At 47.6% G+C, this 70971-nt stretch overlaps 1 protein-coding gene across 2 annotated transcripts; it reads left to right on the top strand.

Annotated features, from left to right (window-relative positions):
• Positions 1–34220: 34220 nt before the first annotated feature.
• PPP1R16B (protein phosphatase 1 regulatory subunit 16B) lies at positions 34221–70511 on the top strand (the record flags this gene model as incomplete). 2 transcript variants are annotated; one of them, XM_080354508.1, is made up of 10 exons in its annotated part: positions 34221–34482; positions 61241–61311; positions 63506–63651; positions 65833–65936; positions 66253–66377; positions 66856–66981; positions 67330–67405; positions 68336–68465; positions 69246–69414; positions 69990–70511. In XM_080354508.1, 10 exons carry the CDS (start codon positions 34236–34238, stop codon positions 70509–70511), a joined length of 1716 nt encoding a protein of 571 aa, XP_080210634.1. The 2 variants fall into 2 exon arrangements, with proteins under 2 accessions (XP_080210634.1, XP_080210633.1); XM_080354507.1 differs by lacking the exon at positions 66856–66981 and having other exon boundaries at positions 34236–34482.
• Between the last annotated feature and the right edge of the window lie 460 nt (positions 70512–70971).

Raw genomic sequence — 70971 nt, 5'->3', positions numbered from 1 at the left:
GCTGGGTTAAAATATACCCCACTCCTCCTCTCACCCCAGATTCCTGCCACATACCTGGCATTCCTTCATCCTTAATGAGATGAAGGAGTGGGGGATTTCACTCTCCTGGAATTTTAGAGGAATACTAAGTGGATTTCTCATGAAAAGCGCCATTTAGGGTACAAATCTCCCTGAAAGATAGTCCCCACATGGCAAACCTTGCGTTTGTTGTTGGTGGTGAATAGAGTTTTTAGTTCCCTATTCAATAGCTACTTTCTGCTTGGCCCTTATTTTAAGTATTGCTATTGATGGAGACCGTGTGGTGGTGTGGATGAAGCAGAGGAGACCTGCGTCCTTGCAAAGGTAGGTGGGGACACCAGTGCAACTCATGGGCTGTTGGCACTTGAAGTTTTACCAGTCGCTGCAATGTGGACAAACTCTCCATATAGACAATGCAACATGAATGTTGTTAAGTCAAAATAGTTTTCTTCCAGGCTCAGTCATTAATTTACCCTAATAAAGCTGCATTGGATGCAAGGTTCCTCCAGCCTGGTCCTGGTAGTGACCTCCAGAAGATGTCGAGGGAGGAGTATAAGAATAGGAGCAGTAGCGGTTTGTGTGAAAAATAGAAGATTGTAAATGGTTAAGACTGCATAACCAGGGAGGCAAGTGAACACGGTGCTCCTGGAGTCTGTGTCTGCATGAGATCCCTCTTATGTGTGTTAAAAGGACAGGTCAAGGTGTCCAAATGACAGAGCTCCACAAGGATGTGGGGTTTGGAACAGCAATACCATGCTGGGCTGTGAACATCTGCTTCAGAGACACTGTGCCGGGTCATGGCTGTTCCTTAACCTGCGGTGAAGCCACGTTCCAGTGGTGAAGGGCTGGGGCAGGACACCGGGACAGGACACCGGGATAGGACCCTGGGACAGGACAGCCCAGCTCTGCCTCCTGCTCCCAGAGACGGGCTTTGCTGCAGATAAAGGCAGTGACAGCCCTGGGTCCTGTTGTGGGGGGCCCCGCGTTGCTTTCATCCAGCTCCCTGGTGGCAGAGGGCCATGGGCCGGTCTTGCTGCTGAGGAAACAATGGAGAGGAAAGCTTTGATTTCCCGGTGATGGACACCCTCCTGCTCAAGGGTGGTGCAGATGGAAGGAACTGGGGGCTGTGGGCTTGATTTTTCTTCTGCTTTTATCCTTTGTGAGCCGCTGGTGACTTCTTGTTGTGGGAACTGCTGTGACCTCTTTTTAGGTTTTGTTTATGCACTTTGGCCGACATTGTTTGCAGGAGGCCTTTGATATTCAGCTCCAGGAGTGTCCTCTGGCCTGGGAACAGGACGAGTTGAGCCCGGCTATCTGCAGGCGCAATCCAGCCTGGGATGAAGGGCTGGTGTCCTGCCATGGTGGCACCATGCAGCCATGGTCCTTCCCAATGCCTGGGGATGACAAATGAGTCACATGCTATTATGGACTGTCTCCAGGTTGATGACTTGTGTCCAGCATCAGCCGTCCCCAGCCCCAGCAGCAGATGTGGCTGATGGCTCTTGCTCAGGCAGGAGCAGCTGGTGGTCCTGCACCGCCAGCGGGTGGAGAAGATGCAAAGAAGAATTTGGCGTTTATGGGAATTTGTCATGTTTTTCTAGGAGGACGCAAAGCTTTTGTGCTGGGTCCAGACTGCAGATTTCTGCCTGGAAGATCTGGGAGATGCCCAATGCATGATCTGTGGGAGCTTTGCTCAGGCCTCCTGTCCACAGCAGCCGCCTCTCCCCTGAGCCCTCTCGTTGGGTTGAATTGAGGCTGGAATGGATGATTCCCCAGCTCCTGAGGGCTTGGCTTCCCAACATGCTGTAAAACTTCCATGTCCACACCTTTTGTGATGGTTCATGTTCACAAGAGGTTTTGTTTCTGCCCCTCACTGCCCAGATCCATTTGCCTGGATACTGAACAAAACCAACTTCAATAAGGATGCAAAAATGGAGGGGATAATTTATATTTATACTACCCCTGAGCCCATTTTCTTGAATGTGTTTTAAAAATCCCAATGAGTGGTATTTTTCACACCACAACACTTTCCCCAGGCAGCAAAGATGACAATTTCTAGGAGCCATAAACCCCTTGAGCGTGTTTACCCATCTCAAAATGCACTTTATAATATTATATCACCTTCAACCTACTCCGCTATTTTACATGCTGGGATCTGAAATATATATAAGCACTGGTTGTGCTAGATGCCTTACAGAGAGATTGGAAATGAGTCTTTAATTGCAAATTCAGTGAGCTGCGGATGGCGGTTTTTTCCAGCAGTCGTCATTTCAATCACAGCAGCCAGCAGTCAGGAACCATTGATTTTATCAGGTATCAAAGTACACTCTTACAACCTGGGAAGCAGGGCTCATTGAGAGGAGTTTTATCTCAAACTCCAGGCTTTATGGGGCAGGTTTAAGTAGATGGCCAGTGTTTCAAGGAGAACTTTAACTTTCAGGTGCTCTCCGATACCCGCTGCATGGCACAGACTGAGCTGCATGGAGCCATGTGGGATGTGCAGCTGGTGTCGTGGTTGAGACGGACAAACGACATGGACCAAATTCTTTCAAGATGAAAGTAATAGGTGCCATTTATTGCTACAAGTGCATTTTTATAGAATTCTACCAGTTCATGTGTCTTTTCACTATTGGTTACAAGTTACAGCAATAACATCTCATTGGTTAATTTTTCTATCATCCATGTTATTCTTCTATCCCCTTCTCTCTCACGGGTACATCTCTCCTCTCTCCGGATACTCCTTTACTCCCATCCTTCTCAAGGGTAAATCTTAATATCTTCAAGGCTGATCTCTACTCCCATATTTTCTGTCAAGGATTCCACAGACCCGCTGCAGTTTCCCACAAGCTGGTTCACATGTGAACATCCCCGTTCTGCAACAAGTGGATATTCAGAAAACAAACAAAAAAGTCCCAAAAATCCAAAACGCAGAATCCCATTTGATATTTCCCACAGAAGAAACCCCCCCACCATGGCTCATTCTTAGCAGCAATACCAGCAATTTCCTATTTTCCTTCCTTCTAGAGGGGCGTTTGAGCAGCTCCAGCTCCTGAATTGGAGGAAGTCTTTCCCTGAAACGCAGACAGAAATGCTCCAGGGTTTTGTGGCTCAGGAAATCAGCTCCCAAAGCTGAGGGTGACTTCTTTGGAGCCGCAGACACCGTCAAGCTGGTAGAAACCCAGCGAGTCAACTCCTGACACAAGTGACAGTTCCTGTTGCTCCAGCTTTGCAGACCCCATGTCCTCAGAATATTTTTGCCTCACAGGCTTTGTCAGGAGATGCTCAACCAGGCTCCCTCATCCTTCTTAAAGAAGAAACCATGGTTTAAATCTAGGCAAAAGTTTTTAAAAACCTCCATTTTTTGTTTTATGGGCATCCTAAAGACTTTGTTGAAATTAAAGCCAAAAGTATGTACATTTTGTAAGCGTTTTGCTCCTTCGTGTTTCTACTTGAAAATAAAATGTTGTAGCTCCCTAAATGTGGCATCAGTTTCTTCTGAGATGTATAATTTAAACATTTTGAACTTAAGTACAAGCCTTTAGTGTCATGATTTCTTAATACCACTGCCATAAATGTTTAGACACATAAGTCATTTGATTATAGTTTTGTGTTAAATGAGGAACCATAATTAATACAATCATGTTTAATTTCTTCCTTACTGAACATAAAGACAGAACGATTTCTCCAGAGAAAAGAGAGTTTCCTCAAATGACTAAATGGAAAGATATTCTTAAATAATTTAGCTTTTGGAAAAAGAAGTTTAAGTCATTAGATAGGATCAAAGCAGGATATAAAATGCAAACTGCTTTGCTGCAGCCATGGAGAGGGAATCCCAGGGAACCGTGTTTTGTGTCTGCAGCACCTCCCCAGCTTCCCCGGCTGCAGACAAGGTCCAGGGGAGCAGCAGGGTTTTCCCAAGTTGTCCCTTTTCTTCCCCCCAGCACCATTTCATGGAAAATACAGAATAAATGCTCCGTTTTCCACTGCTCTCTCACTAAGCTACATTCACCAGCCATTTGTGGAGGCAGAATATTCGTAGAGAAGTAGAAATGACCCTCCGGTCACGCCCAGCCCCTCAGCGTGTTCTTTTCAGGATGGCTCAGAGCGGGTGCTCATGCACCGTCTCAGCACGGGCTGGTGGAACGTGGGGGCCCGAGCACACGGAGCCGTTTTCACCCCCCTGCACATCAGTGTCGAACACACTGGGGAGGTGTGTAAATGGGGGATGCACTGGCAAGGGGCATTGGTGCACTGAGGGACCGATGGGGGGGGATTCAGCTGGAGAACAGGAGCTGAGGGGAGACCCTCTGATCTCTGAACTGCCTGAAAGGAGCTTGGAGCATGGAGGGGCTTGGTCTCTTCTCCCAAGGAGCAAGCAACGGGATGAGAGGAAACAGCCTCAAGCTGCACCAGGTTCAGATTGGATATTAGGAAATATTTCTTCATAGAAAGGGTTACTGGCCATTGGAACAGGTTGCCCATGGCAGTGGTGGAGTCACCATCCCTGGAGTGCTCTAAAAGGCATAGAGATGAGGTTCTTAGAGACATGGTTTAATGCCTAAGTTATGGTTGGACTCAATGATCTTGAGGGTCTCTTCCAACCAAAACGATTCTGTGATCCTATGATCTTTACAATAAGCACTTGCACAAACCAGGGAGATCCCCCCTACCCCGGGTGAAGCAACCCACACAGCTGGGACCCTCACCCATCCCTGCAACACCCCGGGAAATGCCCGGGGGTTCACAGTCCCAGTGGTGATACCCCATCCCTTTATCTTCCGTACAGCACATCTTCTGCCATCGAGTCCTCAAGCCTGGGAGCATTTATCCTCTCCTGGGGGAAATCAGTGCTGCTGACTTCAGCAGGAGCAGAGTTACTCAGCTGGAACGTGCCTCATCCCTACCCCGACCCGACGTGCCGCAGCCTTGCCCGCACATTGCTGGTTCGCTTCCAAGCTCTGAGCCACCAGCCACAATTTTCGATGAAACCTAAATACGTTTGTGCTTTATCCTTCAACGTAACTGCACGCTGACACCCACTTGTCCACCTCTCTTCACGAAAAGGCTGCTATGACACTTGTGTTTCACCCTCGGGAGGACGTCATCAAGAGGGTGTTGAAACAACTTGTGCTTTAGAATATGACCTTCAAATTATTTGCTTAAGCTCCTCAGTGTAGGGGGAGGAGAGTGTACTTCAAGCTATCTGTTTCTCCAGGGCTGAAAGAAGAATAAGTGTTTATTTCTGCCTGCAGTTGCTCTCTGAGCTGATTCCCCAGCAGTACTTTGGTATTAAGATCTCTGCTGACATTATTAGCAATAATGGTCGGTTAGGGGTACTGGATGGGGAGGAAGAGGGACAAAGAGAGATAGCAATTTTAGCACTAGCAGAACAAAAGAAAATTAATGTTTGCTGAGCAGAAAGGATTTAAGACCCTAGCAGGGAAGGGAGGAGAAGGCAAAACTGTAAGCCTTTAAAGAAAGAACTGTAGAAAATATTTAACGATGCTTTTTAGGGCTTGCCAAACAAGCAAAACACATTATAGCATTTTCATCTGCTGGCTCACATGGATTTGTCTGTTGATTCACGATTATATAATGTGTTTTGCAGCCCAGGTTTTAAGCAGGGCCTGAAGGTAAGTGGATCCGGGGGCCATTGTATTGTCAGGGAGAGGAATGTGGTTTTGTGCTCTTGGTAGAGGTGGAAAATTTGCAGCAGGTCAGGTCTGGGCTGCTGAGGGATTAGGTCAGTATCAGCTGCCTTAAGGCAAATTGAATTTTTCCCAGAAGAGGGGAAAAAAACCCCAACCAAACAAACACCAACAAAACTGCAGCTTAACTAATCACCTGCCACTAAATAAAGCAGTATGAACTGTTCTCCACCTCCTCTTTGCTTTATCACATTACTATGGTAATTACATGGCACATTTGATTGGAGCATTTCTAATTCTTGCAGAATAAAAGTGATTCTGCCCAGCTGGGGGCTGTGCTGGGTGTTTGGTTGGTCTGATGGGTTTGAGTTTTTTTGGTGGAAGGGTTGATCATGGGGTGAGCTCAGGGGGATGGGTTTTAGTGTGGGGGGTGTCCAGCTGAGGGTCACAGCTTTTTCTTACAGGGGTTTTATTCTCAACTATGTAGCTTCAGAAATTCTGAGTCTGTTGGAAAGGTGGAGGTAGGAGACTGTGTCTCATCTGATTCTGGTTCTTTCTGATATCTGTTGCTTTTCCTTCTGTCCTGGGGAAACCCCAGTGACATCTCCCCAGGTGTCTGCAAGGAGTGCTTTAACTCCTGTTAAACCCCTGCTGCAAATCCCTGTTTGGCTTGAACTTGGTGGAATAGGTGGCTGCTGAGAATGGGGGTTGAACGGTGCTTTTGCTGGGCAGAGCTGCTGGCAGACACCCCGCGATGGTGGCAGATCCACTCTGCTTTGCTTGAAGGAGGTTCACCCCAAATAGAAGATACATAACAGGAAATAAATATGTAGAGAGGTCTAAGCCAATTTTCTTGTAACTCTCAAATTAAGGAAAGCCTTAATGATGACTCTCAGACTGTGTTTACTACTGTAGCTCCTCATAGAAGAGCTCCTGGGAGAAGAAGAGTAAGGATCTCACCAGAGATCACCAGCATCAGAACAACTGGCTGTTTCTCTAGGTCTCAGCTGGCTGAACATGATATGTAGCATGGAGTCTCCTGTGTGATGCTTTGTTTCTTCTGCTCCTAAGCCTGTTGGTTCTCGCTCTCAGAAACCCTTCCATCCTATTGCCACAGCTGAGCATGGCCAGGCTGAGTGCTGCAGATGGTTAAGGGTAAATAAATTGAAGCTGCCCAAGGAAAGGGACTGTCACCTTGTGTGAATGCCTGTGAAGGGGGGACACTGTAGAGGACACTAATGAACTATTAGAATTATTTTTCTGCTGGTGATGCCCTGTGTTCTGTCTGCTGGGTTGATCTACATTGATGTGCCTGACCGTGGTTGTTTTTGATGATACTTGCACACCTGATTTAGTTGCCTTAGAAGGCATTGGTTGGACATTAAGGAGGGAGGTGGATGATTCCCTCAGTGGAGAAGAACTGGAAGGCTGTCAGCTGAGCTCTTGAGGGGTCACTGCTGCTGAGAATTCACTGTGTTGTGTGCAATGCTAGGGCACTTAGAACCTTGGATAGGAGTCTTTCGAGTTATTCTTATATTCGCAGCAAATAGGTTTGCAGTGGCACCTGGTTGAGGTGGTCAGAGGACAAACAAGGTTGTGAGCCAGGGCAAGCCTGGGGCAAACAAGGTATGTGTGGCTTCATCTGGGACTTGCGCTGCCTCCCTGCTGTGTTCCTGCAGCCCCTCCGGGCAGGTCTCCTGCATGTCCAGGGTTATTTCAAGAGCTCTTGATTATCTCTTAATTGGGTGTCCCCTAGGCCATGATCCCGCATGTCATAGATGTGTGAGAGCCAAAGGAAACAATACGGATATTTCTCTTCCAATACCACTATATGACTATGTTGAGCAGACACAGCAAAACCATCAGCTTTCCAGTAATAAGGAGTTTATAGCAACCCATTAAGTCTGTTTCTTGTCTTGAAAATGAGAACAAGAGCTGCCTGCTCAAATGAGTAAAAAGAAGCAGGAGAGGGTTTTTCTATATCCCTCCCTGCACCTTTTAACTGGCAATCGTGTGCCTGGACCCCGCAGCCCTTGTGCTCCCAGGGCAGCATCTCCCCAGCTTTGGGATGGGCTCTGGGTATTCCAGGGCTGGACATCTGTAAGTGCTCAGTCTGGTAACAAGACAAGGCTTCTGTTGATATGTGTGGGAAAAGACTTGAACCAACTTTTAGAGCTTTTGGAAGCCTCCTTTCTTCCTATTGTATCTCAGACTTAGATTTTTTGTTTGTTTGTTTTGACTCTTTTTCACTGTTTCCTGGTCAGAGAGAGAGGACCATCTCCTTAATACAAGGTAATAATATTTGAATACTGGAACGCTGTAGTCCAGGTATCATAATTATTTCTTGGAGTATGACTGAAGGCACAGCTGAGAAAATAACTTACTGAGAATACTTGCTACAGCTGTGAGACTTACTGGATATAAATCAGTATTTCTGGTTACTTCACTGATGCCTCCTCCTCCATATACCTCAAAAACGCCTAGAAAATGTAAGACCTTACCAAAGAAGCTTAGCAGTAGCATTTTGTGTTATGTTATTTAGCGTCATGAAATGCTGACTAGGGGCTTTGAGGAAGAGCTGGTTAGTTTGATTCATCGCACTTGAAGGCTTCAGCGGCTGTTGGTTGAGAGTCTTCATCCCAAGCTGGCAAACCTGGGTGTTGAGGTCTGTTGGCACTGGGCAGACCAAGTGTCCTCACTTTAACTGCTGCAAGAACCCTTGGGGAATAATTTAATATAGATGCCAAAGCATCTTATCAAACCCAGGAACATCTTGTCCATGCTCCAGCCTGCTGTAAACCAGCCAGGGAGGCAGAGGTTCCAAATTCTTCCTAAACTCAAAGCAGAGAATCTGTAGAGTTGTGTTTTTCTTGTGAGTATGAAAATATTGTAACTCCTTAAGAAGTTAAGACTACTTAAATTAAGCATCACAAATTCCCCCTTCTTTCCTTCTACTCTAGAATAATCCTCCTCAAAAACCCTTAGAAAATGAGTGGCCTTAGGGGAGAATAGTTTTGTTAGGCTTGCAGAGCACTGTGGGCAACCAGGTACTGCTGGGAGGTGACCCTTCCCTTGGGGGTATTTGGTGCTGTGAGTCCCCCGTTCAAGCACTGAGTCATTACACCATTCACTGCTGGGATTCTGCACTGAGGGGGCTTATTTAAAAAATTGAGGCTTTATTCCTTTGCCTGTGGGTGGAATTAAAAAAGAAGAAATTAAATGCTAAGCAGTTCTCAAAATTCAGAAGCATCTCATCTACTTTGTAATAACTTTATCCAACATCATTTTACGTTTCTATAATGCCATCTCCCTTTCTACACTTGTATTTTCCTGGGAACTCAAACACTGGTGTAGCCTTCTGTTTAAGTCCTTGCTAATGAGTCAACACCTCTAGTACTTTCAGACTGAAATAGGTGTTTATGTTGCAGATGTTGATGTGATGTAAGTGGCAAGGGCTTGGTTTGGGTGTGCTGATTTCACCCCTAGTGATGTGAGTCTTCATCTATACAGTCATCTATACCTTTATAGCAGCTGAACAGCTGCATGGTAGAACTCCATTATTGTTAAACAAGCAGCAGTGGTGCCCTGTGGGGAAGAGGGGACATGGGAAGAGAGTATAAACTCAAAATGAAGCCCTTCTGTGTTCCGGCTGATCAGAGCACGCATCTCCTAACTAGAACTAGGAAGTAATAATGGGTTTATTTCTTATTTCTTGTGAACAAAATTCATGAAACAGCCATCATCTGGCTCTTTGTTCCTTTGTTTTCTCAGTATATTTTTCTGTAAAGACAACTTTGTGTCAAAGCATATCGGAAAGACAAACTCTGTAGGATTAGACTAGGTGGTACAACTGGGAACCAGACACTTAATAAGCACTCTAGCTCTCAAAGCAGAAAACTTCCAATTAATATTGATTAGAATCAGTTTTTCTCATTGCAACTGCTGTAGCACAATGTATATTGTTATCGGCACTTTTCTTACTACAGTTGTTGTCTTGAGTTTTGCTTACCCATTAGGATCTCAAAGGGAAGACGGATGGCCTTTCACTCATTTTATAACATTAACAAAGCTAGTTATCTAGAATACATGTAAAAGCAATTAGAAAAATAGTGATCTACAATAGATGCAGAGCCATTCCTGGACTACGTGCTCTACTAAGGAGGTGACTTTCTTCTGGTTTTGCTAAAAGGTCAGAGTAGGAAAAGTCTGGGATGCTGCAAAATAAAACCTGAGTTTGGGGCAGGAGTGACTTGTTTGTTCCCAGAACTGTTTACACATGGGGTTTGTTCTGCTCCATTAGGTCATTTTGATACATCATTAAAACAGGTCTCAACGCCTTGGGGTATGTGTGTGGGGGGGGAAAAAAATCCTCGGTGTTACTTTTAGTCCTGTGTGAGTTGTGTAATACTGAATATACAATTGAGGCCAGATACCTTAACCTTGAGTCTGTATTTCTGATATTAAGTAACTTTATCTGATAAAGACCTAAGCTTCTGGTGCCTCCTGATGTGTTTGCTGTTGCTTAGTTCTCACTGTTCTTAATTGCTGATTATTTATATGTTCGTTTATGGGTTTCAAGAGCAAAAACCCCATCCTTGTTTGGAAACACTGGACGTGTGTGATGGGCTGAACCCTGATGCTGTCAAGAACATACCCCTGGCTAAACAACATAACCCTGGTTATCTGAGTGCTGCTGCAACAGCCTCTTGCGTCTGTAGCATCATCATTAGGGAACCTGACCCATAAAGCTGCCCTTCTTATGGAGGAGAAAGTCCTAAACACGGAGTATCTGTGTTTAAGTCCCTGTGATCTGCCCTCTGATTCTCACAGCTGTATACACCAGCTGTAACTGTCCTTGCATGCAGCTGCTCAGGCCCTGAGTCCAGCCCTGTGAAAACCAACAGGGGGAACTTTCATTAACTGTAGAAACTAGATCTGGCCCTGAAAGATGGACAAAGGCTTCTGACACTCCTGCTCTGGGTGAGGCTTTTGTGCCTTCAGCTATCAGATGTGTAGTCTGCTGGGCAGCATCGTTAAAGATGCATGAACTGTCAGGATCTCTGTTTCCCAACAGTGCAGGCACATGTGCTGCCCAGGTGCTGAGCCGTAGCTCCAGCCTTAGAACTTTCCTTATATTCTTTTCCTTTGCAGGTGGTCAAGATGTGATGGACTTGGAGCATCCCTGCAGTCAGACCAGCCAGGTATGGCTTCCTGGTACACTGACTTAGAGTCAAGAGGGGTGATGCTGGCCCTTCATGGGCTGCTCTTTGGGGTGCTGGTCCAGGAAAACAGTGTGGCTGCTCCCAGAAAAGGAGCAGGACCTGACTGACAGCACCAGAGCCGTGAGAATGGATGGAGAGAAACTCCCCATGAATGAACTCATCTGGAAACTGGAGATGAAGCTGCTCAGACAGCAGCACTGTGGGACTGAGCGGGTGTCAATATGTAGTGTGGCTGGTTCATCTCAAGGGTTATGTCATGCAAGTGCCAGACCAAACCAAGGACTTCAGGTCACGATTCAGAAAACCTGCTCGCAGTTTTTCTGTTCCATGGGGCTCTGAGACCAAGTTTCTGAGACTGGATTCAAAATTACATCAAACACTTGTGTACCTAAACAGAAATGCCAGGCACAGCCTTATACACGGCAGCTTGTCAAATACCTGAATGCCACAGGGGATTTGATGGCTAAATGTTCTGTGCATTTAGGGTAAACCAGATCCGTGTACAATATTTGCTTAAACTGGGGAAAAAGCTCACAGACTATGACAAAGCACTGATGAGTTTTAGGTGCAGTGCACAGGAGATATTTTCATTGCCGAAGAGTGTGTGTCCAATAGAAGGTGGAAGGCCCTTTAATGGATGCAGTATGTGATAGCTGAGTAGAAAATGTCATGTTTCTACTCTGGTAGTGCTCTGACCTTCCCTCTAACCACCACAATTATCTGCTTTTAAAATCAGCGTTGCTCTGTGTATTTACCACTAGACTTAATAATGCTGTTACGTTCTTGTGACCTAGGAATATATTGTTGGGTCTGGACTATTTCCATGCAAGGTACAAAAAGTAATTCTTTAATGGATTGAAGAAGCCAGAGGTTAGGGAAATGTGTAGTACTGGAGGTGTTTCTTAGGATGGTGTAAACCCCACTTTCTGATGCACCAGCCTTGCTAGTACGGCCCTGCTCTGGGTTTTTGGGCAAGCCTTTGCTTTCTGTAGGTGTAGCCCCCAGCCTGCAGAATGGGAGCATGGCAATTATTTTCCAAGTTTCTAACGGCTTTGTGAAACACAAGTTAAGGACCCAGCCTGTTCCACAAAGAATTCTGAGCTGGATGATTTCTTCAAGGCCACAAACTGGGAAATTCAGGACATTCTCAGGAGTGATGGCTTATTTCAGTCAAGGGAAGGGAGTGGGCATGGCTACCAATAAAATAGCATTGTTTTATCTAAAAGCTAAACCACCTTCAGTGAAGTCCCACACCTAGATGCTTTAGGAGCATCTAGCTTTGCCTAATGTGATATTTCATTTCTAAAAGCCTTTGGCACTTTCCCTAGGGCTGTTTTCAGGTAGCCAGAGGGTCTTCCTTCTGATTCAAAGTCCTTTTGGAGGCTTTTTTTGAGGTTCTGCTCATAATGAGTTGCTATCACTTTCAAACTACTTAAGACAACATCTGTTGCTAATATGCCAGTACAAGGAGCTTTTGCAGTACCAGAAGTGTGCTGTTCGTTTATGTCGTGACTGTAAGTCGTATCTAGCCTTTAAAACGTCTTCCCCTCGGCTTCTCATAGGTACAAAGATATTCAGTTAAACTGGCTCATTTCTGACCTTCAAAATTTCCAACCAGATGCAAAGTTTGCACCTTGAGAGAATCTTTCTAATTATTCTTCCCAGTGAAGAAGGCAGCAGGCATTAACTGCAGTCTGAGGACTGGAGGTGCAGGGCTGCGATCAGGTAAAAGGTTTTCAGCTCCCAAATTGCAGGCAGAAAGGAGTTCTGTGCTGTCCAGGTGATCTTTCCCTGGAGTCTGCACTGAGCCCACATGTTCCTCTGCTCTGCTGCAGCAGTAGGGAGGCCACACAGCAGGGGACTTTAAGCATTAGGAGAGATGTAAGGATTAATGGTGAGATTAGAGCCACTGCTGCTGGAGGTCTGCTGCTGCTCAGGTGGGCTCTGCTCCGCTGCAATGGAAATCTGGCTTGTTCCTGCAGTGTCTGTGCAGGGCTGGGAGGAGAAAAGCACTGCCCAAACAAAGCTCTCCTTCCCTCTAGCAAGACCCCATAGGATTTCATGCCAAGTACTCAAATGACCCCCTGGGCATACCATGAGACAAGGGCACTGCAGGTACCTCTAGTGAAAGCTCTTGGTACAAGCAGCGATGAGGTGGGGTGAGAGATGCCCATTCCTTCAGCCAAAAGCAGAGGATGAGGGGGAACATACTGTCAATAACGGGAACAGTTTCACACTCGGCACTGGGCAGGCAGCCAGCTCCAAACCACAGGGGTTTTAACTCCTAACCTTGCAAGCCGTGGATCTTTGCCCATTAACTGCAATATTTCTTCCCTGTCGAGGCATGAAATCTTCCCCAGGTCAAACCTGGTCCTGGCTCTTTATGCGTTTGGAGAGGTTTACTCTCCAAAGCTGCTCCTGGCTTTTGTGTTTGCAAATGGCCCTTCTGGGAAAGCCCTGGGTGCTCAGGCTGAGCGTGGCTCTGGGTCGGTGCTGCGGCTGGAGCTGAAACCTTTGCTGTGGAGAGCTGGCCTTTGCACCTCCAGGAAAAGAGGAGCAACGAGTGGCAGCCTTTGATAAGGATGAGTTGCACAAATACTGGAGGCTGATCAATTAATGTTTTTCCTTTTGGTGTATTCACAAGGCACAAACCGCCACTGGTGCCATTCCAAGCCTCAATTTTTCTGTAGCAGTGAGGATGCACTTGGATAACTTGTTGGACTGCTGGGACACATGTACTGGCACACACGTTCTGTATACCTGCAGAACAAGGACCTGATTTTTACTCTCCCCTCCTTTCTGCATTTTAAACCCCCGGCACAGCCCGAGACTGGAAGCTCTTTCTCTGTGTCCAAGTTACGGGTTCTGTTCAGTGTCCTTCAATCATTGCAGCTTCCCACCTGTTTGGTTAATCCAGAAGACTCAGTTGCCAGCATTCAGGTTGGCTGCTGGGTAACTTGTTGGTTATAAAAGCTCAAGAGAAAAAATACTGTTCTTATAGCTGGGTTAAATCTTTCCAATGAAGAATGAACTTGGTAAAGAAAGGAATTTGAGGGACCAAAACTAGCTGTGAAATTGGATTGAACACTGGATGAGAGTGGAGATGATGTGAGCTGGGTCTTTGAAAATGCTGCATGTTTTAGTAGTGCTTCTTAAGGAACTTCACTTTTGAAGTAGCTTTTTTTAAGGAAAAAAAAAAAAGAGTCTTTATAATATGTTTCATTTGTACAAAAAAGAAAACTTGATGCAGTGAATCTTGTCTGCATTAGAAAACAAACAAATTGTGTTTTTATTCTAGCTCCAAATCTTTGTATTGGCAACAGAATCAAGAGCTTTGATTTGCCAGCAAAAATGAGAACGATGCGGATGCCCTTGGGGGCTCTGTAATGCGCTCACCCCCCTCTGCCCTGAAGATCTCCACCTTCTGCACTGTGGGCTCTGGGCACCACAAGACCCTGCTGACGTGGTATCTGGCCTTATCTTCCCAATCATGGTGCTCATACCTAAATTTTAATGGAAAATGAGGTGGAGTTTTGTGGGGTTTTTTTATCCTCCAAGTATCAAGATGCGTTTCAGCTTTTTGTGCTGACTCACTGGTCTGGCAGGGAGCCAGTTTATTTATGTGACTCCCCCATCATTACCATACGTGCCTCAGAAAGCAGCTGTGCTTACAACATATTTTAAATAAACAGACAACTGAATTATGGACTTCAGAGACTGGTGCAGAGTTGCTCAGCTCTCTGGTGCCCTGGGCCAGGGCTCTGATGCCAGACTCAAGCCTTGGAAATCCTCCTCCTGCCTGCAAAGCCCAGGGCTGCCAAGGTGTCTGGCTGGTGAGGATCTAAGTCTAGTCCCAGATCCGTAACTAACATTTAACTTGGCTGAGTATTTTCTTATTCCTCCCATCCTACACCTACGCATCTGTGGATCGAGCAAGGAGGACATGGATTGTTTCTCATCAGCTTTGTTTTCCAGATTTTTGCATGTACAAATGCAACAATAAGACAAGTTTGTATGGTTAAAGCACATCTCCATGTGTCACTTGATGACTCTTAAGACATGGTTCTGCCATGTTGCAGCAGTAATATGTGAATTCTGCACAGAGTTCCCCAGCATTCGTCGGAGTAAACTCCAACCTCAACCAGGCTTTCACGCTCTGGATGCTCTTTCACACTCATGCACAATTGCAAAGGTCCACCTATAAACACTTGCCTACACATTGTCCTGTTCAAAGGAGCAAGTCACATGTCAAAACAAAAGGGCATTTGCGATCTAGAATGTTTTCATGAAACCCCACAGTGCAATTGCCAGAGCTGTGTCCCTATTGATCTGTTAGGTCTGGGTGGAGGCCCTTTCCCAAGGAGAAATGAGGACCATGGTGATTAATCCTCCAAACCTTCCGAAACCTATTTTGCCCCGGAAAAGGCAACTGATCCCAGACACAATATCTGACAGCAGCATGAGGAACCCTCTCTGCTCCGCTCCCAGCCCATGCAGGGTGAGTGTGGGCTCCCGAGTGCCGCTCCCTGGCCCAGGAGGCTTCTTGGCTTCTCTCCCAGCTCCGGTGACTGGTTTTGACTGTGGGCAAAGGCTCCCATCTGCCTCTCTTCGTCTGTCTATGAAACGGGCATGAGGCATACTTCAGGAATGGCGTTTGTTTTCAGCATCACCCACCGTGCTTTAAAACCATGTTACACTGAGCTGGAGGTGGCTTTTAGTTTCTTTTATTTTCTCCTAAAAAAATGCTCTGGGAGCCCGTCCATAGCATCAGCTCATTCCGTGGCAAACAGGAACCTGCTGCCGGGCCCGGCTATTTACTCAGAAAAAAGGGCAAAACGGTTTCTAACCCGGATATCCTCCCCAGACCGCCCAACTTCAGCGCAGGCAGCAGCATCCCGCATCTTGCGCCCAGCCAGGAGCCAGGGCAAACCTTATCTACAGCCACACTCAGCAGCCTCAGGAAGGCCGAGGCGCAGCTGCAACCTTCCACCGCAACTTGGAGACTGTTTTTAAAAAATATGTATTTATTTTAATTATACACACACACACAAACAGCCCCACCCCCCCAGGTGCGGACAAGCCCTGGTTTTGCAAGGGCCCTCCCCGCACCGCGGGAGGGAGGGGATCCGAACGAGCCGCTCTTGCAACATCCCCGGGATGCTCCTCCGCTCCGCGCCTTCCACCTGCCGGGGCGGGCTCGGCGGGGCGGGGGGGGTTGCGGCGCGTCGGTTCCGCGGCTCCTCCGCGGCTCCACCCCGGGGCGGAGCTGCGGCCGCAGCCGGAGGCGGGCGGGGAGCGGGGCTGCGCGGCGGCGCTGCCGGCTCTGCTCTGCCCGCCGGGCCCGCTGCGCCGCGCGGAGCTGCCGCGGGTGAGTGCGGAACCGGGGCCGGGGCGGGCGGCAGCGGGGAGCGGGGCCCGGAGGGGCAGCGGGTGCTGTGGGCGCGGCGGTGGGGTCCCCGTTCTCCTTCTACGGGAGCGGGTGGGTGTGTATATCCGTGTCCGGGGCCGCGGAGCGGGGTCCCCGGCGCGCCCAGGACAGCGGCTGCAATCACGGCGCGGAGTTTCGGTAACTCCAGCCCCGTGCAATCCCAGCCCGGGCTGGCGAGGAGCGGTTCGATACCGTAGCCCGCTGCCTTCCAGGGAAGCATCGGGAACCCGGCTAATCCTTCGGTAAATCTGCTAACCTGATACTGGACGCATCTGATGGTGGGGAGGCAATTACCTCTTGAACGCAGTTTTTACCCCATTGAACGACTGGCGTTGGGGTTTAATTACACGTTTGTGCTGTGGGTCGTCATGTGAAACCCAAGACGCTGAAGTATGAGTTTCTCATGTTTGTTTGTTAGTGGATTTTCCTTACTGTATTTAGAAATCCTCTCCTTTTTGCATTATTTGGGTGTGGAAGAGATATACAGGAGGTAGCATAAATATAAGCAACTGTAATTCCTGAAATGGTATCAGGATGGCAAGTGCTGTGTGAGATGAAGGTCTTTCTCGGAGAGAGTCTCCTTCAGATACTGGCAGACCAGGTGAACTTCAGCCTGAACTTCAGCCCTTCTCCAGCTCCAGTCTGAGGTGTCACTGGTGGTAGAGATGCTTTCAGGTGACTCCATTGAGAAGCCAACACATTCACGTTCATATCTTTGCTCACTTATGGTGAAAAGATCTTTGCTGTGATAGCTGTTCAAGGAAGAGGAGGATGCTTCCAGCTACAATGGAGTAGCAGTAAGTGTGGCTTCTCACAAATAGTCAAGGAGAGCATAGGGCTCGTAAACCTGTTTTTAAAAAAAAAGAACCTTCTCAATTGGAGTTTATGTTCCCAAATAAATGCTTGGGGAACCTCGGGAGAGGCGGCTGCTGGGGCTGCCCCAGCTTTCCCTGTACCAGTGTCCCGAGCCCTGCCGTTACCGGTAGGTGCTTTGTCACAGATGTGGAAGGGCCAAGTGCTGTTATTGCAGAAAGCAGAAGGGGTTTTTCTGGCTGAAACTGAGTTTAATCTGGTGGGGGATCATGTTCGTTGTGAGACACTGAATATGAAGAATACTTTTTTGTTTATGTTTTTCACTTCCTTGTTTAATCTCTACACTACGCGTTAGACCGAAAGCTGTGGATGATATTGAAAATGTGCTTCTTACGTTATTTTTATGGGTTTTGCTTCATGTCCTAAGATGCCTCATGAGGTTAAAAAGTGCTTCTTTTCTTTCTGACCGGAAAACATAAGTGACTATTTCATAAGGAAAAATAAGGTTAAAAGTGTTGAACTTCAGATATCTGTGGTGGATGTGATGAAATGCTGAGATACTGCATCTTCTTTTTGCCATCAAGACCACGTGTCCAGGCTGCCCATGTCTAACAATGTCTTTGTTGTTGAGTGTGTCGTTGCTGGAAAAATGACTCTGTGTGAGTGTGCTGGTACCAATTGTACCGGCTCCTTGGTACGTCTGTGTCGCTTCTGCAGCCACTTTGTTGGAACCTTATTTTCTCTTGGTTTAATAATTTATAAAATGCCTGTTGCCTCTAGGCACGTTTCATCCAGTTAGAATAAAAATACCAACCAGTGTTTACTGATTACAGAGCCCGAGGTTGACAAATAATGACGCTTTTGTGAATGAGGGCATTTCTCATTTTTATCTTATATAAACTCGTGAAAGTGCAGGGTTTGTGTTAAAAGTCTTCTGGGTATGTTATTTGTTTCTTATCCTCATCCTTAAGGAGGTCTTCTGGCTGCTGGTGACAAAGTGGGTTTTAACTGTGACCTTCCTTAACCTGATTTTGAGTCTGCTGCTTCTTTTTGCTTTTTCCTATATCTGACTCAAGTTTGGCAGCTCTCAGGTGTTTAATCGTTGTGAATTAAGACAGCAAAATCAGGTCCTACATCTTCACAAGCTGAGCTGCTTTGGCGTGAAAGAGGTCAGTCTCTTTTTGGGCAATAAATTACCCTCTCAAATCCTCTGTGAGATACTTAAGAACCACTATCATTAGCTGCATTTTGAATCACTCATTGAGCTGGAGGGGGAAAATTGGCCTGCAGTTCATCTTGTCTGCTTTGAAACTGCTAAATGGTGATTCAGTGACCTTAGTGGGCAAATTATATCACCAGCTAATTGGTCTAAGAAGAAAAACTTGCTCGATATCAAACAAACTGGCTGCTGCTGTTCTTCACTCTGAAACCCTCAGCTGCACCAGGTGATACCTCCAGTTTCAAATACTTATGGGTTTTTGTTGTGGCCCTGGAAAGAGGGGGTATTGTAACCTTTCTCTTAGCAATACCTGTGCCTGCCATCTTCTCCACCTTCAGCAGGTTTTGAAGCAATTATCCCTTAAAAAAAAGCATGAAAATCTTAACATTTCAAGCTTGTCTTCCTCTCTGGACAGCTCTCTCCTCTTCCTCCTCGGAGGGTGAAACTGCTCACCAGGGTGCAATGTTCTGGAGACTTGGCTCTGCCAGGGATCCTGAATTAGGAAGGATGTGAACGCATGATGCTGGAGCCCCACTCATCACCTTGCCTTTCCCATCCCCACTTTGGCAAAGCCATTTTCAGGAGTGACTTGTCTCTCCCCAGACGTGCCCAGCAGCTCCGTGGATGAGCGCTGGGGACACGGGTCAGGATTAGCCCCTGTGTGGGCAACAAAATGTGCTGGTTGGGGCCAGGAGAGCAGGATGGGACTGAATGCTCCAGCAGCACTAACGGTCAGCCCGACCCCACTGCTTCCTGAAGATAATTCAGGCCTGGCAGCTGTAATTGCAGGTGAGTGCTGGTGCAGAAGCATCCAGGCACAGCACGTTCAGCCCTCCTTGCTTAAAGAGCTGCAGGAGTGAGCCGGGATGTGTGAAAGGGGTCAGCTGTTGGCTCTTTGCAAGGCTGTTAGTCGAGTTACACCACCTCCTAGGATGGCCTTGCCAGCTGGCTCATCCTTTAGGGAAGTTTAAAGAGGCTTATCGCAATCTTACGAGAAATCTGTCGTCTTCTATTAATCTACTTGTCTCTCCTCATCTCCTTTCCACGTGCTCGCTTGCTCATTCATCTCGACAGCACCGTTCTGCCTGTGCTGCCGGTTGACGCCAGCTGTGCTTCTTGCCAAAGTCTTGTTTAAGCCACGTTGCCTTGTAAACTGTCACTTTCCAACATGGTTTTCCTTTATATATATATATATATATACGCTATATTTTTAACTCTTTTTTTTTTTGAAGGGGGTGCTCCTGAAACGGCAGCTGGGCCCAGATGCTTTGCTGGCAGCAGAATCACGGTACCCAGGAGCAATCAGACTCCAGGTCTGAGTAAGCCAAAGCGGCTCCTGTGCCAGGTCCTGCTCAGCGTAAGGGACCGGTAATTGTGAATGTGAATCACTGGCTGTCTGCAGCTTCCCCTCTGAAATCAGGATAGTTCCCTCTTCAGGGAGTTAGTGCAGCTCTTGGCTTGAGCAAAGAGTGCAGATGAAGGGCAGCAGAAAAAACCTGCCGGACTTTGGGAGGGGAAGGAGGGGAGAGGGGTGAATACTGCACCACAAGCCTCAAGGCAAAGCAGGAAAGCATTAATCAGTGAGAAACAATGATGCTGGACCAAGTCTAACACTGGGGGCAGCCCTTGGCACCTTTGCAAATGTCATTTTCAGAGTTACGTGGTTCTTCCTAATGGACCTTTTCCTTGCAAGCTTCACAGCAGCATGTTGGTACTGGGGTTAACAGCCGTGCAGGTACCAAGGAGAAAGAAATGAATAGCTCGAGGAAAGCTAAGCTTTAATATCCATACAAAGCAAACAAATGGTATATCATCTGACGTGGATTAAGGTGAGCTGTGACATCTCTGACTCTAGAGGCCTGGGTGAGAAACACAAAGCCTTTGATAAAGGTGGCTTGGCCTCCTCTGCTTCCAGGGGCAGCATCCCCGTGCTGCTGCAGGTACCGCTACTGCCAGCACAGCCTATCTGCCTCTCCCCTCAGCTTTCCCAGGGATGCTCTTTCTCCTGCACAACACATTGATTTCTGCCCTTGGATGTTACTAGCTAGCAGGGAAATAGACCAGTGTGCTTTGGTTTATTTCTTTTTCAGAATAGTCAGCTGATTTCATCCCATGAGAAGGGGTTGAAAAGCAGGAGACAGGTGGGTTGGCATTCCTGAGTCGTAGCCTTCCGTCATTCCGGCAGGAGAAGGATAAACCCAGAAGTGCAGTTGCATTTCTGTTTGCATTTGAAAGAGCTTGATAGGCTGTGATTAATGAGACCAAGTGGAAGCTTGATAAATGGTAAATTCAAATGAATCTCAAACAAAAATGGCTTTATAAGAAGGCTTTTGGTTGCATGCAAAGTGCAGATCATGGGTTCCATCTCATGCTGTTTGGTTTCTGGTTAGCAGGGTGTGTTGCACAGACCCTGCCGAGGTGGGTCCCTGCAGCAGGAATAGCTGCTGTACCAAGCCAGGGCTGTGCAGACCCTCCTGCGGGCACTTGTTTCTCTCTGGTTTAGGTTAATATCATATTTCCAAATTTGGGCTGTCATATCTGCATCCTGGAGCCCACCGTGTCCTTATCCAGGCTCTAATTAGGGATGCTCTAAAAGCAGCAGGCCAGCTATTGTGGCTTTGCAGATCAGAACCATTGGCCTAATCTATTTTTGAAGGGAATTAAACTAGGAAAAGGTACTGTCACCCTAGAATAAGCAGCCACCTGGGGAGTTAACCCAGAATAGTTGTTCTGCTTTGAATTTGCACCTTATCTCACTTCAAAATAACTTTCCATATCCGCAAGCTCTGTAAGCACAGAATACAGGCTATAACTTAAGCCAGATCACCCAACAGAGCTAGGAAAACATCTTTTTCCCAAGGTCTTCTCTGCATCACCTCCCGGCGATCTACACACGCTCCTCCACTTAGGCATCCTTTTCTGTAATAAATCTGTCCTGTTTCCAGCTCCATCCCTGCGCTCCCTTCCCAGCCGCACCTCTGCAGTTTGATGTACCACCTCGACAGCATCCCGCACCCACCTCTGCTCTCCTCCCCATCCTCTGCTTTCTGCTGCTCCCACCCAGTGAATCGAGCATCCCGAGTGCTCATCCTCCCAGATGTCCGTGTTGAGATTGCGCAAAGGTCTTTTCTTAGGCTGGATGGGACCTTATCACCGTTCTCTATGAGTCAGGGTGAGCGCTGGGTAAGAGGCAGCATCAGGTGCCTTTTTCTGAGCTGGGGCTGATAACCTGAGCCAGGCCTGGGTGGCAGGCGTGAATGATTTGCAGCGGCAGACTTAGGCGCTGCTCTCGTGCTGCTCTCGTCTTGCGTCGGCTGGACGGAGGAGTGGGTACATTTGCATGATGTTTCGAGTTGCGCTGAGACACTTTGCTGTTACACTGCTCCTTCGGATTCGTCAAGCTCGACTTAAACGCATATAATTTTAACATCTCATGATTCTTTGGAGGCTGACTCATGTTTTTTTGGCCTGAATGAATCATAGCTCTTGAACTCCATTGCTAAATTCATTATGCAACAATTACAGTGTTGGAAATGCCACCCTAAGTGCACACAAACAAGCTGGCAGCAGTTTTCCCCTCCTGTTCTCTCACCCTGTGTTACCAAGAGACCTCCCTGGTGAGTTTGGTTGGTAGCTCTTGCCTCCCCACTGTAGGTGAGGGGCTTTGCCCTTGAGCTGGAAGGACTGGGAGTTGCAGGTTGGGCATTTCTGGAAGAGAGGGGACAGTCTAGGACGGAAGGCTGGAGATGCACAGCTCATCGGTGCCAGCTGCCTTCATGTCATCCCAGCTGCTCCGTGTGACATTATGGCACAGTCACAGCATCTCTGAGGATGCACATGGGGAAAACCCCAGGTATGAGGCTTTGCTCTACAGTGGCTCCATGTGGCAATGTTGGATGTTGGCAGCATTTCACAGCCACAAATTCTCTTCGATTACTTGCTCAGCAGCTCAAAGCTCAAATCCCCATCCGAGGAGAAAGACCGAGGAATACACGAGCCCTGTGCTGGCTGTGAGGTGTCTAGTAACACCCACTATTATTTTCTCTTGGTTCTAGTGCTAAGCTGAGATTTGGGGATTTGTGTGTGGCTTGGCTTTTCATTACTGAGGTCTTCAGCAAGAATTCATCTGGCATGTGAAATTAAGAGGGATTTTGTACTGGGTGGGCTTTGCTTGCTGATTTGCTTAACCCACCAAACCAGCTGGTGGGATCTGTTAGCAGGGTGCAGAAGGACCATCTCCACCATGTCTGGATCCAATCAGATTTCTGGCTTTAAGATGGCCCTGCTACCCAAATTTGACTTTCACTACCAGAACACTGATTCTTTTGTTTGTTTGTTTGGTTTTTGTCATCCAAATAAAACTGCTTCTCAGAACAAACACTCAGCTGAGGTACGTACGGAATAGCAGGATGGGCGCCTGTGCCTGGGAAGCCCTTGCAAGTCTCCCTGAAGAGCAGCTGTTCTAACAGCTGAGTTCTGGCCCTTAAATCTCAATATCTTTGGGAAAAGTCTCTCTGCTGGGCAGGTCTGGCTGTTTGCACATCCAGACATGGCTGCACGTTGGGACAGCAGAAGAAGGTGGCTGAACTTTGTGCTCATGGATGGACGAGATTCTCCTTGGTCTCTGGCAGCAGAGCCCAAGTGCTTGTAGTCCCAGAAATGGCAGAAGCAAAGTAAGAACTAGACTGATGAAGAGGAGAGAGCAGCACCAGCAATTCTGGTACCGAGTTCATAGAGAAGTGTCCAAAATCTATTTTCAAAATAAGGACTGGTAAATATTTGATGAAACTGAATGTCAGAGCAACTGTATTGTCGGAAGAGCAAGTCAAGCCAATGTACCATCTCTGTGGCCAAGAGTAGATGCAGAAAACACAGAAAGTAGGGCATATATGGTGACGTGCGGGTTGATAACTGCGCCTAAAAATAAGGTACTTTAGAAACACAGAATCTGCCTCGCAAGCAAGGCAGTGGCAGGCTGCTCCGAGCGTCTGATTTAAGGCTGAAACTGGTGATGTTGGCACTGCAGAAGGCTGTGCTAACAGTTTGTTAGCATTTTGCTAGCAAAACGTTTTGCTTCAATCTGATGGCTTGCGTCTAAGATAAGGCTGGTGACTCTGGAGCTGTGCTTGGGCAGAGGTGGAAGCGAGAGGTGGTGGGGGGGCTGTTGAGATGCTTTTCCTCAGCCAAGCCCTGCCAGCAGCAGCCTCTTCCCCTGCAGGGTTTCTGCTCATCTGCATTTTAAGGAGCCTTTGTCCTCTTGAAGTGTAATGGTTCAACTTTCTAGAGGATGCACTTATAATATTCCTGCAGCTTCAAAGGGAAACAGTCCTGTGGTGCTGATCTGTATGGCCATTGTTGTGAATGGGCTGATACTGGTACCCTACAGAATCCATACATGGGATGCTTCTCTCATATGGTGATGGCTGACCGTGACCTGCAAAGGCTTAAATGGACAGGAGGGTGATTTTTTGGAAGTGGAGGGATGACACGTGCATGGTTTAGCAGTGGAATAAGTCAGTTATCGTGCGGTTCATCGAGATATGAGGGCCATGCCTTAGGTAACAAATCCAGATGTTTGAGCCATATGGAGGAAAACATCCCATGCTATAGCATGCATAATTTGTTTTTCCCAAAGTATCACCTCTTTATTCTCCCAGCAGAACCCACGGGCGCCCTGCTGGTCCCTGCACAGCAGAGGGAGGTGGGCAGCACCATCCTGAGGAGACACACAGGCTCCCTGATGGATGCAGGATGGGTCAGAGGGCACCTTTTTGTGTTACTTGGTTCTTTTGAGGAGTGTTGGAATAGTTATAGATACACTCAGTAGTGTCCACAAGCATTAGAGTTGAAAGCATTTTGTTAGCAAAAATTAAATACAACTGCCATTTTAAAAGGATGAATCAATTCGCTGGGAAGAGCATCCTCTCTTAAATCGCCCACAAAATCAATATTCCTTAAAACCTCTCTCTGTGCAGTGATGAGCTGTTTGGCATGTTTGGCCGTGGCACCCGGGTGGTGGTTGTGCCCAGCTGGTGACATCTGTCCCATGGCTGGGGACAAATGCCTGGTGCTAGTGGGCTACATGGGACTTGCTCCTGTTTTCTGCTGTTCTGGGGACCTCTCCTGCCTTCCCCACGACCTGGTGCATCCTGCTGGACCCGCTCTTGGATCGCTGTGTGCTATGGGCTGGGTGTCCAGCTTGGCAGTATCTCTTGATGTCAACGCTGGTGTAGCAAACTGCAGCATGGATGTGCAGGGACAAGCCTGCTCTTGCATACCAGCATCATCTCGCAGTGTGACCCTGACACGGGTTGTCCTTTTCTCCCATCTGATTGTTGTTCTGGTGGCTTTGCTGGCATTGTCACCGTGGCACCATAACACTGCCAGCATCACTCCTTTGCCTTAGAAAAAGAAGAGGTAGGCAGGACTCTCTTCTGATGGCAAAGAAACAAAAAAAAAAATCAAAACTAGAGGAATGTAATCCCATGGGATGGAAGCTCCCCATGGGGATGCTGTGTCCCCAGCCTGCTGCAGAAAGGCACAGCCAGGGGGGCTGTGGAGCTGTATGGGGGCAGGTGGGATGCCTGCTGTCACTGTCACCTCCGGTGCGTCACACAGAGGTGACAACGAGCGCAGGTGTCCCCTGGGAAAGGCACGTCCCTGTCAGCAGCTGGGAGCCTGCAAAAGCCCGACCTCTGCAACACCCCACACTGGTGCGGCTTGTGGTGCCTGGGAGCTGTACATGGAAACCCAGGCACTTATCTATCTGCTGCTGCGCCAGGGTAGAGCAGTTCCCAGGCTTTAAACAATGGGAGGATTTCTGTTAGAAAGACTGGGGTGCAGGCGAATAGGGCTTTAATTTCTATCTTAAGGGAAGGGTGTGGGCTCTTAAAATGGTAGTTTTGAGATCGTGTTGGAAAGTAGCTTTGTTTTTCCCCTGTATCTTATTTTAAATCCTGTTTTGGGGGAAAAATGGTCGCTTTTCAAATTACAGATCCCTAAACACATAGTTTAAAATGTCAGGAAGGGGGATGCGGTTTTGGAAGGTGCCACACATCTCTCTCTTGCAGGGCCAATAGAAAATGGAAGCTTTAGCCGTAGAAATAAATACAAGGTAATGTCACTGTCACTGATGGGTCAGGCTGCTTTCCCTGCAGGTGTCTGCACTGCAACCCACACTCACATATAATGTGCTGTGGAAAAAATAAATGGAGAGCCAAATCGGAGACTTATGCCCTCGATTAATTTTTGTTCCACATAATCAGAGCTGTTGAATGCCTTCCCTCGGATATTAAACTGCCTGACTCAGAGGACGGGGCTGCTCTCATGTGAGGGAAGTTGGGATTCGGTTCATGTTTGCACAGAAATCCCGTTCTGATCTTCCTTTCTTTGCCTGAGGGCAGGGATCCTGCTGCTCCTTTGATGCTGGAGATAGATTTTGCGAGCAGATACTTTTCTTTGGGCGAGCAAAGGGGAGAGGGGAGTGGTGTGTGATGGATTCTTGAAGGAATAAAATGTCCTTGTCTTCAAGCATCATCTCGAGAGTCCCATGTGCCGCCTGGAGCCACTGTCTGTGCTGTCTCGGGTACAGTCGGTGGGGAGCGGAGGGGAGAGCTTTGATGCACACAGTCCTCATCTAAGGAGGAAAATGAATCGGTACAATCAGTGTGTGCCCTCTGCAGATGTACAGGCTGGTGAATGGTTTTCTCTGTTGCGCCAAGTTAAAAAGGGACGGCTTGTTTTGGTGTGTAGCTCGAAATTGAGCCCTGAACTTAATTTCTGATTTTTAGCTTGATTCAAAACCACAGTTAGATTTTCAAGTTCAAACCACCTGAAATGTCCCTCTCCCTTCTCTGTGTGGCAAGCTGATGGCCAAGAGCTCAGGGGGGCTCTTTTTACTGGTTCCCTAATCAAGCTGGAAGCCGGAGGCAAACCTGAGGTTTCACCCTTGGAAAGCCAAGGTGAGCTGGAAGGTTCACCCAGCGCCCAGTCTGGAGCTGCACCTCGAACTGGGGGCAGAAGAGCCCGTTCTGCCCGTGGATGTGGAGGCCGAGCGGAGCTGGGCTGCCCTGGGAGCCTGGGCAGTGAGCAGGATGCCGGGGAGTGAAAATGGAGAGGGGAGGAAAAACCTCAAACCTGTAGTGAACATAAAAACAATCCACATAAGTTCTGGATTTTAAAATCTACCCAGACAAGGACAGTTTAATGCAGAGAAGTGGCAGCCTTGAGAGAGCCGTGTGGAGCAGATATAGAAAAGAGCGTTTGTTCTGCAGTTCTTCTAGAATAAGGTTTTCTACAATGCCTCCAAGTCTTGCTGACTTGAGCTGGGAGTTGGGCTTAAGGAGCAGCTTTGCACAAGATCCACGTGGAGGAGTTAGTCCAAGCTTTAATGCTCTGGCTTACTCCTAAAGAAATGTGTAAGCTGAGCTTGTGTCCTGCTAAAGCAAAGCCCTTTGTGGCTGCGGCCGTGTCACCCAAACCCCAAGACCCAGCTCTCCAGGAGCTCAGCGGCCACTGTATCCATGTCTGGGGACCCCCACCAGATTTGTTCTGCTCCTCACTGAGGTTCCACTGGGTAGAGCAGCGTGTTTCCAAGCACACTGATGTGGGGGAGGACTGCTTGGCACAGAAGGTCTTTTTTTTAAGGAAGCCCACGTTGAAATATTGATAGGAAAAAGAATGTATTTTTGTGCTGTGTTGTGTGTTTACCAGAAATATATAGTGAAAATACTGGGGGGGGGTGGGATTTCCTCAAAGAACTGCTAATATTGTGAGGAGTGGAACAGTTGGGAGGAGAAAGGGATGAGGCACTTAAATTTTTCTATTACCAACATTGGCTCCAAAGAGATTTATTTTTATTTTATTTTATTTTATTTTATTTTATTTTATTTATTTTACTTGCTGTTTCACTTTTTTCTTCTTGATCATATCTCATTCCCACTGCTAGGAAGGAGCTTGTTGGAGAGGGAGGGATGATGTGGAACTAGAGATAAAGTGGCCAAACCAAAATATTTTTAATTATCTGCAGAAGAACTTGGCTTCAAATTTTGAGCTTTCCATGAATCTAGAAGAACAATTTAAATTGAAGTACCCTCACCACCAAACTTACCTTTGCATCAAGCAGCATCGAAACTTCCCGTGCTGCAGACTGATAAAACAGTATCTTCGCTTTAAGAAGGTAATTGGGCCACAGATTAAGTTACTTACTTTGCATACAAGAAACCTGTGGGAAAGCCAAGAATCTCTCCTGTAACTCCCAATTTCTGATGAGATGGCTCACCTAGGAGGTTTCTGTGCCTGCTCTCCCCCAGCAGCACTCAAGGGTGGACTGTAGGCGTTGTGTTCCCTAAGGGGTTTTGGCTGAAATATCCTTTTTTTGTTCTTAAAGTGATGTTTCTTGCCACTTTCCCCTTCATTCCTTCAGGAGGAGCCATTCATTTCTTAGCGCTGAGCATCTGCTGCTTAAAATGCTGCAGAAGCCCTGAGCAAGGGCAGGAGCTGTTTGCTTCTCAGATACCAGTGAAATTAAATCATGCAGTAACAATTCTTGTAGTTTTAATTCCTCCATGTGGTTAACGTGCAGGTGCTGCAGGGCTCACAGCACGGCGCAGGGAGAATCGCACAGTGTGTGTTAGAATTTACTACCAGGAGCAATAACCAGAGCTGTTGGAGTAGCACCGAGGCACGAGTAGGGTTTCACCAGAACCTCATGGCTGGAGCACAGGACTAGAGATAATAATCCTGAGCTGGTGGTGTGGCTCTTGCAGCGTGTTTGCTGCCTGAAGTCAGGCAGGTGACCTTGTTGTGTGTTCACCTCTTCACCAGTTAATGCTCTTGACCTCTGGAGAAGGGTTTGTTGCGTGTGATTTTGAAAGTACAGGCTTAGGTGTACATCAGACTGTTGTTTCATGTGCTGCCCAGGGCTGTGTTGAGGTTGTGTGCGTTACCAGCGGAGGTTTCTGAGTTCAGCTTTGCTCCAGCCCTGCCATCCTGGGGGAGATGGTCAGAGCCCACCTGCCTTGCAGTCATTGCACAGAGATGCAGACACAGGAGGTGGCACAACCTGGCTGGCAGGGTGTCATGTTAAGGGAATAAAAATTGGAGTTTCGGGAAAGAAAGGAAACCCTTCAGGCTGTAAACGCTGTGTTTTGAATTGCTCACCTCTGCAGCTCATCACTGCGGGTGTTCTCTGCTCCTCCCCTGGGCTTTGTAGGAAACGTGACTGTCCTGGAGCACCGCAGGAGAAGACAAGTGTTTTGGGGCTGGGATTCCTTGGAGGGGCAGCAGTATCTCTGCGATTTGAACTCCCCTTCCCAGTTTGCCATATGGTTGCTGTTGATATCTCTTGATATCTGACCCTCTGTCTATCATCATTGGAAGTCCCAGCAGCCCCTGTTATAGATATTTAAGACTATAACGGTTTGGATAGTTGGGTGGCACAGCTTGATGCAGTGTCTTTGTTGATGGTGCTCCAATCAAATGTTTTTCCAAAAGGCAAGAAGGGAGAGAAGCAGTTATAATAAAGAACGAAATGCTGGTTGCAGGCTGTGGTGGTATCGGTGTGAAAGACCCTCTGGTCTTGATGCACCCTGTACCAACCCAAACCACCAAAGAAAAAACCTTACGGAGCCCCAGGAGCTCCCGATCTCGAGCAGGGCTCGTGGTTCCCGTCAGCAGCCCGGAAGAGGGCTTTGGTTTCCCCTTTCCCGGCGGTTTGGCCGCGGGAGCAGCGTGCGTGCCGGCGCTGGGGTGGGAGCGCCTTGGCAGAGCCGGCGCCGTTCCGTGCCGGGCAGCCACAGGGTTTAGGAAATGACTTTAGAGCCTGTTCCTCTGGGGGGGTTGGGAGGGGGACGCTGCTGCCCTTCTCAGCCCCGCTCTGGGCTGCAGGGAGGGGACCTGGGCTCTGTGCGTGGGGTCAGCCCTTGGCACATCCACGCTTTCGGCAGCGCCCGTGTCCCCCACTTTATCCTCCTATGGGGACGGTTGAACCTCTGTGCTTTTCTGGCCATGCTGTTCCTGCGTGTCCCCTCTCGGTGGCTTTCTGGCTGTTTCTGGATGGTGTTATGGGTGCTGGGCTGTCAGTGAGCTCTTTCCTTCATTGGGGAGATAATGAAGAGCTGCCCTGTTGCTTCCTCCAGACCTGAGATTGCAGCCAACAGCAGGAACAGCAATAGAGAACGTGCATCTTAAGCTTTGTGTCCCCAGGCAGTGACAATCCCAAAGGTGATGCCTGAAGAAGCCTGCAAATTCTTCATCGGTGCTTGTTGCTGGAGGATGGGGTCAGCAGAAGGGCTGTGATGGGCTGGTCACCGAGCATTTGGTGGGGCAGAACAAGCAGAGATCAGCCTTGGCCCTTGTAGGAAGCAGAAGGGGAAATCTGGCGATTCCTCCCCTTTCCGTGGTGCAGGAGTTGACACCTAATGAAATAAATAGATCAGGCAGCCACCTCCTCTGCAGGTCGCTTGTGCGCTCAGATCTCCGCTGTAGGCTTCTGTGCTTGATTTCCAGTTCTAGCTGAGAGAAGATTAGCTTGGGGTGGGGAGGAGAGGGCTATTTCTGTCCCTCTTCATGCCACCGATTTGACTTTATGCTGCAAACTCAGACACTTCACCTACTCGGTGGAGCCCGATCCTGCAGGTCCCTCCTATAATGAGAATGGTCCTCTCAACTTCAGAGTGGCTGCTCGCATACCTGGGCTTTGAGTTTTACCTTTACTTGAAAGATGCACAACTTAGTTCAGCAGCTAGAGAATTCTATTTCAAGCAATCTCATTCAAGGATTGCTCTTCCATGCTTTCTGGTGTTTGTATCTTTTTTAAGTGGAATAAAACTGAAGTCAGTTGAAGCCACTTAAGTGAAGGACTCTTGCAAGTGTTTGTGTTCTGCTTCAGTGTCATGCTGTGCTCTAAGTAGTGCCTTGGGGAGATGTGACAGAGGATTTGCAGGTCTTAGCTCCAGCTTCATTGTCTGGCGGGGAGACGAGGAGGCTCTTCAGCATCACTCAGCACTGTGGCTGTTTTAATGGATCCAGCTCCAACCTCAGCAATATTATGGCAAAATGTCTGCAAGTTGAATGCTTTGTAGGAAGGTCGGAGGGGGGCAGCTCTGAGTGTGTGCTGGGACAGGAAAATAAACACTCGGTTTTCTCCTTTGTGGGCTGCAAGTGCCAACCTCTAAATGTGAACTCGGAAGCAGCACTTTTATAGGGGATGTGGGACCATCCAGGCAGGGATGCGGGTGTGGGGTAGGCAGCTTTTTGCAACCACTGACTCAGTAAACTCTCACTTCACAGAACTGTCATCTCTTGTATCACCAGTGAGTAAGCAGTGCCCTCAAATAGTCCTTTTGAGCTTAGTGAGACAAACCTCGCACTAAGGCGATAAAAATGTACAGGAAATGCAAACTTTTTTTAAAAAAAAAAACAATTGCATTTGCCAACACTTGCGTGCCCTTTGTAGGGACTGATCTTTGACACGGTTGGAGCAGGTTTCTCTGCCTCAGCGCCGAGAGGACGGCGATGGCACGAGTGCGATACGATAGGGAGCATCTCGCCTTCCTTTTGTACCCTGAAATAGAGTCCCCCGTTGTCCCCGTGGGGCCAGGGGCCGCGTGTGTCTGACAGGATGCTCTCGGCACAACGGTGGGCAGATCTGCTGAGCTCACGGAAACTCAGCCCAGTCGAACACGAGGAACGGCACTTCTCCCGCAACCCTTCTTCTTTAAATAAAACAGAAACCAAAATGCGATGCCTTGCAAACCACAGACACCCACACAGCCAGCTTATGTGTCACTTCGCAGGTAAACAAATTCTGGGGCCTGCAACTGTGCTATAGTTAGACTGAGTTTGTGCAATGAGAAGCCAGCGTGCCATTTTTTTGGTTCAGGGAAGAAGGTAGGTTATTGGAAAACAGGTAGCCGGAGTGATGGAGCCAAAGTCTTTGTGAGGCTCCAGGATCTCTGGAGGGTACCAGGGGAGTTGTACCCAAGTCTAGGAGAAGTTGAGCTGTGTCCTCCTTTCAGGAATACTTCTCAGGGTGACCTCTCTGCTCCTTTAGAGGTTTCTTTGCTGGTTGGTTTGGGGAAATGCTGGTGGCTGGTACTTCTAGAAGAAGCCAGGCTGGATGGGGCTCTGAGCAACCTGAGCTGGTGAAGATGTCCCTGCTCATGGCAGGGGTTGGACTGGATGAGCTTTGAAGGTCCCTTCCAACCCAAACCATTCTATGTCTCTTGGTGTTTGTGGGTCTCCTCCTTCTCCTTCCCCTTTGTAGGCCACTCAAATCTCTTGTTTGTGCTGTTGTGAAAGCAGAGGAGCTGCTGGAGGACGAGGTGCAAACAGAGAAGCTGAAACACAGGCATGTAGAGCAAACCATGTTTCTCCTCTACTTGTAAATCAGTGTCCTATTGCTCTTTCCAAGGTGTAATCCTAATACCACCAAGAAAACTTCCAGCTTTTTTGGAGGGGATAAACAGGGAAACATTGAAATAAGGTTTATATGCTTTAATAAATCTGCAGAATTAGGTCCTCATTTCTACTCCAGGTGTGTTTTGGAAAATATTTGTTCATCTTTCAGCGAACAATGGCAGAAGTGGCCTGGAAAAGGCGCAGGGTGGGAGTGCCGTGTGCCGTATGCCGAGAGGCATTTCCTGCCCTTGTCTCCCCTCCTTCGAGGTATTGTGAACGGGGCTTCAGATCTGCAGCCCGTGTTAGGGGAGCGGAGATCGCCAAAAAAGATACTTCCCCAGGAATGCCTACAGGGCTGTGCAGAGCAGAGTTCACCAGAGGTGGGGAGGAGCTTTCCAGCAAAGTGCCTGCTCTTAGAAATATGTGTCTGCCCCCAAATTAAAAGCTTTTTGGATTTATGCAGCTCTCTTTGGCAGGGTTTGTGGGGTCTGTGGGCAGGGGTCAGGGAGAGCTGTTTGGGACTCTCGTGCCATGGAGGAGCCGTGACACGTGTCCCTCACTTTCCTGTGCCATGCTGAAGTCACCAGTTGATATTTCCCATCTCAGGCGAGTGTTTGAATTTGTAGGTAGTATCATTCTTATGAAAAACTTCCCAAGGATTTGGGTTTGTTCTTATGTAGAACCGAAGTGTTTTTTGGTAATCTTAAAGTCTTATGTCATGGAACAGGTTTTTTTCTGTTTTTTCTTTTAATTTTGTTCAGATCTGTTCTGAAACCCTCAAAATGAGGTTTGCAGGTGCTGCTTGAAGCCGCCCTTGGCCTTCTGGTGGCCCTGGATGCTGGATAGAGCAGCTGCTTTGGGACCTGCCTGTGTGCTCTGGCTGAGTTTGTTTGTTTTCAGTTCTCAGACCAATTATCTCGCAAAGGAAATGGTTTGCCGGGTTGTCAGTCTGCTGAGATATTTATAGGTAAGGTCAAAGCCCTGCGGAGGTCTGTAGCAATGTTTAAAAGGAGTGGGTGTCTCAACCTGGTGAAATCCATCGCGACGTGGTGGGTTTGCTGCACGGCATGGTCATCTCCCTGCAGCTCTGCCGAGTGATGCCTCCCTCACCGGGCTGCTTTGCCCTCTGAAGGGGGACGAACAGTGGCTTTTCCTGGCTTCACTGGGTGGGATCAGCTTTAGTATCCTCACCACATCTCTCACTTGGGTCTAGCTACCTCTCTCTGCTGATATTTTTTGCACAGGAGCTTATGAGACTGTTGGTTCCTCTCTTTTGGAGCAAGAGAGTTGGGCAAGGAATGGTGTTGCTGCCTGGTTGGGGTTTTCTCAGGTGCTTAAGCTCTCCTTTCCCCATCAACTTCTTATTTTTTTCCTCCTAAGCTGGCTAAGTTCTCTCATATGTGTTTATGTGCGTTTTACCTTGGCATGCTCACCTTGCCATTTCATGCGCTCTGCTTGGAAAGAACCCGTTCAATTTTCTCATGACATTGGCTTTATTTCAAACGCACCTTTCCCTGTTGGACTGCTCCTTAAATCTGGGACATGTTTCCTCCTCCTGTGCAGCAAATGATTGAATGGCTGCCCATGGGTTCCCTGGTTGATCACTCTGCAGGTAGCGCTGCTCAGAGGTCTCCGATGTCGTGGTCACACCGGGAGTTCAGGGCTGTGATTTAACTGCTCTCATTGCTGTGCCTGCAGAACCTGTACAGCAAAACCAGAATGAGCTGGTGTGTGGTGAAGAAAAAACCTGAAGGAAGAGAGAAATGAACACAAACCCCCATGTCTTTAAGTAGCTCAGGTGGTTTAAGTGTTAGTAATACCTCCCTGGGAGCCATCCGTTCTCCATCGGCCCTCGGCTGGGGCTGGAGTGAGAAGGGGCCAAGAGATGGAGTAGGAAAGTGCAGATGATGCTCCTGGTGGGTTGGGGTTCTCTTGGAGGGGTGATGGTTGTGCTAGAAGGGGCAAGCAGGAGAGAAGAATGTGTCTCAGTACTTGAATCTCTACTGATTTTTGGAGGAATTATATTGACTACTGTGGAAGATCTTTGCTCATTAAGATTTTCTGCTGCTCCTAAGAGAGGAGACTACCTTGAGCTATAGAGGTGAATGAATTGCACACTAAGACTACTGCTTAATCAAGAGGGTTTTGCTGAAGTGTTTGGAGTGGGCTAAGAGTGTAATCGGATAGTCCAGTGAGGGCAACCAAGCAAATAAAGTGCAATTAAGTGAGCTGCCTTTCGAGATGGTAGATGTTGCCTGTGGGCTAGTCTTAGTTCCTTGTCTTCATGGAATGATGAGACTTGATTCCTCACACTTTCCTCCTCGTTGCAGGTTTCTACCGTATTCTCAGTGGACACTGCGATGGGCCCTTCCCAGCTTGATCTCAAGATGCCATTATAGCAGCAGGCGGCTGCGATCCAGAGGACCTGTGGTGGGACATTGTTTCCCGCTGGGACATCCTTCACCCCCCCTCTCTCGGCAGAAGCGATGGATGCCCACGTGGACCTCCTGACGGAGCTGCAGCTGCTGGATAAGGTGCCCACGCTGGAGCGGCTGCGGGCAGCCCAGAAGCGGAGGGCGCAGCAGCTGAAGAAGTGGGCGCAGTATGAGAAGGAGATGCAGCACAAGAAGAGGAAGCACGAGAAGAAGAGAAATGCCGTTAACCGAAAGAAAGTGTCTTTTGAAGCCAGCGTCGCTCTGCTGGAGGCTTCTCTGAGGAACGACTTGGAGGAAGGTACGGCACTTGTATCTGGCAATTTCTTAGGCCGGCTGCCTGTGAGGTCCATGTAGCCCTGTGGTGTGCAGAGGCATCTGTGTTGACATGGACTGGACTTCCCTTGCTGCGGTGTAGGTCTCTGGAGCATCACCATTGCTGATAGAGTGATGAGGTCCTCAAAGCACCGTGTGACAGCAGCGTTACCTCGATTGACATCAGGAGTGGGCGCACGAATGCCAAGTTAGGGCAGGAGTTCTGATTGAGATTTGGGGGAAGGGAGGCAGCTTTCATATCTTTCCTTTTCACACTCCACTTACAGAAGGTGTAAAGCATTTCTCTGCCTTCTGGGTGTGCCTCTCGGTGGTTTCACAGAAATCTGTCGCAGAGATTTACATGTCAGTGTAAATCTCTTCAGCTTCCCTGCTTGGGCGGATTGAAAGCTACACGAATGTATGAATTTTTTTCCCTATTCAAAATACTGAAAAGCGTGGTTTTGCTTAATGCTTCCTATAGAAGAGAACTCCACATTGTTCAGAAATTGGTTTAATTGCAGCATTTTAAAGTGGATCAAAGTGCTTTGCTTTTGCTTAAAAGTCTGAAGGGGGGAAAAGAATGTCTGAAAGTCAATCTCCATTAGCCTCAGCACAGCATGGGGGAGAACCTGTAAGCTCTGGGGAGCCAGAGCTGCTCTGCAGAGCAGTGAAAAAGGTCTTGGAGGAGATCTGGAACAGCTTTTGGGGTTGCTGCTCTGCCAGATAGGGAAATCAGTGTAATCTTCCCGATCCCTTGGCATGGAAGAGGCAAGGGAGATGCTCAGGAAACCTGGCCACTTGAATTGCATCTCTGCTGGGTAATGCTGGTCTTGTTTCCAGCATCTTTTGCAAGATGAATATATACTTGCCTGGCGTGTGGGTGGCAGGCAAGGACCTCGTCTTGTCTTGTGAGGAATCTCCCCAAAGTCACATTCCTGTTTCTGAGAAGGTCTTTTGTGCACCGTAACTTGTCCTCATGTGCGTGTTTTGCACCTGTTTGGAAATGGAGCGGTTTGGTGGACAGTGCCCACCTGGGCAGCGTTACAAGCATTTGCCAATCCTTGCTGCGTGTGTGTGGTTTTGTGTGCATTTGTAGCCTCTCTCTGGGAGAGCAGACCTGTGATAATGCCCTGGAAACTGCAGCCTTTTATTTGTATCTTCTGTGCTTTAAAGGTTTAACTGTCGCTTCCAGCTCTTTGCTCCAGTGAGCCTGTGTTTCTCACTCTGAGTTGTTGTAGTCTTTTCGGAGATCCCCAGCAGTGAAGCCAACTAGAGCCCCACTGTGAAGTTATGTCTAAGATGACAAATTTAGGACCTGAATTGCCTCTGCCTGTGCTGGCAGATACTTGCTGGGGTATGGCCTTGGGTTTGGTACCCAGCTGCCCACCTGTAAGTGACACATCACAGTGCTGGGGTGGGTAATGAGTGTTTCATTGTCCTCCTCTTCCTGTGACAATGGTGCTCAGCCCATGGGCTGGAGGGTGTGATGGGGCCATTGAGAGGCCTGACCTTGTAGTTTTGCTTTCGGCACTGTCTGCTTTTGGATCTGGGCAGTCTGGAAGGAGGAAAGCTCCATCGCTGTCTGCCTTACAAATGATTTCTTGTTTTGTGAGAGATGCACAGATGACAGAGGTGTCTGCAAGTACGGCTCTGGTGGCATGGCACTTCCCTGCGTGGTGGAACATCAGCCTCTCCATCTGCCAGGGAGGACAAGGACAGTATCCCTGGTGTCACAGGTGCTTCCCCTGTGTATTAATAGCTGGATTTCTCAGCTGCATTGGGATTTTAAGTTTGATTTGTTTTGTGCTTAATTAACTGAAATCCTAAAAATGGATTATGGGCAGGTTCTTTCCCCACTCTGCCCCCTCAGTGCTGTGGGACCAGAACAAAGGGGCAGAGGGGACAGAGTTAAAACTTGATGCGAAACTGGGAAAATTCCCTATCAAGTGCCCTAGGCCAAAGTGAGGGAATATGTGGGGTTTTGGAGGTCCCAGGTGATTATTTTGGTATATGAATCATCTTTTGTTTCCATGTGGGAAGTGGAGGGGGAGGTGCAGTATAAATGATTAAGAGGCTGAGAAGTCAGCGTGGGGAAGGTTGGCGAGCCGGGGGTGCAGCTGGCACGTGTCACCTCTGAGCAGCTGTGCCGTTTCCATTCCCTGGTACTTTTCTCTACTTTTGTATTTATTTTTTAACATTTTCACTCCTGGGGTGGGAGAGGGGATGGTAATAGGTGCTGTGCCATGGAATCGGGGAACAGAAAGAGGAGCTGAATAGCAAGTTGGCTCTTTGTCCGGAGGGTGTCTTGTGCCATGGTGTAACCTCCTGATGGAGCTGATGGGTCAAGCCATGTAGGATGGAGTTGGTGGGTGGACAACCCTACCCTGCTCTTCAGGGAGCAGCCCCAGGTCCCTGAGGACCTGGATGTGCTGATTTCCCTGTCCTTTGCCTATGCCTTGCCCAGGTGTAACTGAAAGAGCAGCACTCGTTTTGCTCAGCTCCTGTGTGACTGTGGGTATCTGCAGCACCTTCCCTTGTCCTTGTTTCTTTCTGCCATTGATGACAAGGCCACTGGGCTGAGCCATCCCAGCTTGCCGCCTAGGCTGTGACCTCTCTGACTCTGCAAATGTGACAGCCTCGGAGAAGAAGACTTATTTCCCATGTAAGAAATCCAGGTTTGTTTACAGCTGGTGAGTCCGTGGGTGACTGGACATGTTGCAGAATTGCTATATCTTGACGTGTGGTGAAGCAGGACTGAAGGCAAAGGCTCCCAGGAATCATCAGCCCTGGCGTGGGCAGGAGCCGCAAAGGGGTGGTGGCTCCTGCCTGTTTGTTCCTCGCGTCTCCTGCAACAGATCTGTCAAAACATCCCAGGTTTAACAAACAAGCTGCTATTAAAAGCTCTTTCGGATCTCTGCTGATAGAACCAGGGTAGGAAGCGCACTGCAAACATGTTGGGAGCAGATGTGAGCGGACAGTCACGCTGGGGAGAAGTAGCGATGGGCAGCGAGCCCGGACCGAGGGCAGCGGTTCCGCTGGGCTGCAGCGTGCTGGACAGGACCTTCGGTTTGGAAAGCTGAAATATCTACAGACAGTTTGTGGGTGATCTCCGGGGTGAGAGCAGAGCCCTCCCAGTTGCCACACTGGACCCGCTCTGCTCTCCCCGCGGAGGAGCTGGGAAGGGCACGCCGTGGGCATCACTCACAGTCACTGCGTTGAGTGGAAATGTGTTCAAACCCTCAGCCAGCAATAGGGGCGGTCTGAGCTGGTTGCAGGAGGACAACGCAAATTGGGGGAGGACGCTCAGTCCATACAGAGCTCACAGGGAGCAGCAGTGTTGGATACAGCCTCTGGGATGTTCTAACGGCTGCGAAGGGGAGCTGCTTTATAACGCAATAAAGCAATGCTTTGTAAGCTACTGCGCTAATTGCAAAGAAATTGTGAGGGCTGCTGAAGGCTGTGGCCCTGCGAGGTGATGGACTGAAACTGTGGTTCTGCCATTCCCAGGGCAGCACCTCATCCCGGAAAGCAGCCCTGGCTGCTGCAGGGCTGTCATGTCCAGGTCTTTCTACATCACTGAGCTCCTATAAAAGCAGCCCCAGAGCACGGGGAGAGGAGCTGGTGTTCTGTAAATGGAAAAAAGCAATCCCAGAGGTGGGTAGGGTGTCTGCCTGTACAGACGTGTGGCATTTGCTGCCTGAAATCCCTTTGCACAGCCATCCCGTTTGCAGGGGGAGCTCCCACTTGAATGACAGAAGCTGGAGGTGTTGGTGTTAGCTGGGGGTGAGCTGTGTTCCCTTCAGTGAACCAACAGAGAAGTAAAGCCCCTGAAGGACCGATTCACCTTCCAGCAGGGCTGGAGGTGCCCTGGTTTCTCCTGCTCTCGGATAAGAGCTGCCCCCATAGCCGCGGCTCCGAGAAGCATCGCCGCAAAGTCCTTCAGCTCCCACCTTCAGGCACTTCCTCCTGCAAGCAAAACTTTGTCAGAGCCAGAGTGCTGCATAAAACAGCGTTTCTGCAGAAGTTTAACCATGCAGATCCTTCTGGCGAGTGAGCCCGAAAATGAATGGCAACTCAGGTTTGATGACCTTGGACTTGGCATCCAGCAAAACGGTTCCCGTTGGCGGAGCAGCAGGTGCAGGCTTGCGGCTCACTGGGTCCTGCACTGGCATGGGGATTTCCACGGGGAGGGTATATGTATTGCACAGCTTCTTCGTATAAATGCATCCCTTGCATTTCCATTCATGCCGACCCTTAAATCTGTAAATGTCCGGGAATGATGACTGTGGTGAACTCCTCCAGGAGCCGTCCCAGGCTGCTCCCACGGTCCTCCCTTTACACCTTTCTGGAACAAACCCAACCTTGTCATTTGCAAAGGCACTTTTAAAAGAGGCCCTAATTAGTGTCTATAAATTGCTTTCTTTAACCTTTCCAAGTTGATGTGATCTGTTCCCTTGTTACTAAAAACCTTTTATGAGGTGCCTTAATTTTCCACCCACGTTATTAGCCTCCTGAAGCTTTCTACATGGGGTTCCTGTGTGCAAGTCTATGAGCAAGTGCATTTATCTGTCTGAGATTTATCTCATGGGTTTGGTGCCCTTTGAAGGGCTCTGAAAAAATCCCTTTTATCACCAGCAGTCTGAGTGTGTATTCGGGGAATGACTCAAGTCAGAAATGAAGTCTCTGTTCGATAACAAAGGCATTTCTTGAGTTTTGAACTCCACGGGTGTGGAAATGAAACCCATCATCTCTGGGAAGCTGCATGTGGGAGCTCTTGGCAATGATGGATTTTGTTAATTTTGTTAATGGTGGTTGGTACGTCTTCCAAAAGCAGATTCACATATTTGGCCACATTTAACTTGGCTTTTTCATGCAATCTGGATGCAATGCCAATGCGGGGTGGCTTGCATATGGCAGCTAACTAGATGGCATCTGGGACCATGAGCAATATTGAATATGAGCTTTCTCTGTTGTCATAACAAGTAAATAACCTTTTATTTTTTTTTTTTTTCCTTCCTGCAATTTCAATCAAGTGAGAAAATTATTTCCATAAGAGCTTGAAATGCAAGTTTTTCTTTTTGGATGTTAATGCTGAAAGTCTGACTCAGGTTTTTACTGGAGTGACCCCTTCCTCCTCCAAATCGGGGGTCAACTTAAATGTTTTGTTTCAAACCCTTTCTTTAAACAAAAAAAGTATGATCAGAAATGCTTTTTCTAATGTCAAAATGAGAGATTTCCTTAACTTCCGAACATCTCTTTTAAAAACGTTACCCTGGCTGTTGTAAAACAGTTTTGTTTTTAGTGGATCAAGTCACTTCTTAATCTCTTTCACAAGGCTTGGGGTGCATGTTCTCAGGGTGCTGGCTGCTGTGTGCACTGAGCATCGCTGCTTGCTGTTCCATGATATGAGAGTTGGGAAACGCTCTTTCCATCCCTACAGACCAGAAATTCTGCATCTTTTGAGTCTCTTGTTTCACAGCAAGGCCCATAGCACAAGCAGTCTTCCTCCTGCACTCCATGCAGGCAGCGGGTGCTTTTCTTGACTAAAACAAGAACTGCAAGCACGCACACGGATGCCTTTGTGCTAGGAAATGGTGATGTAGGGATATTGGCTGGAATTTTTTTGATCAAAATTTAAATACTCCCCACTCAACCTCTTGTAGGCTTGGCTGCTCACCCCCACGGACTTATCTTTCCACTTGCACTTTGGCAGAATGCGTGTTCTTGGTATGTGTGATGGAAACGAGTTGGTTTTACATCATTTTGGTTTCTGGCTTTTATACCCGCTTCCACCACTTCTGATGCCACTGAAAATGGTTCTTATGTTTTGTGATAGTCTTAGAAGATAATCGCCAAACGTTGGATTCAAACTACTTGTCCCTCTAGTAAGGATGGTTTGTTTGGATTCAAGGTGTTTTAAAACAAACAGGGATTGGCCAATGACTGTTGCCAATCTCAGATTTTGTTTCTTGTTAGAAGTGGCTTAAATCACTTCATCTGCTTCTAAATTTTGGCTGCAGTGTGTTTTGGAGTGGAAACTCAAAACTGGTGTTTCCTTGGTTGCACATACCTCTAAATGCAAACTGGGCATTTTTGTGATTTATCAGTATCAGCAATGAGTGCTTCTTAGTGGAACCATGAGTAAGGAGTGTTTGCTTTTGAAAAGCGATCTGTGCAACGGGGAGTAAAGGCTGAAACTCAGGGCTGTGTGCGCGAGGTGCAGCAGGTAGGAAACGTCAGGTCACCATCTGCTCGGCAAACCCTGCCCGGCCAAAACCCAGCGGGGAGAGCTCAGGATGCGATTGCTGCCTTCGCTGGGAGCGTCAGGGCTTTTGTCAGCCAAAGGCAGATTATCGATGGGACCTCAGTTCAACCAGGTGCCTGGGGATGTTCATGTGTATGACAAAGCTTAGTTGGGGACCTCTGGTATCGTCTGTGTAATAAGGAGCAGCAAACTGGAGTGAAGTGTTGTCTCTCTGCCCACCTGGGCTGTGACCTCCAATAGCCAAAGCTCTGCCTCACCGTGGTGCCGTGTTGTGACATCTAATCCCATTCTGCCAAAAGGATGCAAGATGTTAGGCTGGTCGCTGCTGAGAGCTCGCTGGTACCCTGAGTTTTGCTGCATCACCATGTTTCCGAGTGTATTCAGGAAAGAAACAAAACAAACCACAGCAAAAAAAGCCAACAAACTAAAACACACCTCCACACCAAAAAATCCAACCCCCAAGCCCACTCCTCTTTGCAAATAAGTATTGATGAGGAAATGAACATTGTTGGAAGTGAAGCCTCCTTTCAAGGCTGAACCTCACATGGCTGCTGTACGCTGATGCTGTTGAAAATGCAGCACTTGAATGTAGTTTCTGGACACGAAGAACTTGGCTGTAAGCTGTGGCTTCAGGCTCTGCTTTCTGCCCCTTCTTCTAGTCAAGGAGAACTTGAAAAGTGGATTAAATCTATTTTTTTCCAGATTTAAATTCCTGCCTGTCTGGATCTAGGCCAGCTCAGCTCAGCTGGTGTAGATTTCTTCCTCCTAGAATCATGGAAAATGGAGGTTGAGAGGGCCTTGGGAGGTCATGTAATCCACCTTGTGCCCCAAGGCAGGATCAACTGTATCTAAAATGCTTGCTAATGAGGTTGGCGTTAGGTGTCTTAATGTATTTATAGGCATCTCTGCAACATGAGAGCAGATACCTGTGCAAGCAGCCCTGCTTCTCATTCAGTTCTGGATATTTTTCCCACTTGCTTGTATTTATCCCCTTTCATTTTGCTTTGCATCCCGTCCTTACGCTTGTTGACTGTGAGTTTTCCTGCTTCCGTGAAGAATGCTCTGATTCTTTCTGTAATAGCAGTTGCTATGGCAGCTGGTTCAGGCGGTGCCTTATAACCTAGTGCAGAGCTGCTTTTACATACACTTTCACTGCTTGTTTTTTCCTCTGGAGCCTGGCCAGATCTTTGGGAAACCTTATCACCCGCTGCAAATGCCTTGACAAATAATAAAATTAACAACAACAAAAAAAATCATGTTGTTAAAAATGTCTCCTAAGCCTTTCCTACCCTCTAACCCCTCACCCAAAGGATGCTAAATAGGCCAGGAAGCGAACTGTTTAATTCTGTCTGCTGATGTGTTTGTAATCAAGAGCCAAGATGCAATCAAGCACCCGGCACTCCTTGTCATCCGGGGAACAAGAGCCCATGTGCAGCTACGAGCAAGCGGATGCGGTTTCCCCTGATGTCCCTGCAATTTGCAACTGCTTATTGCTGAATTTGGCCTCCGGATTCCCTAGATAGCGTGGGGTAGAGGGGCTGTGAATTTTATGCCTGTAGGAAACTGGCTTGAGGTGCTCAGTTGTGTTTCTTGTGCTCCGTATACATTTTATAAGTTTGCAGCATCTGTCACTTTGGCCAAGGATTTCAAGCTGGATCTCAGTGGCTTTTTTTCCTGGTGGTCTCATCTGCTCTGCCTGCTTTGCTTTCGGGGTGGCCCAGAGGATCGGTCCCTATTGTGAGTATAAGAGCACCAAGCTCTGGATGGCAATGGGGCACTTCCAAAGTCTCATTCTGATCTGTGTGCATTTACGTATTAGTAAAAAAACCCCAAACTGACAACAAAACAAACAAACAAAAAACCCCCCGCCAAACAAAACCAGCCAACCAAACACTTGTTTTTTAAGTAGTACGATCTCTCTTGTCAGCCCAGGAATTAACCTGGAAGTCACTCCCACACTGTTCTCAGTGGTTGCACCAGCCCTGTGTTAACGCGGTTGGCAGCTGATAGTTTCCACAGTAGAGAAGCGTTATCTGCACACAGCTTGTATTTTTGTCCTGTGTTACACCCACCTCTGTCTGGAAACATCCACATTTTGTGTGAGTGGGGGAGATTCTGGCATCTTCAAAGTATTTCCACTCTGATCTGATTCAGAGCAGCAAAGGTTGGAGACCAAGTGCTGGTACTTGCATGGTTCTGGTTGAAAGGATGAAGCTTGAATGTGGCGAGACACGATGGCTTGGTCTACTCAAACAAAGCCTTTCAAATTACCCAATTTGAAGGATCCTCTATGTAAGAAAACAATTATTTCAATCAAAGCAGCACTTTACCAGCAGAATATTCTCCAATGAAAGCGTGCAGCCATTTCACTTGTATTAAGGGCATGCGCTTTCTGCATCTCTCCACCAATGCTGGGTTCAGTTTTCAGTTGTTGTCAGTGCAGACAGGTGAGATATGAACTGAGGAGCTGAGATAACCCTCTGGAGAGTCCATCAGCTCTACAGAGGCCAGGACCGAAGTGGTGCTGGATGATACGTGGTGCTCCTGCAGAGAGCGAGTTTCAACCTAGTTAGGAGCTCCGACTCTTTCTGTGACTCTCGAACTTTTCAGACCTGGTTTATTTTTTCATTTCAGATCCTATCAGTTTGTCTTTAATTAGCAAGGCCAGAGCAGCGCTCCTCGGGAACTTAAATGGGACTCTTAATTAAAATTTGGGTTTGGTAGCCTGAAATAGCAGGCATTAGCAAGAGCCAGAGCTCCAGCGAAGGAGGACGGTCCCCGCAGATCTGCAGTGACATTTTCCTGGCTGTCAGGCAGTTGATCGCAGGGTTTTCTTTGCTCCTAAAGCTGATACTGTCAAAACAATGATGCAAGTCCTGTATGTGATACGAAGCTCCAGTCTAGGCTGTAACCAGTCAACTTCCAATCTGCTGCTGGATGCTGTGCCAAACCACAATGTATCTGGGTTGGTAGCGAACAGCGGGTCATGGATTTATGCTGGAAGTCCATTTTGCTTTGATTATAAAGGCCAATGAGTTTAAAATTTCATCTTAAAGGGCATCTAAACCTTGTGTGCTTTCATAGTAAATTTATTCCTCCATAGCTTTATTCACGTGGCTGTGAAATTGCTGTGAACAAGCTGCCGCTCTGCCCCTAGACCCAAATTATTCTCCTCTGTGGCAATTTTCCATCACTCTTAAGAGCAAGGAAAACTGTCATTTTGAGTACTGGTCAGCAAAAGTGTGGATTCGAGATTTGGGTCATAATTCATTGTGTCATACGGTGCTCTTGAGATTTCCCATGTGTCAAATAGCAGGAATATTGCAGCGTTGATTTGTCCAGGGGTGTATTTCTTGCTTCACCTACATTCAAAGACTTGGCTTCTAGCTGAAGGGCAATATTTGCTGCCTGATTTCCTCCTATGACGTGGGATTGACAGCTTGAACTGCAGGTAGAGGTGGAAGGAGCCGTGCCTGGAGCAGTGCGAGGGTGACGAGACGGAGGTCTGGCCATCTGGCTTTGCTTGATCCTTGTCTTAGTCTCTCGGGTTTAAAGGCTTCCAGAAAAACATTGCTCATTCAGCCTTCCTGGAGCAAGCTCTGCCGGGAACACGTTCAGCTGCCATTCACTGGGGACTTCTTATGAATCCCTGAGGATTTTGGCACAAATTTTCTAAGGATATTTGGATATTTTAAACTTCTGCTGAAGTCAGTTTGTTTCGGTCATCTAATGCGTTTTTTTTCTCCTTAAGAATACAGAGCCTGTATGAAAAATACTCAGCTCCTTTCTGTTGGATTCTGGTGTTGAGACCACACGGTTGTGCACTCCTGCCCCATGCTATTAAACTACACTAATGTGGCACATTTTCCCCCTTGGGAACTGACCTGATCGGCACCAGGAGTTCCCAGCAGCACTGGAAACATCTTGCCTGGTTGCTGTGGGGACGGGTGATTCCCTGTGGCTTCCATTGCTCCATTCTGGAAACCAACCCCAGTGCTGTGGGCTCCACACCCTCCTCCATCCCTTCCCGCAGGAAGGGGCTGTGGGTTTTCCAGCCGTGGAACAGGAAAGAAACGGGGGATCCTGTTTACCCACCCACTGAGCTGCTCATGTCTATTTAAAACTCCTCCTTGCAAAGCGCTGCTTATTGCTGTGGCAGCTCATTCTCCAGCTGTCCCGTCTCTGCTGTACCCTCTGGAAAGAGCTCTGCTGTGGAGCATCGTGTGTGGAGCTCCTGAGATGCTGCTGCTGGGGTGTTGGGGAGGGATTCAAAACTCAGCAGGCTGATTCGAGGGGTTGAGACACCAGCGCTGGTTGCTGTGTAACTGGGAGATTCAAGTAATAGCTTTGTCACCTGCAGGCAACAGGGTTGGGGGGCTGGGGACCATGTAACCACACCGGTGCGCATCCTCAGAGAGGGATGCTCAGGGACCTGTGCACGGGCACAGCCAACACTTGAACCAAATCCTTCCTGCTGGCTGAGATGGGCTGAGCCCAGAGCCTTGATCTGGCAATGGGACTTCAACCTGCCCGAAATCAGGACGAGCTGCCTGGCGCAAGGAGAATGGCACTGCCAACAGGCAACGAGCATCACTTACTCTATTTAATTAAATTGGAGGGGGCTTTTTTATATGGCTTATTTTTAATTTTTTTTGGATAGGTGCTTAACTGGGAAAGTAAGCTGGGGGAGGGATGCTGTCCTTATTTAAAAGGGTCTACCCTTAGCCCATAAATCTGGGCCAGATCCGCTGGTACATGCTGTCTGCTTTGTGCGACCTTGCTAAGGAAAGCATCCATAAATTTCACTTCAGAGCTGTTCTGCTTTGCTTGATGAATCTGGATCAGTGTCTCTCTCCCTCCTAATCGGGTTAGTTTTCTTTTGATCTGCCCCTGTTAGGGGAAACCTAAACTGATTTAGCTATTTGTATCCATTTTCTATTTGCCTGATGCCTTTTTCCACAAGACCATCTCTGCTCTATCCTAATTACTGTTGAGTTGTCTGATACTGTAGCTGGTGACGGTCTGGTGTATAACTTTGTAAATCTTAGCCAATATTCACTGGGAGTCTTTTTGCCAGATGTTCTGTTTCATTTTTGGACAGATTAATTTTAAATTGGAAGATGCACTAGGTTTAAAGAGAAGACAATTGCTTGTAGCTGTCAAAAAAGAAAACAATAATTATCAATCATGTTTTATTGAGCCTCTGTTGAGCTGATTTGCTGTAGAAAACATCATTGTCTTGTACTCTACCTTCAGGAAATCTGATTTTTGTGAGTTCCGCTCTCTTGGTAATGGTGACGTATACTAGAGCAAAGAAGAAGAAATAGCTCAGGATTAAAATCTGTGACACCCTGGAATATAAATCACCTGTTTTTAGGAGCACAAAGCCATTGTCCGTGCTGGTGTGCCATAAAACCATTGCAGATGCGTGTTCCGTGTCACTTCCGCACGTAAACCCAGCCTGTGCGCGTGATTTACAGCGGTTTCCTGGACGCAGCAGCGTTGGGTGAATGTGGCGTCTTGTTTGTTTGCTCTGAGGAGGCCCCAGTCTTGAAAACGAGCCTCAAGTTACTGTGCGACAAGATAAGAATAGTTGGGGAAATGTCGGTGTTCCTGCCTCGCTGCAGGGCTGCGCTTCCCGTGACTCAGCACAGCCCCGGCTTCCTCCGAAACCACCCGGGTTTTGCAAAGCTGCCTCTATGGTCGTGAAGTAAATCAGGTTTTCAGTGAGTTATTCTCTGCCGCAGTTGCATGTGATGCCTAAAATATATATCTCGTTGTGCTACTATTGTCTTTAACACACTGGCACCGGCTGCCTGGACAGGCGGGTTTTTCTCCTGTGATACGTCGAGAAGGGGTGTCGCGGTTGAGACGGACAAGCGACATGGACCAAATTCTTTCAAGATGAAAGTAATAGATGCCATTTATTGCTACAAGTGCATTTTTATACAATTCTGCCAGTTCATGTGTCTTTTCACTATTGGTTACAAGTTACAGCACTAACATCTCATTGGTTAATTTTTCTATCATCCATGTTATTCTTCTATCCCCTTCTTTCTCACGGGTACATCTCTCCTCTCTCCGGATACTCCTTTACTCCCATCCTTCACAAGGGTAAATCTTAATATCTCAAGGCTGATCTCTACTCTCATATTTTCTGTCAAGGATTCCACAGACCCGCTGCAGTTTCCCACAAAGGGGTCAACAGTTTTTATCGAGCTATTTTTCTTGCAAAAGGGAAGTGCTTTTTGTGAGGAGAGACACGGTGACATGTGTGACACGGACACGTGGGAGCTGTCCAGACGTGTGGCCAAATGGGACCCGTCGGTGGGTTGGCATAGCCTGGCCCCTCTCTTGCTGCTGGCTCGGTGCTGGGGGATGCGCTTCATCAACAGCAAATTTCTCCTTTGGAAATAGCAGAAAGGAAGGGATTGTCAGCCAAGAAGCTGGGGAAACCTTGTCATGCAAATTTAGTCCGTTACCTTGAAAAACCTCTTTGTTTAAATATTCTGGGGTAGAGGAAGGAGCGACCAGATGGTTGCAAAGGATCCCAAAACTGCTGACAGTGAAAGGACGTCTTTATGAGAGCTCACGCTCCGCCCACAGTTCCTTGAAGAATCTCTTTCTAGTTCTCCTGGATTTTTACTGCAGAATAGAAATCCAAGGGAGGGTTTGCACATCTTTCCAAGCTGCTCTGGGACTCAGGTCCACCTGAATTCCCATCTGACCAGGGCTCTGGTGACTGGTGCTGGGTGGAGGAGATGGCTTTGCCTGACGTCTCGTCCCCTTCCCACGGTGACTCTGCAGATCCCAGCTGCCGTGATTTGTCCCTCTCTGCCTGCAGCGGGGATGGCCTCGCCTGAACCTCGCCTGCGTGTGCGGAGCGTTCATCTCTGCTTTTGTGGGGTTTTTATTTACTACAAATCCCTGGTGCATATGTTCTTTTTAATCTCTTTGATGCTGTTGTGCATAACAGGCATGAAACACCTCAAAGCAGTTTGGTTTATTGGGTCTGTGTAGAGAAACAACTCTCCTGAGGAGCAGCCCTGCCGGGGAACAAGGCTTCAGCAGTGAAGAGGTTAATACGGTCTGTCTGAAAACTATCTGTGCCTCATACCAAGCCTGATTGTCATTGTGCTCCTTTTAGCCCCCACAGTTGTTCTGTCGCCAGAGCACTGTGTGTGGCCATTTGATCTATGAGGGGTACGCGTTTGTTGGGAAACTGTCCCTTGTTTTGGTGTTGCTCGTGCTCTGTTGGGTAGAAGAGGCTGTTGCTCCTTCTTGTGTCCTTCAACCAAAAGTGCGTGGTGATGCGTGGAGATCTGGGCCAGCACAACACACTCCATCCCCTGGTAGAAGGTTGCACAGGTTACACTTATGCAACCAGGACCTATTTTAACTTGCTTTTTGCTGGCGATCCCCGTCTTCCCAGGTGTGCCATGGGTGTGCCAGACGGAGCAAAGGTAATGGTCCTGTTGGGGCATGGAGCCAAGGCAGAGCTTACAGGTGTAAGAGCTGGCAGGGAAAGCACAGAACCTTCACACGCTCCCTTGTCAAAGGGAATACAGCTAGAATTTGGTTCAAGGTTTGTAGGTCAGGCTTCCATTATACAACTGTACTGATTGCAGCTGCTCGAGTGAGATCCGGATCTCCTGCTTTGGTGGGCTTGTTTCTCTGGGTGTCATTCTTTACAATGAGATGTACAGAAACAAACAGGATTTCTCTGTTGTAGCATTAACTGGGGTGGCGGTGGAGGCTTGAAGTGGAATTTGCTTCAATCTGTGAAATGTGGGAAACATCTCAGAAGCATTTGTTGCAAACAGCTGCTTAGAAATAAAGGATTTTTTTTAAGACCGTTTTTTCCAGACAAAGGTAGAACAAAAAAGAGTTGGGGGTTCTTCTAACTGATCGCAGATCTGGTAATGAGGATCAGATCATCTACATCTCCCAAAACACGTGTAAGTGCTCTTGGCACAAGTCGCACTGAGCACGTGGATCTCTGCTCGTGTTTGAAGGACAAGATTGCATGTGTGAGGAAGGTTGTGCCCCTGGTTTGGTGAGAGTGAACCCTCCCATTTCATTTCACAAGGGATGAAATGGTCTGTGGTGTCACCAGGAACCAGAGTACTTTGATTCCCGCCCTGTCACCCAGGCTGGCCTCGCACCCGTTCTTGAAGGACTTGCTCTCAAAAAGGGTGTTGACTATGATGCTATGGGTCTCTTCTGCTGGATGTTGGTCAGCGGAAAAATACGTGTTCTTTCACCAGAAGCCACCAAAGTTGCTCAGTTGTGCTCAGTGCTGGAAGTATTGAATGTTGGGTTCAGTAGCGGGGACAAGTAGTGGAGAGCTGAATCCAGCCTCAGCGGTTCCGTGGGACTCGCGACACCCAGAACTGTGCACGAGCCTCAAACCAGCTCCTGCTTCCCTGCGCTGTCACCACGATCCACCCCTGCAACCTGTAATTAGTGCTGTCAGCAGAGCAGTGTAAGCAGCCACTTAAGCATTAATTACTTTAATGAACTTGCTAAGATGGGTTTAGCTGCTAAAGCATTTTGTTGTTACTATAAATTTTTAAGTCAAAATATTAGACTGTGGAATCGATGGGAGATGATGCAAAGCTTGAGCTTGGCTTTCCTCTTGACTTAATGTTCGAAGTGTGGGTTTTTTAGGTAATTCAACCTTGCAGTCTTTTCTCCTTCATTGCACAGAGGCAACAATGGCTGGCAGAGAGCATTAGGAGACTTTCTCCTTGTTTACTCATATGTAGGTGTGAAGGGCGCAATGAGTACAGGGCAATCTGCCATTCAAGCCCAGAAGATGGATGTCACCTGTCCTGGATTGTGACAGCTAAAAGGTGGCCCATGATGCGTGGGCTCTTGTAGTGTTAAATGTGTAATGAAAAACTCCCTGATGTGAGGGATCTGCTGGTGAGGGAGCTCTCTTATGAGTAAACAGGATGGAATAAAATGGTTCATTAACCAAACTGGTTTTAATACAGAAGTAAGCGGAATTTTCACCACAGTGGAGAGGAGAATGTTCCTGCTATTGCTAATGGCAAAACTTAATGGGGAATTTTAATGACTGTTAATTATTTTGAAAACTGCAGTTTTCCTGGGAAATGCAATATAAATGCTTTGGCAAACTGAAGCTTTTCTCTGCTGTTGCAGAAAGGAAAACTATAACTCCTCTGAGCGGAGTCTTGCTGACGAGGATATGGGAGGCATTTCACTTGGAATTCTAATGTGGAGAGTTGGACAGGGTCTGTCACCCCAGGACAGGAGACCTCTCGAAGGGATGAAGGGCGAGAAGCGGGATGTATTGCTCTTTGTCTGCAGTCCCCTGCATCTCCTTGTTCACAGCTTCAAGCAGTTGTGTCTTCAGTGTGCAGAGAGACTGCTCTGATAAACGGGATGCTTTAAACCCGTGTAAGAGCTGTAGGAATTATGTATTTTTAATTTGGTGGCTTGAACTATGAGCTTATAAGCTCAGCGTGTAAATACAAGCGAATTAAAAAAAATCATTATGCACAAATACTCATCTGGGAAACAGGATGAAACATCTGTGACTTGGTCTGAAGTACTAAGGCAAAGCACTTTCTGGAAGAGAATTTCAGCTCTTTTCCTCTTTACTCTAAGTAAAAGACTCCTAGACTGAAGCTGAGGGCTGGTAGAGCCGTTTCATAAGTGTTGGGGGTCCTGAGCATGAGCTGTGCTGTAGGTTCAGACCCCAGACCTCCCCTCGCTCCTCTGCCTCACTGCACACAACTCCTCAGCAGTTTGTGAAAGGGTTTTCTCTCTCTGCCCAGCTGGGATCTGAATGGTTTTGCTGAATTCAAGCCATATTCTACAGATGAAAGTTTTAAGCTGACTGAGGTGGCTTTTGAAAGTGAGGAAGCCACTCACTAAAAAGGAAAGTGCTCCCAACCCCGCGCAGTTTCTTTCTTTACTGCATCAAAGCCCAGGAAGCTCAGCAGAGAAGAGCTGGCAGCAAATGCTTCTTGTTTTGAGTTCACACGAGGCTGGCACTTTGGTGTCTGTGGATAAGGCAGGGATGGCTGAAGGCAACAAGCTGGACTCTTTTTTTGTTCTGAATAGTCTAAATGACTTCTCGAGCTCTCAGGCTGCTTCCCCATGGGCTGAACTCCAGCAACCACGCAGCTCTGTGGCATCATCCAGCCTGGGAACACTTATCTGCTGCTCCGTGAGGTGGTGGGGAGCAGAAATCACATAGAACTTGTGACAGAAGAAGTGTGAGAGAGTTTTCAGCTCTGTGTGATGGGGCAGATGCAATAGCTGTTAGAACAAGGTCTGTGTGCACAGCCCTTGACAGTCAGGCTACAGCCCAATGCAGGTTGTGTCACCGTGTGCCCACTTGTTTTGACTTAATTTAAAGGTCTTTTGTGCAGTCTCTGAGGAGTCACAGAAAAGGATTTTAAACTTTCAATGAAATTAGGAAACGTTAAGAAAATTATTTTTTTTGTCCACTATTATTTTTTTATTAGTAGTAGTAGTATTTTCTTTTTTTAACTTGGATGATGAAGATAATGGGTCTTAAATTTGAATTGCATGACTAGCAACCTGCAGCCAATTTCTGCTGTGATCTTTATTCAGCAGGTCGTCCTCAACTGGATCAGACCCATGGCCCATGAAGTGGATGGTCTCCAGTTTCAGCCCCTGGCTTGGGGGACTAGAGTCATCTGTGCACAGCAGCTATCACACACGTTTCATTATATACCTTATCACAGGATGGTTTGGGTTGGAAGGGAGATTCAAAGCTCCCCCAGTGCCACCCCTGCCATGAGCAGGGACATCTTCACCAGCTCAGGGTGCTCAGAGCCCCATCCAGCCCGGCCTGGGATGTCTCCAGGGATGGTTCATCCTCTCTGGGCAACCTATGCTGGTGTTTCACCACCCGCATCATAAAAACAAACAAACAAACAAACTTACTTATATCTAGTCTAAGATTTCATCCTTGTATCTAGTTGAAATCTATATCTACACTTTCCGCTAGGCCTATCTCATTGATCATAAGTATTACTGTAACTATGAAAAACACCCTGCATTTCTGCCAAGCTGAGGTGCTAACTTCTGATTCATCTCTTAAATCTATGAACCCATTTCCTTGCAGCGCTGAATACCTTTGATGCTGTTCACAGATAAACTCTCTTGACTTTTTTGACAAGGCTTTGTTCTTGCCAGGGGCTAGGAGAGCAGTCCCTGTGGTTCTCTAATCCCTTTGCTGATGTTGAAAACAGATTTTCAGCATGGAGCGTTGGGATGCACAGGTGTTTCTTGGACAGGTGTTTCCTGCTTGCTATGTGGTGGTGCAAGTATCCCTGGTGCCTCCAGGCCAGGTCCCACTGTGGGACAACATGCCACTCAACGTGGGGTTTTGTGCAGTTGCTGGGTGGCTGGTGGTAGCTCCCAAGTGCAGCGGTGATGCTCGACATCAGGGGTTACTTTGGGCTTGGAGGTGTTTGGCCTGGAAAGCAAATCAAATGTGTATTTTCCTTAATACAAAAAAAAGACATTCCAGATGGTGTGACTGGTCTGTGTGTGATAGGTGCTGAAATGACAGCTGAAAGAGAAGTGGTTTGAAACTATGAGGGAATAGTGGGATTTGATCAGCCCTGAAAACTTCCTGACTTCTGAGACTTGAGCTTGTGAGAGGGGAGATAAAAAAGACGTTGTCCATGCTGGGTTGCTGGTGAAGATCAAGGATAGTTGTCATATGTAGGCTCAGTGACCAAACGTGTTTCATTCTCCATGTTGGTGATGGCATTGTCGCTGATTTGTAATTAACTGAAGCATCCCGCCATTCCACAAGGCCTTTGGAGGACCTTGCTAAGGAACTCTTGTGACAATCCCCCTCTCCCAGCCCAGGTCCTGGACGTGGTCAGCAAACAGGTCCCAGCTGAGCGGTGGAGACCTTCCTGAGCCAGCCGAGAGCTGCTGCTGAGCCACGGCTGCCGTTTCTCTTCATAAATACACATAGACACAGTTACCAAACTCTCCCAAACACAAGGCTCACCTCGGGGTCTCGTTGCCATCCAAGCTATTACTGCTGAGATTTCAGCCGCTTTGCCCAATTCCTCTTGACTGAACAATCAAGAGGATGGGTGAGAGGAGAGTTTTCTTGTGCTTAAAGGGCAGAGCTGGGACCTGGGACTCAAGGGCACTGTCACAGCTGTGCTGTGGCCTGTCACTGTGACCTTGATAAAGAAACCTGAGCCTCCAGAGTCTAGATCTAACTCGGGCTGAGATGTCATATCTGTGAAATGAAGCGCATACTGATTGCAGAATCCCAGGAGACAGCCTGGAGCTCGCTCTGCTAACGGCAGTAGCACTTTTGGAGATCTCTGGATGAAAGCCTCTGAAATTCAAATCACCGAAATCGCGTAAAATTCACTACTGAATAATTACAGGTTGCAAAAACAGAAGGGCTGCTGAGGATCAGCTGGCACTTCGGTAAAGTTCAGGTTGCTGCAAAACTTGTGCAAAAGTTTTCTTTCTATAGTATTTGCTTTTAAAAAGGAAACCACAATCTCTTTTTATTTGACCAAAAAAAGATGAGGACTTTCTGCTTGTGTAGACATTTCCCTTCCAGCACTGCGTGTTTCCAGTAAGAAATGGTGCAGCTGAGCAGGGGGTGACGTTTTAGCCGGTTACACTTTAACTCCTGGCGTGCCCATGGCAGGCTCCCAATGGGGTGTAATGATGTGAGACACATCTGGGCTGGTGTGAGCTGGGGCTGGAGCTGCTCCTGGCGCTGCAATGTCACGCCAGGCTGGTTTTTAGAGGGCTGCGCTGCAGAGCGTGTCCCGGCACACCGTGCTTCTGCCTTAGGCGGGCGGTTAGACCTTGCCTACGTGGCACCCTGTTTTGTCAATGCAGGGATCCAAGGGAGCAGACCTAAGGATGTTGTTTGGTCCTGTAGCTCCTAAAGATCTTCATCCCCAATGTACTCAGCCTAAACTAAAGAGCAACAAAGTTGTTGTTTTGTTTTTTCCCTCCAAACCCAAAACGTGCTGACTGAGGTCAGAGTGGATGCTGCTGAGGGTGGAGAATGTACCGAAACAACCAGAGCAACTGGAGCTTCTCTAGAAACCAGGGCAAGGTTAGAGATGCACACCAGAGAACAAGGGTCTCTGAAGTGGGGAAGAGCCAGGGCTGCCAGTGAGCTCCTGGATCAGCAGCCTGTCCCTGTGGAGAATGGTTTGGTCTTAATTCAGGGCAGCTTGAACAGTGGGGCTGTATTTCCCCACCCCTCCACCAAAACCTCTATTCTGTTACTCTAAATAGAAAGTTTCCGGGTTTATAATTGAGACTCTTAAAAACATTCATGTGGTTCAGGTCAATGTACAGCTGCTTAGCTGAGGCCATAGGATGCCTGAAATACGAGCTGGGGCAGAGGCTGTTGATTCTGGAACCTAATAACACTTTCAAATGGCCATATGAACTATTTCCTGCTGCATGGAGCGTATTAGAGTATCCTCTTGCAAATACTGGCAGGCTGGCTCTGCATGGAGTTTGGCAGGGTTTTGCAGCTCTGCTCCTCAGGTCACCTGTTATGTTATTGTGTGGATGTAATAAGGAAGCTCTTCATGTACTCAGCTGCAAACATTTACCTCCTGACACCATTGCCCCCTTTTATCTAAACACTTCTTAAGATGTAATTTCTATTGAAGCCAATTATTTTTTTTGCTACGTTTCCCTTTTGGTACCCTGAAAGATTTATTTTCTAACAAGCTTAGTACAAACATCACAGGTGATGGTTGCTGCATATCTCAGTAGATGGGTTTTGGTCCAATACATCAAAAGTAGTTTCTGAACAGGTATATAAGTGGGATCCTCTGTGCTACTCAGATAAAAGACTTTGATGTTGTGTTGTCTGAATGGATTTGCATGTGTTGTCATGGCTTCTAAGAAGAGCTTTTTGTAGGAAGAAAGCTGGAAGTAGCTGGAGCAGTAGGAGGATGGGAGGTCCAGGTTGAGCATTTACTGATTCTGTAGGTGCCCTTTGTCTAACTCTGCCTGAAACATGAAGGGTACGAGTTGTGTCACTTGCCTGCTTGCACCACTAAACCCAACATTTCATGTGGGATGCAGGTTCCTCTGAAGCTGCTGCTGGAGGATGTGGCTGTCCCTCACATCCCACTTCCCGGTGGTGCTCTGTGCTTTATTGGTGCTTTCTGCAGAGCATCATTGCACCCAAAAAGCCAGCATTGCTTCCGAGTCACCCTTGGGACACTCGGCCTGGGTCTCCTTGATCCATAGCTTCCTAGGTCTGACCTGATTTCTTTTGTTGTGTACTCCTGAAATAGGCAGCAATCATAGCAAATAACTACTCCAAAGCATCTCTTAGCAAGAGAGGAGGCTCTTTGGCAGCCCAGGTGTCACTGTCACAATGATATTGGGGAATCTGCTTTCCTGGCTCCCTGCCCACAGAAATCCTGCTGAAGGCAGCTGAGCCCGAAGGTTATATAAAACACTTATCCCCTTATCCCTTAGCCCATCATCTATTTAAAAAACATACCAAAATGCTTTATTTATGCTTCCAATAACGGATGAGGAATGGGAAAACAACAAAATAATCTCCGACTTTAGTTTTCCTTTATGTATTTGATACCTCCTGTGTGAACCAATTTAACTGTGAGTCTGAGCAGGAGGAGAGGATGAGAATGTTTTTAAACATGATGCTACGTCCATAGAAAAGCTTGTCAGATGGCGGCATTCTCTGATTTTTATTTTCTCTATGGAAATGAGTTTGGCTTTGTTTCTGCTGCATCCTTTGAGCATAGCGACTTGCAGATGTGTAAATTGCACACTGTTACTTATCCGAATAATCCCAGGTGGATGGCAGCCATTAAAGAAAGATACTCTAGCATCACTAGCTCCAAGTGAATTATCGGAGCCTGAAGTCCTGTAGATGCAGAACAAGAAGCATGTGGGTTGCATTTGAGTTTGGGCACCTGGCTGTGGTGTATTCATCAAAGACGCAGATGTACGTGGTGGTCACCTTGTTCTTCTTGGTGCTCTGGTGGTACAGTGATGGACAGGGGAAAAGCGTAAAGCAAAAATCAATTGAAACAGATGCAAAGTTGGGGAGAAAAAATTGGACCCTGCACATTAAATAAATATATGAGCTGTGGACAACCTTCAGTTGCTGTCAGAATAAAACCTGTATATGAACTGGTGCACACGCTTCTAAGCTCTATGGGAAGAGCCTGCTGTGCGATGGGCGCTCGCAGGGGCTCGGGAAGGGTGTCCCCTCTTGAGCAAGAAGCATCAAAATCAGAAACAGATTTTCCTTGACAGAAGCAGCACCGGGGCTGAGTGTAGCTGCATGAAATGTCCCTGCCTGTGTGAACGTGGCCTGAAGCAGATGGGGCTCTGCTGGCATCTTCCCAAACTTCCCAGGTTTTGTGAGTATATTAGAAGGAATGTGTGTGCCTGGCTATAAACTAGGTGGGAAGTGTCTTAGCAGGCTTTGAACCTTCCTGAGACAGCTTGGTGATCAACCATGACGGGCTGTCTCAGTTGCTAGCTCAGCAGGCAAACTGGGCTGTACTTATTTTCAGGTGTACTAAATGTTAGAGGTTGTCTGAGCGTGGTTTGGGTTTGTTTTGGTTTGGTTTTTTACTGTGGGTTTTTGTCTTTCAAAAAACTGAAGGGAGCTGCAGAGTTTCTCAATGGACCAGGATGCGCTCTCAGTTGTACGCTGCGTAAGTCCATCCTGTTATTGCTCAGGGTTTAGATACGCTTTTAAACGCGAATATCACGGTATGCTGTGTTAGGCAGCTGGATGCTTGGCTGGCAGAGCACTCACAGCTTCGGTGCTGTTTTCCTGGCAAAGTTTATCCTGTGTAATAAATATCCCTGCAGAACCATAGCAGGAAGAATGCAGCTTTGAAGTAGCCAAGTGCATCCATAGGGCTGTGCCTGGCAGGTGGGGGTCGGTCTTTGCCAACGCACCAATGTGGCACAGGCACCTCCGGTAACTCACTACAAGTGATGCTGGGAAGAGTTTCTTCTGCTACACTGGGTTTTGGACTAGAGCTACATTTGGGTGGAAGCGACTTCTGCCGATGTGGGAAAGTACACACCTTAATGCAAGTGAAACTTCATTTTATTCAGTGAAATCAGATGTAAATGTACAAGAATTATTCTACTGCAATATTATTCAATGCAACAGTAGCTTTTAAAGGTGGCCTGAGAACCAGTAAGTGAATCAGAAGAGTTTAAATATTTTCAAAAAGAGATCGTTGAGCGCAAAGGATCAATATAAACCTGGATATTTAAAAACTAGTGGCCTGTGTGTGTATGTAAACTCAGAGCACGCAGGTAAGGCTACTTTCCAGTATGGACGGTTTGCCACTATGTATTTTTGGGAGGAACCAGGACCTCCTGTCAGGAAGGTGTTTGGGGTTTTCCACCTCCCCACTCGGTATCCATATCAGTTGGCTTATTCTCTGATGAGTTATTAATACTGAAGGTATGCAAAAGCTGGGAGTGTAATAATATCCAGAATTTTATGGTGTAGCTTATTGACTCAGGAGGAACTGCACTGACAAAGGCAGTTTTTCCTCTGTGGAAAAGTCTTTAACTAGTTTAGGAACTTTTCAGGAAAAGCTGTTTCTGGTGCAAACTCAGTGGGGAGTAACATCGATGAAAAACGATCGTGCTGGAATATCTCTTCAGGTGAGAGAGCTGATTAGCCCGCATTGAATTTTCCTCAGGGCCTTTGTAGCAGCTTCTTTGTCTTGCCCCTGATTTACGGGTTTTGGGGAGAATAAGCGAGGCTTGGATGTGCTTGGGAGGAGAGGGAGCTCTTGAGAAGGGGGTTCGTGGTGTTCAGGGAGGAGAATCTGTCTGAGGCTGCCCCGGGACTTGCGATGGAGGGTGACTTAAAACCTAGGATGTATTTTCACAGCTGTCGTGGGAGCTTTTTCCATTTACCACAGCACAGATGTTAATGATAAAATATAAATTGAAGATTAATGTATACCATCTTGGCGTGTGAGAAGATCAATTATAGGCAGAGCAGGCAGAATAATGGGAAATACATTTGAGTGATTGTTCAGTTAATATAATTTGCAATGAATTATTCACAACAGTTTGTTCACCCAGCTCTTATTGTAATCATTTTCATTCCTTCATTTGCTATGCGTTTGAAACCGCTTCCCACAACTTGTGCTTGACATGTCATGAAGTATATCCACGCACCCGGCCCTTTCTCCCCACCTCCCCCGCCTACACGCCAGGAAGGACAGATTTTAAAGAGCTCAGCACTTTCAGGCACTGAGCTCTCTATAAGAAGTTAATCATAAGTGTTAAAGTGGAGGCTGCTGTTTGCTGAATACACCAATGTGACCCATAAAAACTTACTCTGTTGGACTCGGAGTGACCTCAGCTCGCAGAAGGCTCACGGGGGACCCATCCCCACGCTATACCTTGTGTATATGGGGGAATCTTTATTTCATGAGTGATGTGCCGAGGCTTTAGCTGACAGAAGGCGATCAGCTGGTGTTGAGTGATTAATCTGTGTCCTTGTGAGCTGAAGTGTGTACTTCCTACCTGTGTGGCATCATTCATGTCTGGAGGTGGGGGGTGAAGGTTTTAGGCACCAGCAGACTTGAAGAGAAGCCCTTTGCTTGCTCAGGTCCCTGTCCCTTGTGTTGCACATTAAGCAGTGGAGCTGGGTCGGTGGCAGTGCCACAGCACCAGAGCTGAGCGTTCGGCTTCCAGCACTGCAGAGCATTGCATTTGTGCAACCCCTGTTCCTGTTCCACCGGAAAACCCACACGTGCACATTTCTCCTGAAGTTCGTCAGGACTTGTTCTTCCCGTGGGGAAGGTGTCCAGGTCATCTCTCCACAACCCTCTGCAGGTCTGTCCGCAGGGAGCGGAGGGTGATGAAGCTGCTCTTTGCCACCCTGTGCCCGGGTGCTGGGCAGGAATCGGGGCTGCATTCTGCCACAAGCTTGGTGAGATGCTGGGTAAACCCCCTCACTTGTAAAAGGGGGCATATGAAATAGGAAATCAGAGTTGTTGGAAACTTGTGCCTAGCTGTTGGGGTTTGTTGTCTGGAGCATGAGGAATACTGAATGCAACATCCCTCTGACTTTGGGGACGAGAGCCAGTTGTCGCTGCCCTGCGCTCCCCTGCTGAACCCCCGAGATGCCAACTCCAGCTTAGGACTGGTTGGAAAGGAGGTTCATTTCTTCTTCAAGCTGTGTTTGCCTGACTTATCGGTACCACATCCACACCTAGCTTCATTACCTGACTTTTCTGTGCTCTTTTCTAGTGTCTTGTGCTTGTCGGTCTTCAGTGTGTTGGGAGACACTGGGAAATGTTTGGAGGGCTGTGGGTGAGCTGGTGTCCAGGGCAGATGGGAGCTAAGGAAGGTGCACTGTGAGCATGAGGGATGCTGCGGGGGTTGCTGGAGAAGTCAAAGCTGCTTTAGGGTAAGATAAATCCTCCTCTGAATCTTAACCCTTCGAGGACAAGCTCTGTCAAGGCACAGTCACAGAGCCTTCAACACAAAATGCCACACTGTGTAACAAGCTGGAATTTATGCTACTGCTCTTCCCATAGAGGGACAGCACTTTTAAGGTTTATCTGCCAACATCTACTTGTCCAAATCTCCATAATGAGGCAAAACATGATTATGGACCTGTGTGTCATTTGTACACGATGGCTCCTTAATGACTGAGATTGAATTAAAACCCTAATGGCAGAGCATCCAAAGCAAATAAGAGGCAACCAGCTCCACTGGCTAATGACTCGCCTATCGCTCAGCTTGGATTAGAAGAGCAGGAGCTTGGGGCTGGCCAGAAACAGTAGAAGCGCAGTCATTAAATTGGATATACTGGCAGCATGTGGGGCTTTTGTTGCTGTCAAGCATGCGAGTGTCGGGGCTGTGAGCCATGCGTGGGCGTGGGGCTTCCTGCACTGGGCTTAGGGCTGGAAAAACTCAGACTCTTTGGACTCTTCATGGTGAAGGATGAGTTTTGTTCTTTGTTGTATGCTGCTCTTTTGTATCAGTTTCATCGAGCAGGTGTCAATGCCTTGAGATTATTTCCAGCAAACATAAATTCCAGCATTCATTTTGAGTCAGGTGAAATGATCCCGTGATGTAAAGTCTCTTATTTCGCTTCTGTTCTGTTTTGCCTTCCTTTTTGGTAACGTCAGACCCCTGGCTTCCAAACAAAATTTCACTTTGATTCAATTTGTCTCTCTTGCCAGTGCGTTTTCCAGGTATTTTAAACAAAGCTTCGTAAATCAACATTGATGTCATTGTGGACGTGTTTTCCATTTTCTGCTATGGATGCCAGGAGTGCTGCGTCCCCAGGGGCAGCCGTGGTGTGCTGGGCAAAGAGCTCCCTCTAACAGCGGGACAGCGCTCCATGGTGTGAAGCAGCAGCAGAGGCTGTAGGTTCTTTGGGAGCAACCAGCTTTGCTGTCATTTCAATTGCCAGCTCTGAAGATGGTTATTTCCCTTTTAGCTTTGTTAGTGCTCCTTATTTTGCAGCTCTGGTTTTGCTTAATAGTTGCATCCTTGCCATCAAGTAAGACGGGACTTGAATATCTGTTGCTACTGTGGCCTCAGGGAGATGATTGTGAACCTTGGTCTTGAGTTGTGCTGTCAGTGACATTTGAGGTGAAAAAAGCATTAGGTAGTGAAAGCTCTGGAGAAAAAGCAGGGAAGGAGCAAGTAAACAACAGAAGATGGGTACAGATCATCAAATTCTGTCAGCAGTGTTGAATTTGAAGAGTTCCTGGTGCTACTATTAATTTACTTCCACTGCCAGCCTTTTTGCTATTACCCAGTGCAAGATCTGTACCTTAGAGCAAACTTGTTTTACCTCGGGGCTGATGGCTTTTCATATGTTTCAGAAATTTGCATTTTAATGGAATAAATCTTATCCTTTCTCCCCAAAGCAGCAATAAAAGAGTAAAGCTGCTGGGAAGCTTTGTTCAAATACCTAACAGCTCATGTGAAGGGTCCAAAGCAACCCAGGGGTATTTTAGATTTGGCAGACCCCTGAACGTATTGGGTGTCTCGTCCCAGATTGACAAATTCATCCCCCCCATAGTGAGATCTCGCTTATGATTTTAACTTGGGACCCAAAAATCACTGATTGCCTCTGAGCTCTCCTGGGTTGCATTGTGCAGGCGTTGCAAAGCATAGGATAGAAATGTAGATTGTTCCAGCACAACCATATGAAAATGACAGGGGTAACAGCAAAGTCTCCTCTGGAAGGAAGTTGGGAGAAAATTGTGTGCTGGTGCTCTCTGCTGGGTAAAACCAAGAAGGCTTGTTGCTCAGCAGCACTGCGGTGGCTGCGGGTTCACACCAGTGTGGAGCTCTTGGCTGCGGGGTCTCCTGCAGCTCAGCCCACGCTGGTACAACCGAGAGCAAGAGATGGGTGGGGATCACTGATCTGACTCCTTTCCCCTCTCTCCTTCCCTTACAGTGTGTTACTTGCTGAAGAGCAACATCAGCCCAGACCTGTGCAATGAAGACGGATTAACTGCACTGCATCAGGTGAGGCGTGGAAGGAGGTCACAGCTCCCTGCACCGTCACATCTTCCTGCTGCCTTCTGAGCCGACCTGCCGGGGAGGGCAGAAACAAACTGCTATTTCATGTTGTTGCTCAGTCAAAGCAGTGAAACTTCACCGTGTTGTGCTGGTGATCCTGTTTCTTGGGGAGCAAACTGAGATCAAACCCTTCTCTTGCTGTATCCCAGACTTTGTTCAGTGATAATAAGAGCTCAGGAATTGGGGATGGGTTTCAGATGTGAACATTTCTCCCAGCCTTTAATCCTTGCAGGGCTGGGCTGCGAACTCTTAAAGTGGATTAACTCAATTTTAGAGACTCTGGCAACCCATGAGTTTTGAAGCTGGTTTAGATAAATGATGCACAGGGTGTTTGGAGAGCCTGCTGCCACTCTCTGCAGGCTCAGGGGCTTCCAGAAATCTGGATGAGATGGCAGCAGCTGATCACCAGTAAAATAAAGACTTGTCAGAGTGGTGTGTAAATCTGTGTCCTTCCTCTGCACTGATGCCACGAGGGTTTTTCTGTTATTTTAAGGCCTTTGTCCCCATCCCTTCTTGTGAGTCTTGATTTTTGGTGCAAAAGCATCAGGAGAGCGATTCCCCCTGGGACTCGCTGTGCCTGGCAGCTGCCTCCTCCGCTGCCGTGAAACAGTGGCACGGTTGTCACACGCGCTGCGAGGGCGGAACGGGGACTCGTGGCTTTCTCTCCATTAGTCCCTGCTCTAAATGCCCCCATTGACTTGGGATTTTTGACTCCTTTGCAAGTTGCTTGCTCTCTTCAAAGCTGGGTGGATGTTTGCTTAAAAATGTGAACTGGCCCTGGAAGAATAAAAGGTCCCCAGCACCTCTCCGATGAGATGCAATTGTGCACACAGACAGACAGCAGCCTGAGATGCTGGCAGCCTCATCGCATTCATCATCAGCTGAAGCCAGGGAGGATCCCACGTTGCCCACTGAAGGATCTGTTATTGTCAAGGTGCATTTGGGAGTTGAGGTGGGAACTTTGCATCCACTAGAATTAATTGAATCCCTGCAGAGGGAGAAGCTGCCACTTCAACACTATTGCCCATTAGCAGTGGCTTCCAGTGGAGGATGAAACTTATGCCTCTGTGATAACTTGGCTGTGTGACAGGTGTGATTTTAACCTCATATACAAATTATAAACAGAAATACATAAAAGGTCTTTGTCACTCAGCTGCTAAAATGCTTGCTGCGGGGTGTGATTCAGCCCCATTACAAGCCCATGTTGCATTGCTGAGCTGCGAGTCTCCCGTGTGGGTCTGCAGTAATGTCTAGACCACAAACCAGGCTTCTTGAACAAGAACTAATCTTATTTTAGTGTCTTTATTATATGTGTGTTCGTGTCAAAAAGTGAGCACGAGGTGGATCAAAGAGCAAGTTCCACCTTCCCCAAAGGAAAGCGGTTGAGGTGATTTTTGCAGCTGCCTCTGGGACTGTGGTGTCAGTGCATCAAGGATGCTGATTATTCTTTTCTCAGGAGATGAAAGGTGCCTTGTGAATTATCTCATAATTCTGAGAAACCAACTTGCATTTTTTCAGATAACTGTGGTAGGTAGCGTGAGCTGCTGAGAAGACTTTTACTCATCACATGCCAGTGTGTGGGATTTTCCCTAAGAAAAGGGAATGTCAGCTTGTCAGCTCATCCCTTGGTATGTGGTTAAACTGGTTACATTGAATTTCTGCTCTTGAATATGGAAGACCCAGTGGGACAGAAGCTGTGTGCATATTTCACAGAATGTCAGGGGTTGGAAGGGACCTGGAAAGCTCATCCAGTGCAATCCCCCCATGGAGCAGGAACACCCAGATGAGGTTACACAGGAAGGTGTCCAGGCGGGTTGGAATGTCTGCACAGAAGGAGACTCCACAACCTCCCTGGGCAGCCTAATATTTGCTATTGTTCCCTACTGGTTTTACCCCCAAACCAAAAGACCCTGTAAATCACAGTGACCTTCAGTTTGCCCAGTGTAGGGGTTCTGCATGGTGCCTTCTGACCTGCTCGGCTCCAGCTGGTGTTTAACCCTGGTGGGGATGCTTGTTGCCAAACACTGCCATATAAAGGAGGTCTCAATATGCAGGTACCCTGGTACAACTGAGCAGGTATGAGACTGATCTTCCCAAAGTTTAAAAAAAACCCAATCTGTCTGCATCTCTTCCTCACCAGTGCTGCATAGACAACTATGAAGAGATAGTCAAGCTTCTCCTCAACCATGGGGCCAATGTCAACGCGAAGGACAACGAGCTGTGGACTCCGTTGCACGCAGCAGCTACATGTGGTCATATCAACCTGGTGAAGATTCTCATCCAGCAGTAGGTGGCTTTTTGTGTGTCCCTTTCTGCAGATCTGATTCTACCCACAGCTTCTGTGGATGGAAACCGAGACTGCTTAGCACCTTGTAAGATTGCAGCGCTGGTGATTATTCCCTGCTTTCAGGCTATTAACGAGAGTCCTTCCTGCGTGGGGCAAGGGGGTGGAGGAGGAAGAGCAGAAAGGCTGAGGAGAGATGTAGTAAAACCTTAGATGACTCAGTTTCATGAAGCTTCTGGAGACTGGGCCAGAATTTGCCACTTTTTGTCTGTATTCTGGTTTGTATGTGTCTGTGTTTGTGCTTGTTGAACCACGGTCACTGGATGCATAGAAATAGGAGCAGCCAGCACGATCCACCTTCAAGCTCTTAAATACGGCTTCAGGTCTTCCAGCCACAGCCAAAGAGACACTGATGTAGGAGGACAACAGCATGTTTGTGTAGCTCAAATACTTGGGTGAACTTTGTGACCTGTCTTACTGGCTCTTAATTAGGAACCAGTTAGCTTCTTGTACTGTTTGTTCCCCAGTGGTGTGACACTAGTGCTCACACTGGACCTTCCACTTGACTTTACCAAGGCCTTAAATAAAGCTCAAGTCTTTCCTAGACTTGCTGGCAAGAAGGAAGAAGCCAGATGTGTTTTGAGCTGTCTCACGTGCAGCATTTAATGAGCACCTGCTGTGAATCCTGTCTGGAGCAGGTAGTCCTGACGCGGGAGCCTTCTCCTCCATTTCCCGGAGCGATGGTGTAGAGGACATGGTGTCCTTTGGGAGTGTTAACATAGTGCCTGCTGCTCCTCCCTGGGGAGGGACACTCCTTCCCATGACACTGCCATCTGGGACACCAGCACTGAAAATCTGGCCCTTCTTCTCTGGCTATATAATGAAGGACGTGGAGCAGAGGATGCAAACGATCATCCCTTGGAGGACGTTCTCACTTGGGTTGGGAAGTTTTTGAATGGGAGGCATAAAAATGGAGCAGACAGATGTGGAACAACATGGTGCATTCCTGACTCTTCATTGAAAATAAGGGAGTGTCATGGGGATTGGTGGCAAGGTGAGGAGCTGGAGCTTATGGTGCTGGTTGTCATAGGCTGCCCTGTGGTAAGCAGTTGCCAGTAAATTTGGACTAGAGTAGCCTAATGTCATGACCCTATACTCAGAAACAGTCTTCTCCTAGACTTTCAAGGAATAAGGCGATTTAATTTGCTGGCTACAATCAAAGTTGTCCTTTACAGGAGATGTCAAATATCAAATGACTAGTTAAATGCTGCCTTTTAAGGCAGTGCTATTGGTGATGGGACCTGGAACCCTTGCATGCCATCAGAGGAAGCGGCACACAAAAGATGTCCAGTGTCTTGCTTTTTTATTTGCTGATTAAACTAATTCTGGTACGTTGCAAATGGGAGTTTCAATGTAGCTTGCTCTGCTCAGTCAAAGAGGCAAAAATAAACAAAGAAACAGGAATCTAAATGCAGATGGATACTGTCTGCTGTGCTTCAAGGCTGGTCACTGTCGAGTTAGATCAGAATTCAGCTGAAAATATTTAACAGCTGGCTAAAACGCCACAGTTCAGAAGAGGCTGGAAATTTCCTACTATATGGGAATATGGGCACAGTGATCAATTTAACCGGCAATTTTACTTCCCAGTAGTGACCTCCTGGAATCACTAAAGCACTTAGAGAAGTGCTTTTGGACACTCAGAAATAAAAATTCACCAGTTGACTCTTTTTTTAATACTGGTTTTTGCCAACATGCCCTTGGCTCGATGGAGGGCTCCCTCCGCTGTTGAACCCATATCTTTCCCAAGTTTTCTGATCCTTGTGAACTTTTCACTGAAGGACTGCTAGATGCCCAGATAACAAGCACCTGCTTGGCATTTTTACCAGAAATTAAGCAAATAAATCACTTTGATCATTGAGAAGCTGCAGGCCTGTCCAGTGCCAGGCTCAGGAGAGGACAGGAGGTGTCACGTCCTGCCTTTCATCCACTTCTGGAATTTATCCTCCCCATTCATAGCTCCACGGCTTTGCTTCAAATCTTTCTCGTCTCACACAAATCTTGGTGACGTTTGGGCAACTATTAACCCCAGTAAGTTTTTGCTAAGCATTTAGCCCAGTGTTTGGCACCGTCTGCTCTGGGATGTCTGAGCTCCTTTCTCGTGTAACTCCGCTTTCTCCTTGCAGCGGTGCGGACTTGTTGGCAGTAAATGCAGATGGCAACATGCCGTATGACCTCTGTGAAGATGAACCGACTCTGGATGTCATTGAGACTTGCATGGCCTATCAAGGTAAGGAGGCTGAGTTCATGGAAAATACAAAAATGGGTCGATATAGTACTAAAAATTACCTTGTTTCTCAGCTCTTGATTTGCCTCTGGAGAAAAGCAGAGAGCTGCTGCCTGGCATAATTTCTTGGAACCCACCTCTGTCTAGTTTCTCTGATTCCTCGATAATGGTGAGGGCGAAGGACAGCTGGCAATCCCCTTAGCTGCATAGCGTCTGAAAAGGATGTGAGGTCATTTCAGCCACAAATCATAAGTCTAATTTTAATCAACCAGTGGAGACAATGACCCTTTTGAACTCTTCTAACTCTGAATTTCAACAGGAATTACACAGGAAAGGATCAATGAGATGCGGGCTGCTCCGGAGCAGGTCATGATCTGTGACATTCATGACATACTTGCAACTGGACAAGACCTGAACCGGACTGATGCCCAAGGTGCTACACTGGTGAGTGAAACTGCTGCGGCTTCACTCCTGTCTTCCTTCAGCCCGCAGGTTACAAAACCTGCCCCATGGCAGGAATTATACAAAATCAACACATACAGGTCACTGAGAGCAGTGAGGAAGCTATTTTGATCTTTTTCCCTGTTTTAGTTTATTGTCACGTAGGAACAGGCTCTGTCCATGAGTACGGCTGACATAACTTGATTTAAAATACGGAAAAATTATTTTTCTAACCCACGTATGTAGGTTATTTTAACAACTGATAAGGCGTGTCTTCTCCAAACAGCATTATATGCAGGTAATACTGAGTTTTAGTAACAGGAACAACCTGCTTTTGACCTGATGGCATCTGCTGAATGTGGAGCGTGCTGCCTGTCCAGATCTGGACTCAGAGGTTATCCAAGAAATTCAACTGAAACTTGGTGTATAAAACCATTCGTGGCCCTTGCAGGTGGTTCATGCTCTGTTCCTTGTCTCCTAGCTGCATATAGCCGCAGCCAATGGTTATCTGCATGCAGCTGAAGTCCTTCTGGACCAGGGGGCAAGCCTGGATGTTAAGGACTGGGACGGCTGGGAACCGCTTCATGCTGCTGCTTTCTGGGGACAGGTAAGGATGTTGTTGCAAATGGCATGTCTGAGGGTGGCGTTTCTTTCTGCCTGGACAATTGTGGAGCACTCTGCAAATGGAAGAAACCTGTACTAGGGCTGGACTCAGTGGACAGTGTCAGCTGAGGGTTTTGGGGCTCTGAAAAGAACCCATTGCTGAGAAAGTTTGGGGGGAGTATGTCTGAGCAGTTGGATGGTAGGACAATGTTTAACACCACACGCATACCACAATAATTTGAGGCGAGTTGAGCATGCATGCCATTGCTTTTTATCTAATTACAACTTTTCAGCTTTGAGGAGGACAGTGTTTACCTAAAATACCTTGATGAACCTGGCTTTCTTTCTCTAGATGCAGATGGCTGAGTTGCTTGTGTCCCATGGAGCTAGTTTGAGTGCCAGGACATCTTTGGATGAGATGCCAATAGGTGAGTTTACTAAGCTTAAAAAATAGAGATCGCTAAGAAAAACTTTTCCCCCTAAGTGTGCTGGAGTCTTCATATGGTGCTTTCAGAAGCATCAACATTATTGTTCAGGTGTCTTCAGAATCCAAGTTAGTTACTTTAACCGGGACTGAAGTTTTAAAGTGCCTACTTTGTTACTTGTGAAAACGCTTCCTGCTCATAAAAACAAGGGAGAAGGAGTTTCTCAAGCATCAAGTCTTTCTCCTGTGTGTTTCCACTCATATTATCCCTCTGTACCTTTGCTTGGGAGACTCCCTGCCCTTGTATTGTAGTCTTGGACCTGAGCAGCTGTTGAGTGTAGCCCTAGGACAGTTGTCTGACTTTGCTTTGATGCAGTGAAGTGTGGTAAACTAGAACAGGCTGGAAAGGAAAGCGAAAGCACACAAGTCTTGGAACAGATTGCAAGTAAGACTTCCAAAGTGCTAGCATCTGACCGTGTGTCCTATAACCTTGTGCCACATTTTCTTTTGGCAAAAGGTTTTCCGAGCCTTAATTGAAAAATATGCTGCATACAGGGGAGCTGCAGTCTGGTAATTCCAGAAATTTCTTTTTCCCCCCATCTTGAAGCATTGATACAGAAGTCAATGTATCTCTCACCCTTCCATATGGGTAAAGGCACAACATGCTGCAGAGATAGGACAAAATCTGGCTGAACAGCTGGATCACCGCAAGGCTGTCACAATCAGCAGCTCTGCTTTTCTGATGCTGTTTAGGTATCCAAACCATTTGTTTAAATATTAATGTGCTAAGCATATTCAGCTTAAATTTCCCTTCTTGTCCTCCTGGCATTTGTAGTTGTAAATAGAAGGAAGGTGCAGTTATTAACAGTAACATGATGTTAATGGCACCACGTTTGAACTGTCCACTTAATGGCCTGGTTTGTGTATGCCGTAGATCTGTGTGAAGAGGAGGAATTCAAAGTCTTACTTCTGGAGTTGAAACACAAACACGATGTGATCATGAAGTCTCAGATGAGACATAAATCCTCCCTGAGTCGAAGGACCTCCAGCACTGGCAGCCGGGGGTAAGCGCCTTGTTCCCTGTGGGTCACCCATGTGCGGTTCTTGGCCAGCCAGGTGCGGTTCTTGGCCACCCAGGTGAGGTTCTTGGCCACCCAGGTGAGGTTGCAGAGCACCTTACATGCAAAGAACAACCCGTCTGTCCTTTCCGAACCAACTCTGAAAAGCAGAAGCTGATTTTCAGTTGCTGAAGGCAGAGCTGCTCTGAAGAGTGGTTCTTTCACTAGCAAGAGGTGGTGTTTCTTGGGGGGAAATTGGGTCTGCACTGTTGTGGTTTAAGAACTCCTCTGAACAGAGAACCAAGTGGTGAGAATTCACCCTGTTGAGCCACTGATACTGGTGTCTGAGAATCAGTGCTTCAAAAGGATTAACTTGGGCTCCTCAGTAGTGCTTCTTATGGCCAAGATCCTGTGTTGAGGCAGTTTGTGCAGATCTTTATGTTTACCAGACACCAAATCAGTCCCACAGACCACAGAACTCCCTGAAGAGCCCGTGGGCCCTTGGCCTCTACATATATTCCCCTGGTTGCAGAGTAGATCCATTAGGTGAGCTGCATGAGATCGAAAGCAGATTTGCAGTACTACATTAAAACTCCTTACAATTCCTCCCACCTTTAATATCCACACCAATGCCTTTGCTTTGTGTGGGTGCCAGGAGCCTAAATTCACATTCCATTCCAGTGGGAGAGGTTGTGAGGTGGGAAGACGAGGTGGGAAGAGCTACAGAGTAAGAGGAATTGTCATGTCCTGCTCACAGTTTCGATGTCCCTTGTCCCTGTCCCGCAGGAAGGTGGTGAGGAGGGCCAGCCTTACGGACCGAACAAACCTCTACAGGAAGGAGTGCGAGAAAGAGGCCATCGTCTGGCAGCAACTGGGGGTGGCAGAAGAAGGAAGAAACTCAGGTCTCATTGGAGAAATTGGAGAGACTCGGTCTGACCAGGAGAATACAGACCCTGTAAGGAATCTCTTCTGTATGATGGGAGTCACCGAGGAGGGCTGGTAGTGCAGATTCAGTAGCAATGGGTGCCCTGGGGTGGAAGGTGGCTGAAAAATTAGTAAACCTCATCCATCAGATCAAATCCTCATTTGATATAAATTGGCATACCCCGCTCGGATGGAAACACTGCTTTGGATTTACAGCTGCATAGTTTTGAGATACAGCCCTAGCAGAAAATACAGTATGTGCATTTTCTCTTTACAGCTGACAAATTGGTAATCGCAAAAGAATTGTAGTCTTGTTTTGCAGTTATTTGTTTTTAATTCAGTTATTGTCATGTTATATTAATACGTGTATCTGGGTTTTTTTGTGAGTCCTTCTGAGTTAATGTTCCATGTTCCTGGTTGGGAACCAGCTCCTGGCTGGGGCTCACAGCATTACAGGGTGCTGTTAGTGGGTGAATTCAGTGTTTGTGCTACAATACCTGGCTGGTGGAAGGGCTGAGTGTGAGCAGGCTTAGGAAGTACTCACAGGATGAACTGTGTTACGAGGGATAGGGGAATATGCTCTTCTTTCATGTCTTGTTGTTACAGAATTCAGTGCTGGAGAACTCTTCCCTCCTTCCGGAGTTAGCAAACAAAAGCACTCAGTGTGACTCTGAGATCCCCCTGCAGAATGGACTCATGGCATCCGCCAGCCCTTACCAGTACACCTTCTCCAACGGGGACGTTTGGAGTATGCACGCTGACCCTGACGGCAACCCCGGCCACATGCTGCCCTACGGCAACCCCGGGCTCCCCGACACGCAGCAGTTCTGGGGCACCTACAAGGAGCACAACCACCAAACCCTCTCCGAACTGAAGCGGCAGCGGGCGGCAGCCAAACTCCTCAACCACCCTTTCCTCAGCACCCACTTCGGCAGCGGCGTGGCAGGAGTTGCCGAGAATGGGGGTGAGGCCAAGTCACACCTAATCGGATCCAGGACTTCTCCCTACAGCTCCAATGGGACCTCGGTGTATTACACAGTGGCCAGTGGTGATCCACCCCTCTTGAAATTCAAAGCTCCCATGGAGGAAATGGAAGAGAAGGTGCATGGGTGCTGCAGAATTTCATAGTCTCATCTGTTTCTCACGCCAGAGGAAACAAGACGTGGGTGGGCTGGTTGGATCCATCACACCGGCCAGGTTGTTTGCGTTCCAAGGGGAGAAGTTGGTTATGGACATCCTGACTGCGGCGGCCACGTTCGTCTTGGATTGTACTTAACCCTGCCAATTACTTCCATTGCAGTTGAATGAGTAATGCAGGTGGAGCAAGGCTCTCAGGAGAGGAAGGGATGTGCATCAGTATGATGTAAAAAGAGTCATCTTAGCCTTGCTCCATGGCAAAGGGAGGTATGGTGTGCTGCCTCCCCATCCTTGGGAAGTCAAGAGATGCCTTGGAATGAAGAAAGGATCTGAATTTAAATCTTTGCATCTGAGCCTCTTGCTGTAAGTCACCAAGCTTCTGGAAGGTGACAGTTCAGACCTGAATTTTCACTCTTGGGTGACGCATAATATCATGGAAGGGAGATCAACC

The sequence above is a fragment of the Nesoenas mayeri genome, assembly GCF_963082525.1.
Source record: "Nesoenas mayeri genome assembly, chromosome: 16".
Taxonomy (NCBI): Eukaryota; Metazoa; Chordata; class Aves; order Columbiformes; family Columbidae; genus Nesoenas; species Nesoenas mayeri.
The sequence above is the reverse complement of the archived record's forward strand: the minus strand, read 5'-3'. Positions and strand labels throughout refer to the sequence as shown.